The sequence below is a fragment of the Aphelocoma coerulescens genome, chromosome 1, assembly GCF_041296385.1.
Source record: "Aphelocoma coerulescens isolate FSJ_1873_10779 chromosome 1, UR_Acoe_1.0, whole genome shotgun sequence".
Lineage (NCBI taxonomy): Eukaryota > Metazoa > Chordata > Aves > Passeriformes > Corvidae > Aphelocoma > Aphelocoma coerulescens.
In genome coordinates, this window is record NC_091013.1 from 102,586,769 (window position 1) to 102,658,857 (window position 72,089).

The 72,089-nt window shown below is 39.1% G+C and overlaps 2 long non-coding RNA genes across 3 annotated transcripts; one reads left to right on the top strand and one right to left on the bottom strand.

Moving 5' to 3' along the window:
• Nucleotides 1–42,854: 42,854 nt before the first annotated feature.
• LOC138113594 (uncharacterized) lies at nucleotides 42,855–46,516 on the bottom strand. 2 transcript variants are annotated; one of them, XR_011152281.1, is made up of 3 exons: nucleotides 46,468–46,516; nucleotides 43,122–43,245; nucleotides 42,855–42,996 (listed from the first exon to the last, which is right to left on the bottom strand). It is a non-coding gene; the product is annotated as an uncharacterized lncRNA (long non-coding RNA). The 2 variants fall into 2 exon arrangements; XR_011152276.1 differs by lacking the exon at nucleotides 46,468–46,516 and adding an exon at nucleotides 43,422–43,909.
• Nucleotides 45,398–46,564, top strand: LOC138113591 (uncharacterized). Its single transcript, XR_011152273.1, has 3 exons — nucleotides 45,398–45,472; nucleotides 45,660–45,722; nucleotides 46,477–46,564. It is a non-coding gene; the product is annotated as an uncharacterized lncRNA (long non-coding RNA).
• The last annotated feature ends 25,525 nt before the right edge of the window (nucleotides 46,565–72,089 follow it).

Sequence of the window (72,089 nt, forward strand, 5' to 3'; positions counted from 1 at the left end):
GATGTTACTCTGATACATTGTGCCACTGGAATACCAATTCTTCATTTCTGAGTGCATTAAATAATATAGTCTGGCAACAAATCAAAATCCAGCGGACCACAATTACACTAAATAATTTGATGAGTTTTTCTTAAATGGGTTTAGAACATGATCTTGATTTTTCTTTTGTCCAGTTTATTAAAGATGTGACAAATTGTTTACCCATTTGTTACATCCCTCTGATTACAGATGTACCAAGAAACAGTACAGGAATGTATATGGATCAGAGTTAGGGCAGCTTTATTCATGATGATTTTGTAAGTACCAGCTGTGGGTTTGGATCAAAACAATTTCTTTTAATTCTTTGAAAGAAAGCCAAGGCCTGTCCTGATTATGTCCAGCACCTTCATGTAGTATTATTAATATCTTCTTGAGACTCATCTTAAAACGCACAAGGCAGTGCCCTGCCAACAGAGTTTGGAAGCAGAAATGAAAGATGAAGAGCACAATTAGCAGCACTTTGCACGTGAAAAGCCAAGAGGTGGGGGTGGCTCAGAGCTTGACCTTAAGGACCAGACTTCCACGTGGACACTGACCCTACCCAGTGCAGCTTGGTCAGACTTATCTCTGCCCAGCACCACACCTAGGCTGAGCCCTGGCAGAGCAGCAGCAAAGGCAGCCCTCAGAAGCCATCAGGCATCCTTGTCTGTCCTTGGAAGGGCAATGTGGGAATTAGACAGTGACATGCTGCTCAGGACACATCCAGAGACCCATAGAGGAGAGGAGAGGAGAGGAGAGGAGAGGAGAGGAGAGGAGAGGAGAGGAGAGGAGAGGAGAGGAGAGGAGAGGAGAGGAGAGGAGAGGAGAGGAGAGGAGAGGAGAGGAGAGGAGAGGAGAGGAGAGGAGAGGAGAGGAGAGGAGAGGAGAGGAGAGGAGAGGAGAGGAGAGGAGAGGAGAGGAGAGGAGAGGAGAGGAGAGGAGAGGAGAGGAGAGGAGAGGAGAGGAGAGGAGAGGAGAGGAGAGGAGAGGAGAGGAGAGGAGAGGAGAGGAGAGGAGAGGAGAGGAGAGGAGAGGAGAGGAGAGGAGAGGAGAGGAGAGGAGAGGAGAGGAGAGGAGAGGAGAGGAGAGGAGAGGAGAGGGCTGGTCACTGCCTGGGCTTCCTCTGGGTTATCCAGGTAGGTTGTGCTCACAAAACCACAGAAAGACCCTCCACAAACCCAGAAACAGAAGCAAGGGTCAATTCTAGACACTAATGGCCAGTCCTTCTTTCCTTCTTTGCGCTGGGTCTTTCAGCTGTGACTATGTTGCTGCCCTTTTTGGCAGGGAGATCGGGGAAGAGCCCCATTCCGGCTGAAACCAACACAGTTGCCATGTGCAGACATGAAGATGACTGCTAATGCAGCGGGGTGATCCCTGGAGATCCACAGCTTCAGCAGGCCAGCTGCTGGATAAACAGATCCCCAAAGTTAATGCAAAGGAGGTGGGGGAGAAATGAGGAGTGCTCACATTTAAAGCAGCAATCTTACCAAGCCACAAGGTGGAAGCAGAAAAGCCAGAGGGGACAGCACCTGTCGTGCTGAGAAACAAAATGAGTGAACAGAATACTCTGTTTCAAGAAAGCAGCAGGAAATAGGGGGGCATATTCTTTAAATACTTCCATCTAAGAGGACCTAAAGAGGGGAGACAAGGACTAAAAGTAGGTAAAATAATAAAATGGTCGTAAAAGCCCCACCTGCCAAGAGTGTCAATAAAATGATAGGAGCAAAGGCAAAGGACATTTTCTTGGCAGCAAGAAGCACAGATGGTCAAATATAAAAACCTTGATTCTATATGGGATTTTCATCTGTGTTAGGTTTCCCATGAATGAATGCACAGGAAAAGTGTGTACCTGGATTATGCTAAATGTGAGCAAACTATAGATTTGTATTCATGAATATTCTTGCCATAAAGCTGTGCTAACGTTTTTTAAAATCCTGTTCAGTTAGGTCTGAAAAAAGTATTATAGAGTAGCAATGTATTTGGTGAGGTGTATTCATGCAAGGTGGAAATGGAAGCATAAAGAATTCTGAAGATATTTATTCATTTTAAACATACTTGTGCTTGACATTTCTTCATGTCAGGAGTTGGGTAAGATAATACCTAAGTTTGAAGCAAATCACAGAGTTAGAAGGCATTACCAGTCACTGTCATTTGCTAGGAGGCATTCCTGTATTTAACTTACAAATTTGTGCTATTGTTACTGACATAATCCCAGTTTGTGTAAATATTCAATGAATATGGCCAAAGTTTCTGCCAACATTCATTCACCGAGCTTCAGCTGAACTCTGTCCACATTCTCAGTGACTGAGAGAATGCTACTTTTAATGCTGCTTGAACAATAATTTACATGGCAGATATAACCAAGACATATAACTGTACCTGACTCCTGCAACTGAGCTTCTTAAGAAGCATCTTTCAAGGAGACAAGATTCCAAGGATGATGAAACACCAGCAGAATAAAGACTGGCAAAGGGACTGCCTCTGCATCCTCTAAAAGTGAGGAAGAATTGGGAAGTCTCTGCTGTCTCTGGAAGTGCAGAAGGGAGTAAACCCCAGCCCCTGGGTCAGCTGGTGAGCCTAGATTTGCATCCTTACTGACTCTTTGAAAGCATCCTGGCCAAAAGCCCATCTTAATACTGATACTGAATAAAATATTTGCTCCGTTTTGCTGAGATTCCACCTCAGGAGGAATGGGTGTTTTGAGGCTGCAAAGGCAACCATGTAAACCACAGTTCAGGACTGAGCATGGAGTGAATTAAAGTGAAACTATAAACATAGGAATATGAACTCAAACAAAGCAAAAATGGAAGTATAAAAATTTATCTCCATTCCCACTTTGATGAGGTCATTAAAAGTAAGTTATATGCTTTTTCCCACCATGGGCTGAATATGTTTAAACATTGTACATTAATTTTAAAAACGTTGTGCACCTATGATTTGAAGCTGTCCCTTGAAGGCAGCTTGAGCTTTTTTTTCAGTGCAGGAGTTTCCTAGCTACTTTTGTCTTTTGTTGTATCTGTACCCATTGGCTTGGTCAGCACATCCTTCCTTCCTTCTTTGTTATGTTGTTTTGCAACACAGTCCTATTTCAGCATGGGGCTGCTTCTCATTCTGCCTTAGAACACAGGCATGTGGTAATTGGCTCCAGGAAGAAGCCAAAACACATGTTCCCCTATGGCACTAATTAATTAGTCATATGCACACTTCAATACTTAATTGCTATTGTACACTCTGGCCTGTTTGACTTCTGGGAAAATATCTGACTTTGCACCTAGCTCGACTGGAAACACAGGCAAAAGTGAAAAGTGGCAGTATTTTTTTACAAGTGAAAGAAGCAGAATTTCACTAGTCACACTATTCATTCCCAGCACATCTCTTACTTAAAAATAAAAAAGTCCTCTGCACTGTGCTCAGTACATCTTCTAACGTAACCAAGCCTAGAAGCATAAAGCATCTGTGCTCTACTTAAAACTGCTGATATGACAAAGAAAAACCTCTTCCTCAGGACTACTACTCCTATCCTGTAGCATAACAAGTGCTAGTCAACCACAAGTGCTCCTACAAATGGCTACTTTTAGTGCTTCTTACCAATAACAGGCAGAGGTTTTGCCCATTAAGGGTTTTATTTTCCATCTTACAGCAGTGACAACCATTTGGAGTTTTGCCCATATTCCTTTGTGCTGATTTTTTAGGTATTTATAACATTTCTATTGTACTTACCCCCATATTACCAAAGTCCCTCACACTCATTAATCTCCCATATAAGTTGTTCCTCCCATATAAGTTGTTCCTCTGTTCATTTCTTAAATGACTTAGAACAAGACCACAGCCTCTTAAGCAGCTCTAGCAGGAAAAAAAGAAATTGAAAGTAAATTAGATATTCTTATTTTCTCATTACTTTTCCACTTTAAGTGTTCCTGAAATAGCCAGAATTATTAAAAAAAAAAAAAAAAAAAAAAAAAAAAAAGAAGAAGAAGAAAAAAATAGGCACAGGGCTAAATTTTACCCTAAAAATGTGTAGGTGACTGAATTTAGAGCTACTGGAGACAATCCAGTGAAGTGCCATAAAGAGGGTTAAAGGACTGGAGCACCTCTGCTATGAGGAAAGGTTGAGAGAACCCTGTCTAGCCCTGAAAAAAGAAGGTTCAGGGGAATCTCATCAATGTCTACAAATACTTGAAGGGAAGGTGCAAAGAGGACAGAGCCAGGATATTCTCTGTGGTTCCCAGAGACAGGACAAGAGGTGATGGGCACAAATGGAAACACGCAAGATTCTCTATGAATGTCAGGAAATACTTTTTTCCTGTGAGGGGGACTGAGCACTGGTGCAGGTCACCCAGAGGCAGGGTGGAGTCTCCCTCCTTGGAAGGGAAACAATAGTCCTGGGCAGCAGCCTCTGGACTGCTCTGCTTGAGCAGGGAGGTTGAAGTAGAGGAGCTCCAGGGCCCTTTCCAACCACAACCATTATGTGATGTCGTGAACTCCACAGGACCCAGGTCTGAGTGCGTCTCCAAAGACAATGCAGATAAATTTAAAACCAGGACAAAACATGGCATGTTATTCAGGTAACTGTACAAGCTCAGTCTGAGAGCAAAGTTCTCAAGCTTTTTAAGTGATTCAGTGTAATAACATCACTAGTAAACCAGTATCAAACCAAAACTTTGAGATGCACTGGATTTGGGAATAGAAGCTCGGATAAATGGACAGAATAACTTATGAACTCAAAATAACTAATGATCTCAAAATATACACACGTAAGCACAGGCAAGATGGGTTACCAGCAAAGAGTTAGGGTGATTGCCTTTCTCAGCTGTCCATCTTCTCTCCCAGGTCCCAATCCTCCATGTCCATCCACACAAACCTCAGGTGCTATCAAAGCAGTTGCTGGGTGACCTCCGCTTCTAAACCATCACAGTAACAGGCTCCCACTTTTCTATCAGGCTGTGATTTGCACAGCTCAGAGATTGGTAGGGGAGCAAATGAAAGCCCTGTTAATGAGGGAAGAATGGCCAGCTGAGCTGAAAACTTTTTCATACCAACAGTACTAATCTATGCCTGGGAACCTACAGAAGACTGAATTGTTTACAAGCAAAAGAATATTTACAGAGTAGCATGAATTGTTTGCAGCAAAACCTGGTATCTCAAAGACCATATACTGCCCAATTCAGGGGTTACAAACTTGCATTTAAATTCACGTTTCCTCAGAGTTTGCTATAGCCCAGAAATAAGTAGTGACTGTGGATCAAAGTAAGATTTTGTGCTATTCCATCCCATTGCACAATTGCATAACATGAAAATTGACGGTTTCCAGTGTTTTCTAAACCTCAAATTGCAAGCATAATTCAATGCCTGAATAGCTTGAGCCAGACCTAATTCCTGAAAATCTCATATCTTGTCTTTTACACCTGTGCAATGAGATGAGCAAATGGGGAACTGAAGGGTGCTATTTCTCTCTCACTCCTTACAGACATGTAAATGGGTTCAACAAAGTGAAGGGCAGTGGAGACAGCGATGAAAAGTCAGGGAAAATACAACAGGAATAAAAACCCTTATATTCATGCAGAAGAAAAGTATTGAAGAGAAGCAAATCAATAGGCAAATGTACAGAAATTGCATTGGGAAAAGAAGGGAAAGAAGAGGACTACAATTTGAAAACAACCATATCAAAAGCTCCTTATGAGTCAGAGGGCCAAACAAAGGCCAACAAACTGTGAGTGGAACAACCCACTCTCTCCTTCACAACATGTCACCCCTGCTGTTGCTGGGTTATACCTGAAATAAATGTGGCCAATAGCATTTTTCCATAGAAAGTTGATTATGACATTTCTGAAGCTAAGGAAAAAGAAATTGGAAACACATTTTTTGAAAGATCATTGGGAGTGTTAACATGTAAAGAAGCTATATCACAGAGAAATATTTGTAGGAAACCTGAATGTCTAAAGTGATGGGAGAGAGAGAGAGTTAATGGTAACCCTAAGTGGTAGTGACTTCGTATAAAAATCCATCATCATCACACTGTGTGAGGAATGAGACAACTCTTTGTAGAAATTAAAACAATTTATTAAAACAGAAAAATTGAAAAATTGCAAAAAAAAAAAACCTAACAAAATATAAAAATTTTGGATCCTGATGGCTCGAGAGATATGCCCCAGGAGCGCAGGGATTCAGGAGCTTTAGGCTTAAGACAGCTCTGAACCTCAGGTAGAGAAAAAAAATAAACTTGCAGTTTAGGCTGGTCAAAAAGAAATTTATTTCTAAAAGCCCCTAGAAAGGGGTAGGCTTCTCCAGCACTGCCTTAGCAAGCTGGAGAGGAAGGGAAAGAGAGTGGGCGTGTCTTCTCTTACACTTTTATAGCTTTTGCTCCGCCCACAGTCCGCCCACAGCCCACCCACAGTCCACCCCCCTGGTTCAAGGCGGTTGGTGTTTTCCCCTTGACAGACCACCTCTGTCCACCAATGGCTCCTCCTGGTCAGAGGGGTGATATTAGTTGAGATAAGGGTCATGTGCTTATGGGGGGCTGGGCTGTTTGTTGCAACTGGGGTTTTTTTAAAATCTGCCTTGAAACCAAGATACAAGTAAAACATAAAAATACATCCAACACATCTTAAAACACTTGTAAAGGTATACAGTAAACACCGGAAGACCATTAAAAACTTGATTAGTGTACCTGGACTGATGGATTGATTTTAACATTCAATTTAAAAATATTAAGCTCAAATTAATTAAAGCACTTAATATGCAAAGACCAAGCACAAATAGGGATTTCATGTATGACACACTGGCCGCTCTGCTCCCTCATTGAGCCAAGTTATAAAATCAAAGTTAAATTTTAGAAGGTGATGTGTCCTAAGAAATTATCTGATGAGAATTGGAAAGGCTCTGGTTTCACGAGACTGAAAACTCCACTGTCTGGAATTTCATTTTATATCTCTGGGATCAGTGGGCAAATGCATGAGGTAATCAGGTTGGTGACTGATGAAAGTCTGGCAACATCAGTGCTGGCATGTAAGTTTACTGATGTCAATTTGCAGCATGAGGATTTGAACTGGCACAGGCTTTTTTTTTTAATTTTTAAAGTTAATTAAACATCAAGTTTGAAGACCCCTCTGGGCATGCTTTTGGGTTTGATTTCTCAGCAGATCTTGAAGTCAATGGATTGACAGTGCCCAAGTAGCTGGACCTCTGTGTACACTTTCCTTGTTCTTGTTTTAAAGGAACCATTATAAGGACATTGGGAAAGGTCTGCTCTTATACAAAGAAGAAAATCTGTAGCTAGATTGAAATGAAATGGGGGTAACTTCCTAAATATCTTGGAAAGTCTCCCTCCCAAAAAAACCCAGACTAATCCCATATGACCACCAATTGCTGTGAATAGTAACTTGACAGGCTTCTTTCTGATTCAACCACTTAGCTTATTGCAGATTCAGAGCTTAAACACATTTCACACTGCAAGATGACAGCAGAACACCTATTGGCTTCAAAGGGGCCAAAATTTCTTGAATGAGAAATTCATGGCTCTTAACTTGATTGAAAGAACTTGCCTCATGCCGATGAATCTCTCAGCAGGACTATGCCTGGGGCCTGACCGTCCTGTGGGCACAGTCTATGCAAACTGTTCTCTGAGAAAGCCACCAAAGTGAAATGCCTCCTGGGAGACCACCACCACCACCCTCTCAAATTTCAGAGTGTTGCTAAAATGGTATGTCCTCAACGTGCTTGTACTGCAACACTTTCCAAGGGACTAAGGATCTGCTCAGCTTGTGAATGTCTCCTTGAGATGCTCATTATGCCAAAGCAATATAATAATGTTTTGAGGGCACTTCAGCACTGACATGAGCATTAAAAATATACTCACATTCACAGAGCAAAAAGATTGTAGCTGCTTATGACAGTGATGATTCAGCACAGAATGAAAAGAGACAGTCACCTTCCTGAGACCATTTGCCTTGGGAGCTAATTAAGGGCCCTCAGCAGAGTGAATACATAGGGGGAAATTGATACTGAGTTTAGGATTAGGAAGATATAAGTCTTTCTTACACCCTTGTTGCATTTCCTTATTCAAGTGTCCATGTCAGCACTTAAGTGCTTGGAGGCTACAGGTGATGGATGCTTAGTACAGGATTCCTTACTCTGCTGCAGGACAGATCACAGAGGCCAAAAGCTTGCTGTCTTTTACGCTTACACCTCACTTTACAGAAATTCTGCTCCAAATACTGCAAGGGTAAAAAAGGATCCAAAAAAATGACTGCCTGAATTCCTGGTTTGGGCATTTTGCAGTGTTTATTGTTTTAGTCCTTCAAACTTTCAAGTTTTATTAAAGTAACACTATCTGATGTTCAGGCAGAACTCTGTCTCTCTTTATTTTTCCCCTGTTGAATCAGTCTCACAATAATGTGCAGAGATGCAAAGTGAAAATACTGTAGTAAAGGCGCAAATTCAACCCAGAATGAAAAGGGGCATCAATTTCAAAGTCTATAACTAAGTATATTTCAATATCAAATGCTCAGCAGGAGGTCAAGAACTTCAATATTTTGAGCACATTATGATTTCTCATTACATAAATACAGTTCTGTGGTACAATACAAAAATATTGTTTTTACAAAAGCCTTCAGATTATAGTATTTGAAAGGTTGCACTAATATTCAGTTAAGCTTTGGTAGCCAGAACAAATGTATTAACTCATGAACCACGAGGTCACAGGTTCTCCTAGAAAACACTCACATTCACTACAGCTGTTCTATATGTATTTGTAACAAAAAAAAAATAATTTAATATTGATGTTTCAAGAATGGATAAATTGGCAAAATAAACCTTCCCAAATTATCTGCTAACCTCTGATGATTGTGTCAGTTACCTTTTGCAGAAATAATTAAAATAATTTGCAGTGATGGAGAAAGAATATGAAATTAATTTCTGTGCATGGTCATTGAACAGTGGTAAAGTAGTTGCACTAGGAAAGGATACTCTAAACATGGCAAAAATGTGAATTTTCATTGTATGGAGCAATTTAGCAATTCCAGTATGTTAAAATGATCAATTAATGTTACATTTAGCATTTTTACACTTGCTCAGAATTGACAAGGAATTTATGGTAAACTGACACATTATTTGCTTTTGGCAGATGTCAATTGCTCTCATTATTTTTTCGAAGCAGAAATGATAATTGAAGGGGAAAAAAAGGAAAATTACTTCATTTCCAGCCCAAATAAAAATATATTCTTATTAACTTTATGACACTGTTGGCTGTTCTTCTCCTATGTTTATATTATTTAATCAGAAAGTTTGTCTTGCTGTTTTGGTAACTTCTGGAGGTAGAAAGTGGAACAGATAAAATATTTTCCTTTATGTTTCTGAATAAAGGATGAGCTATTTTAATGTACATTTCCCTGACTCCCTGAACGTCTGATGGAAAATAAACATTCACACTGATCCTAGCAAGCAGGCCACTATAGTCACAGTGCCAAGTTGAACCAACTCAGTAAAGAGCTCAGTAATAACTGCGGGGATTTGTCATATCACTATGGGCAGACAAATTTGACTCTTCCCATGAATGGGGATAGGAGCCAAGGTATGAACCAGCTCTGAATTAGAAGTCATTTAATTAAAGTTAGCACAGTGCTGAACTCAAATTAGCAAGGTTTACTAAGAGGCAGCATATTACTTGAGCTCAGCATGGTGATAGAGCACTCTGCTTCCAGCCAAGTTTGCATAAGCAGTAATCTCCTAACGCACAATGCCTTCCAGAGGAGCCAGCCAGCCAAAGAACAGGCAAGGCTGAAAGACTTAAAAAGAAGTTCTACTACCACTTTCCTTATGTATCACCCTTTGTGTTGGTTTTGCACAGCCTGGTTTTTTGTAGTGGTGGAGGCACAGAGGTGGCCTCTGTGAGAAGCTGTTGGAAGCTTCCACCATGTCCAGCAGAGCCAATCCCTGATGGCTCTGAAGATGGACATGCTGCTGGCCAAAGCTGGGCCAGGTAGAGAGGTTGGTAACCCCTCTGTGATGACAGATTGAAGAAGAAAATCAAAACAAAGTGGGCACAGTTTTTTCCTAGCCAGAGAAGAGGCGGAGGTGAGAACATGTGAGGGAAACAACATGGAGACACCAAGGTCAGGGGAGAAGGAGGGGGAGGAAGCGCTCCAGGCGCCAGAGCCGAGATTCCTCTGCAGGCCGTGGTGCAGACCATGGTGAAGCAGCTGTCCCCCTGCAGCCCATGGGGATCCACGGGGGATGCAGAGATCCACCCACAGCCCGTGGGGGAGGTGCCCGTGCCGGAGCGGGTGGATGCCTGGAGGAGGCTGTGATCCAGTGGAACACCCCATGGAGAGAGAGGGGGCCCCTGCTTCCAGGCTGGAGCAGCCTGTCCATGGAGGAGTGCACCCCGTGGAAAGAGAGAGCCACGGCACGGCAGTTTTGGGAGGGCTGTGTGCCCGTGGGAGGGACTCACGCTGCAGCAGGTGCGGTGTGGCTGCTGCTCATGAGAGTGGGCCCACGCCGGGGAAGTTCATGGAGAACTGTCTCCCCTGGGAGGGACCCACGGCCTCACACGGGAAGACTCCTCTCCTGGAGCAGCGGAAGGAAATCTCGGTGATGAACTGACCAAGCCCCCATGTCCTGTCTCCCTATGCTGTCAGTGGGAAGGAAGGAGAGGCTGGGAGGAAAAAGGTGTTTTAAGGGCTTATTTTACTTCTCATCATCCTGTTAGTAATAAATTCAGTTTGTACCTTTAAGCTGAGCCTGTCTTGCCCTTGGCGTGTTTTCTCCCAGTCCTTATCTCAACTCATGAAGCCTTCATTCATTCTTCTCTCCTCTGCCCAGCTGTGGCAGGGGAGGGTGAGTGAGCAGCTTTCATGGGTGCCTGGAGTTCGGTCAGTGTCAAACCACGACACCCTTATGAAAAGCAAAAAAAACAGGAGGGAAATACAGCCCAAAGGTTGCATAGAGTATTTATTATTCCATTATGGCTCCAGGTACAGCTCTTCCAAGTTCATACACTCAGAGCAGAGGAAAGAGAATGGGTTATGGAAAACTGAAGAAAACATCCTTTCTTTGCCCAGATGAAGTATGAAAAAATTGTGGTTTTACGCTGCTTTGATATGCATGGATATTGCCATTAAAATACCACGTATGGCTGAAATACTTAGCATGTAGACAATTTAAATTATCTTTTAAGTGTGTGTAAACATCAGAAACAGCCATGATATTCCCAATTTACAAAGCTGCAAATCAAAGTGACAAAAGTTATTGCCACTCTAATACAACAGGGAACTATTTAGCTTTTCATTGCTCTTCTTAATCATTCTCTTTTGGTTTTATTTCCTTTCATTTGCTTTGCAACTTGGTTAGGGAACAACTGTATCTAGATGCCACCTCTAAAGGTCTTTTATATTTCAGTCAAATAAGCAATCCAAATTTGAAGCTTTATCCAAAATTTATAATCAGTGTTTATAATTTTCTAAGGATCCAAACTATGTCGTGAATCTAGGTAACTTCAAGTTTTGGGACCTCTCTAGCTGGATACTCAGGTTTTGGCACACTAGATGTTGTCCTTAGATGAAATGGAAGACAATATGAAAATACAATATGAGTAAGATTACATCTGTGAAGATAATCCCAGAAAAGAGAATTATGTATGTAAAAGGGTTCAATTATAACTTCTACTAAGGACTAAGGTAAATCAACCCAATAAAATATTTTTATTTAGAAAAACTTGCAGTTGTGCTTTTTTAAAAATTAAAATCAAAATTGTCCTTAGAAATTTTATGTCAAAAAAAATATCAAAAAAACTTAGCTTCCTCTATAAATTGGATAGTAATTTTTTTTACTATGACCCCCTAGTATGACTAAAGATGAGTAGATATAGGAGTCTTCTGTATCATCAAGAAGGAACTTAGCAGGAGTCTGAGGAAACGTTTTTCATAAATAATTTTTATTAAAAAAAAGAATAAATGGTTCAAAATAAAACTCAGGTATTCCTGTGAAGTAATGAAGGGAAAGTTTGTCTATTTGGGGTTTGAAGTACTGCCTTAAAGTTGTCTTTGCACAGAGGATGGACTGGCTTAAGGAGTGGAGTTCTGCATCCTGTTGGTAAGAATGCTTTCACTGACCTCGAATCATGTAAGATAAGCTCCTGACAGAGAGACTGGAGAATTTTCTATATTTAAAACACTGCAGCTTTCAAAATACAAAGCTGCACATGGATGCATTATTTGAGAAGTAATGCATGATCACCCTGTTAAAGACTGCAATAGGTGAAGGACCACAGTTACAATTACATGATGTACCTCAGCTTCTGAAACATTTAACTTCTACTGAATACTAGTGAAGCCATAGTATTGTAAAACATATGGTTCTGTACTTAATGGGCATATAAATTGTGTATATATAGGGAGCATATGTAGATGGGTACCCTCCTATATATATGGACACACACACACATAAAAATTTATGTGCAACACAGTCTTGTACAGTAATAAAATGAATAGGTCAGGCTAGGGAAGTGCTTCTAAAGTGTTCAGCAGGAATTAATATTTAATCTTCAAGTTTTCTTTAGTATTTTGCCATTCAAAGTTCTAGAGCGAAATGGAAAATATACGTCAAGCTCAGATCCTTAAAAATAAACATCCTCACGGAGAATTTCAGCCGTGGAATCAAATGCCTGCTATTTGAACTTCCAAAGAAAAAAAAAAAAAAAAAGCAAGGATTTCACACAGAACTAGTTGCATCAAAAGAGAGTTAAATGATTTCATAATAATGACACAAAGGATGCAATTTTCCTGTTTCAAAAACAACAGAAAGGTATTGAGTTAGCAGGAAATTCAAAATTGCAGCTTCTTAGAAGTGTAGAGTATAATTGAATATCCAAGACATGGAAAATTCTAACAGAGGAAGGTCAAGGTTTTGTGAGATGTAAATTCCCCTGAATTTCACCATTCAGCACTGCAAACATTATATTTTCTGCAGGACTACTGATGCACATAAAAAAAAGGTTACTAATTATCAGCAGTAATAATTATACATTTAACAAGTTACCATTATACTTCAAAAAGTTCACGCTAATGTGTGGATAATTATTGGCCTAATTAAGTACCCAATATGACATTTACAAACAAAAATGAAACATTAGTTAAGAGTGTGACAGTGTTTTTTACATTAGATAGAAGGAAGAGGTGATTCAGGTAACTAATTCCTAGACTGAATTTGATGCACAGAGCTCACAAAAAAAAAGGAAGCAATTTCTATCCTTCCAAACATTTAGGCCCATACTTTTCTCACACAACTCTCTCTTTCCAGTGCAGTATTCAACTGTACATCCTTTTTGTTTTTTCCCCAAAGGTGAAATCAAGAAACATCAGGAACTCCAGGTGCCCTGAGGGGCTTCAGGGTGGGTGTCTTTTGGAGAATGGAAGGGGTCTTGAGCAATGCCCCTGCACCGAGAATACATCAGCTTTTGCATGGCAGAGTTCAGGGTGCTTTGTGGTGCTTCAGCTGCAGGAGTTGATTAAATCATACCGTAGACATGAATGCCTCTCAGTGATACACAAGTGATACACAAGTGTAAACATTTAGTAGAAAGCAGCTTAGGATGCAGCACGTCATGAAGAATGACTGTTGTTAAAGTGGCTTTCACCCAGTTGTTGCTTCTGTATTAATTTTCCTCCTACCATTTGCACAGGACAGATAAAGCCAATAGCTGTGATAATAGTCATTTATCCACATATCCATGTACCCATCTATGGTCATTTGGGCCTCAGCAATGAAGGACAGTAAATTGTGGGAAGGAAGACGAAGCCTCCCTACTCACCTGCAAATGCCTTGATTTCAGAGTTTTCCATTTTTATTAATATTTGAGTGAGTTTCCTCAGTCAGGATTATTACATTTTATCAAGCACAGCACTAAGTCATCTTAGCTTGAATATCACCCTATTTCTGGCCAGTGACATAAAATTATACTAGCCCAAAGGACAGACTGTTTCTGTGACATTTTTCTGTTCTTCCTTTCCAATTCATGACAGAATTCCCTTCACACTAGACAGGTTGCATAGCTGGTTCTCCCATAGAGCGATGAAGCCTATGGAAAATATATCACCACTTTTGCTGTGGTTTTGCAGAAAGCCTAAAACTTCAGGAGAACTTATTTGAACAGAAATGCAAAATAGTGTGTAAGCATAGTCCTGAGGCTGCCAAACCATAGCTAACTTGTATAGCTTTGAATCAGACTGCAGCTCATAACTTCTCTGTGTGCAAGACCTTGAGACAAACAACAGGATTTGCAACATTCCAGTGTGAAACTACTTCAAGTGTGCCACTGCTGTTTAACTCCTTGTACTCTGGTCCAAAAGACCTGTTATCTATACCATAGCTCTGAACCCCTGAATTTCCTGTTGTTGTGCTCCTTCAGTACGTGCATATTCAAAAGTCTACTTTAAAGCTTCTTCTAAAAGCAGACTGGAAGGCTCATATTGTTTTCAATAAGAGTTTGCAGGACCAATACCGAGAACACATGCAGGCTTAGGTACGTTTATTGCACAAATCCCTGAATACACATATCCCTCTTGCACCCTTGGACCAGTGTCCAGTGGGAATTCTTGCCTGCTTCTCAAATGAAAGGTCATTGGAAAGACTGAGAGCCATACTCTTCAGTGCACTCAGGGCAACTCTGCAATGTGCTGGATAAGTGAAAAAACATCATTAACAGCTGAAATTTAACGTTTCCACACTTGTATATGCAGATTCTATACATTAAAGAAAAAAAAAAAAAAGTAGAAATTTAAAACTAACTTGCTCTTCCTACACCCTCCTTCCATCTCATGATTATTCAGTACTTGTCATGGGTCCCAAAGACGATCCTGAAATTTCTCCCTTGAACCCCCATGTGGAGCTGGTTGGTGGTAGCAGTTAGAGGCGCCTGGAGACAGTCTCCAGAAATGTAGACATCCTGGAGGGAAATAAGACTGTCCAAAATATAGGACCAAGAAACTGGGGGGAAATGACAGATACTTCTCCTGCTGGAAGGTACTTCAAAAACTTTTTCCAATCCCTGTGAAAAATCTAAGGTCAGGTAGGGCATAGACTACATCCCCTGTATTTTTTTTCTCACCTGAATACTGCCCTGCCTTTGTTTAGGAATACATTAGAGAGCTGTGGAATGAACAAATGAATGATTCCATTTAACAAATGCTCTAAATACACTCCTCCAGGTGTCAGTGGACTTTACATCAGTCCATATTTGTTTTCTTTCTGATGAGTTTGGATACACCTTTTCTATTTAAATCAGTGTGACTTGACCAGAGCTTTCAAGATATGCATAAGCTTAAATGATTTACATAGGGACAGGCTTTATTAAAAACACATTTTAAGTGTGGATTTTTAAATGTTTTTCTCAAAAACAAAATAAGCAATGTTGGAGGCATGTTACCCAGCCCACTGTGTTTTCTTGTGACTGCATTTTAATCATGTATTCCTCCGCCTTTTACACGCATCATGTCACATTTCCATAGTTTTAAGCTGGGCTAGGGATAATGATAGAAATGTGTTAATTGCACTTATACTTTCTATGGCATTAAAAATACATCAGAATACAAATTTTTTTTCACATAAATGCTTCAGATCAATATGCCTTAAAATATCTATCTGTACCAGCAACTTCCGGTTAAGGAACTTTTCACCTGTCTTTCAAAGTTAAATAGATTACTTCAAGAAACATCCCCTGAATTGCAGAATGAGTCAGCAACACCTTCAGTATTTTTGGGGCCAGGCCCTACAGAGGTTTCTTTTGCTTAAGCCATTAGCAACTATTAAATTTATTCTCTTCATTTCACATTGTATGCATCTGATGGAAAGTGTGGGGAAAAGGCAGTCTTCAAGGCATTAACCCCTTCACTCCACAGGATGTTTTTTCTGCTTGAAAGGATTTTGATGATTTCAGCTTTCTTCTCCTTCTTAACTTTGCTTCCATTAGAATTGCCTGCATGAATCAGGGGTTGCAGAAACTGGCCCTTATATTGTAATGTAATCACAGATTGATTCAGCTCTGCAATCAGCCACTCGTCTGTGATGATCATCTCAGGGTCCTGCCAAGAGTTTCTGGAAGGCTCTGTGCTAGCTCTCTACTGATCACATAAACCACTAAAAATTTTCCTATATATTACTTTCCACTAAATCAGATCTGTGTTATGAGGGGAGGGAGAAAGAATCATAAGGAATCATAAAAAATGCTGCTTCTGAACATTAATAAAATATCCATGCATACCATGCCCAACAAAAACACACCGGAAAACTGAAGATACAAATAAAATCTTCTATTAAAAAAAAAAAAAAAAAAAGAAAAAAAGGGGGTGAAAAAGGCTGAAAAAGCAAGATCCAAAGAAGGGAAATGTTATGTGGCTTGGAATGTGCATTTGGAGAGAAAAAGTATATCCAAAGATCAGCATCTCTGAGAACAGCCCATTTACCAATGTCTAAACAGATAATAACTGAATGTAAAAGTGTCCTGAATGTAAAAGTGTCTCCTCAATCTAATAAAAATGTGCTATTGTATTATTTACTACAGTATAAACTTTAAAACATTAACATGAAGAAGGTAAACAGAAAACAGAATGTTTACTGTGTCAAAGACTAGCATTGCTTTCCAAAGTTTGAGTTAAATATTGCTACTAATAATACTGACAGGAATATTTCCCCTACTGTGAGTGAAATTATTGAGTCAGAGTATACAGAAGCATCGAGTTTGGCCATTTGTCTCTTGCTTTGTGATATCCATTTCCACTGACTCCCTTGTGCTTTGGACATCTAGATAGAGCCATGGGCTCTGGAGTTAGCTAATGTCTAGGACTCTCAGTTCTGTGTATGAGATGCCACAAAATTTTTTTATTTCTGGTATGTCTACCCCCCTGGAAGTGCCACTGCTATTTTCTTGTTCAATGGCTTGTATCTGGCCCTTTCAACAATATTGCCCTCGCTCTCTACACTCTAAAATGATAAATGCATCACCTAGAAGCTGTATCCACCAGTTCCTGTATAATACTTCTCTCTTAAAAGGTGACATAACATTTTAGAAGTGGAAAATTAACATCCCACAAGGAATTCTCAAGAGGGAAGGACATGTGCAAGTGCAACCATGCAGTGCACTAATCTTTATCCACAAAATGCCAACATACTCTTGAAAATACAGATAAATTCTACAATGAGGCACCAGTAAAGCAACTAAATATAACCACACAAGGCCACCAGTGCTAGACAGTCCTGGTATCTGCTGAATTGTTAATAGTTTTTCTCCAAACTGGAGTGGTTTTCCATGGTGCTGATAAGAACTTTTGCTAGCACACCTTCCATACACATGGAATCTAGCATCAGGGGACTGCCAAAGGCTGCACCCACACTGCTAAAAGTACCCCCTCAGGCAGCAGTGCATGGATCCCCAGCTAAGTAATGCAGACTGGCCCACATCCCTCTCTAGATGGCCTGTCTCTCTAGGGCAGGCTGACTGCACATGTTCTTCAGAGCACTCAGCCTACAAGTGTTCAGAAGGACAGTGTCTGCTACAGCAGTTTTCTCTAGGTCTCAAATGTAGGACAGGCATACTCTGAGAGCACCTCACCCTCCCCAGTCTTTACCTTGACATGAGAGGATCCTTTGCTGTGGTGGTTTTCCACCAGCTCATGTATTCAGAAGAAATTCAAGAAATTTTGCTGTGAGGGTGGTGAGGTTGCCCAGAGAAGCTGTGAATGCCCCATCCCTGGAAGTGTTCAAGGCCAGGCTGGATGGGTCTCTGATGGAAGAGACCTGGTCTAGTGGAAGGCAGCCCTGGTGGAGTGGAATGTGTCCCTGCCCATGGTAGGGGGGTTGGAACTGGATGATCCCTTCCAACCCCAACCATTCTATGACTGTGTTTTTACCCTGGAAGGTAGGATGTGGTTGAGGGGTGGTCTTGCTGTACATTCCCTGTGCAGAACTCCCCCGGCTGCCCCGCAGGTGACGCAGCATGGCTGTAACAATGGGAAGTGGTGCAATGTGTTTTCTACCACACCTCAATGTAATTTGGTTCTTTCCTGAGAAGAAAACTTGCTACAGCTGAGTACTGATTTTGCTACTCAATCTGTGTTATTAACTTCACTGAAGGACAGATGTCTTGTTAGTGTGAACTAGAAACATGATGATATAATTTCTGTAGATTAAGCTGTGATTTTCTTGCTGCCTTGGGAACAATTTTGGGGCCAAAGAATCTAGACTGGCACTCATCCTGGAACTCCAGAAATTCCCTGCATGACAGGGAAGGTTGGGCCTTCCATGCCCAGAAAAAGCCACAAAAATCGCTTAGAATAATTTTATAACTGTACTCACTTCTTACACAGCTAACTATGCCAGCTGGAGGCTGAATTTCACACCAGCGGTCAGCAGTGTACCTCCTGAAGTGAGAAGATCTGTTTTACAGCTAGGGGCACAGTATGACCTATAATTATTAAAGGCCAGAAGAGACTTCAGCTCCCCTTTGTGAGCAGTATCACTGACTTCTTGTGAATTACTATGTCTCAGAAAGAGAGGTAGAATATTTACAATCTTTTTTAACATCCAAAGTAAATAGCAAGTTCTCATATCCAACAAAAGTTACAATATTTTCATTAGGAATAATTGAAGCTAGTTTTCATCAAAATAGGGGATATTAATAATTCCTAAGTTCTAGAAAGCCTTTCAAATTAACCCATTTTATTGCCATAAGTCCAGACTTTGAAAATCTAAGTTGCATTTTACTGTACAAGTATGCCCTAAGGGACTGCTCTTAGCATATATTATCATTTGGTGTGAGTAAATCAATATCCAGCTGGCCATAATTTTTAGTAATAAATCAGATTTTACAATGTAAGTTCAGAGGTGAATTGTATAGGGAAGTTCACACAGATTTGAAAAGTGAAGAAAGATATAAAGGTATTAAAATGTACAGCTCCTTCTTATCACCTTAAAAAAGTCTGAAATTTGGAAAACTTTCAATAATTTCTCATTATTTCTGCAGATTGCTCATAATTGGATCCAAGAATAAAGAGGAAAAAAGTCAAGCCAGTACTTAACTTGAAGTACTAACTACACATTGCTCTCCTATAAGCACTCAACAGATCTCTTCTTGTTAAAATTATGGCAAATTGGAACAGCAGTTCCCTTCTGAATCAACATTCATTTTTCTGTCCTTCCCTGCTGCAGACTGTTACACTTTGAAGTCACAAATGATTATTTATTTATTCCCCTATAAAATGCATGCATGGTCCCAAAAGCCATAATATAACACCCTGCAGTACCCACAAATGCAGTGCTCATTATTACAAATTATTAGATCACTTAATCTTTGCCAGTTCCTTCTTCAAAAAAAAAAAAAAAAAAAAAAAAAACCACAAAATTCACAGTGCCCCAATACAAGCCTAAAACAATAAAACTAATAGTAATAATAATGATATGTTTCCTTGGTCTTTTATGGCACAGGAAACAAATGCCTCTTGACTTGTATTGCAGGGATATACATTGCAAGTTGATATATATTGCAAGCTGATACATGGCTGAGTCACTCAGTTCCCTACCCTGAGGATGCTCAGTCTGGGTAGAAAATGTTCACTTGCTTTTTAGGATCTGGAAAGAACTATAGGAACGAGAAGAAGCCACAGTGCTCTGAGTCCTTCCCTTTAAGATAGAGAACCATCTCATCTCTCAGACCTTTGACTCAAAAGGTCTCTCTACCAACAGCAGGATTTGGTGGGGTTTCTTTCCTTTGCCCAAATAACCATGCATTGCCTGGAACACTGAAACAGGGCAGCATCAGCCTCCAGGCTGATGCCAAATCCCACTTGGGATGCTCACCCTCTCCTGGCTTTGTAGCTTGCTTTTACCTGTTCCTCAAACCCAGCTTCTGCTCCAGAGATCTATTCATACACCTGACCTTTCCCATTAATCCTTTCTGTGTCAAGGGCTGTTTTCCTTCCATTACAGTCAATGAGTGCAAGCAGCCGATTCCAAAGGGAAGAAAAGACAGAAGCAAAGTCATGCTTTGCCTTCTCAGTCATCCAAATAATGATTTAAGTAACACAGTAAAATACAAAATCTCATTCTCCTGGAAAGCAGTTATGATCAGAGGTGATGTAAAAAGAATATGAGTTCTACATACCGTTAGAAATCTTTACATTGGTGATGAAATCAAACCTTCTAAGATCTCCTGAAGTGAAATCACTTTATTTACTTAGGCTACCAGTCAGCTGCAGCAGAGTCAGGCGAGGTCTGAAGACTTATTTTTTTCAGCTCTTTACACTGACTGGAAGTAACGAATTCCTGGTAGGTGTAGATAATACACTCCAACTTTTTTTTCTCAGTCTGGGTGTCTGAGAATTCCTTGCATAAAAAGGAAGTCTGTTCAAAATAAGAAGAAAGTACACATCTTCACATCTCAGAAAACTCTACTGCAACTTATGTGGTGACATTGTAACCTATGTCACTTAAAACCCAATTGATTCTTGGCTGGGGTATCTCTAGGAAAAACAAAAGAGATATGAAAATAGAAAACTGGGCCTTCCTTCTCTTGTAAAATGTCTGTAGGGTCCTGAGATTTTCCCAGTGTTAACACCAAGTATAACTAGATTAGAGAGTCATAAATTTTGCTGTGATTTGTGTTGGTTGTAGCAACAAGAGTACACACACTCCTGGGCAGCAGTAACCATGATTTCATTATTGTATAGTTTCATGGTATTATTTATTACCACACCTGAGGGTGTCCAAGTGAAGACCAGTGTCTCACATGGCAACACAAACCTGCAGGATTTTACAATATGGGAAATGTAGTTGGGGTCTCCCTGTCTTTGGACTTAAATTCTGTGAGAAGATCCTGTGCAACAGTGACATCTGTGGTGTCTTCAACAAATATTCTTAGAAAGTGTCTCTAATTAGTCGCCTTCTCTTATCTTGATTTTACTTAGAAATGGAGTATTTACTTCAGGATTCCAGCACAATCTATTTTCTGTCACCATTGTGCTGCAAAATCACATGGAAAATAGGTAAATCAATTTTGGGAGCCAGAAATGGAAACATTGGATCAGACTAATCAAACCAGAACAAGGTAGGTGGCTTGATCTTCAGGAAAGAGATGTGATATAGGCTCTTCTTCTACCTCCTTTGTCAGGCAAGGTAAAAACAGCTTGTTAAATAAGCTGAAATTCCTAACCTGTTCTTTCACTCCCACTCTTCCAGGACCTGTTATTGCATCAAACAATTATGCAGAGACTCTAACACAGGCTATGTAACATATTCTGGGAACATACAGTAAAAGAACCTTATTAGCTGTCGCCATTAGCTGAAGTGAGCAGGAGCATAATAGTTAGTAAGCTGAATTTTAGGTGTAGGGTATTACACATCCCACAGAGATAACAGAGAAAATTCACGCCTCTTTTAAAAGCTGTCAGAGTGTAGGCTGGGAAAGATAATACAGCTCTGGGTTACACTAAGATCAGGTACTATGCAACCAGAAAAGGTGGAAACTTAAGCAAAACTACAAAAGCTCAGTTTCTGAAGCTAAATTTTGCCACAGAGTCAGATTCCCAAGTCGTTGGGTAGCTGAAGAATCCCAGAAGACAGACAGCCAGGCACAGAGCAGTTCATTGCAGGTCTCTGCAAACTTCCCACAGAAATCTGCACTGAACAGGGAGACTTTGACCCTTGCACGCCTCTTGATTTCTTGCACCTGTTCCTCATTTCTAGGAACAAGTAGTTACAGTCATGAAGGACCAACCACACAGATGCCCTTCCTCCCTGTCCGGTTTGCCATCTGAGTCAGTCACACCAAAATCCACAGGTGCCACCAATTTCTCTCTGGACCTAAGTACAATGGAAAGAAAGAATTAAAAGTAGAGACAGCAGAGTCAGGCTTTCCTGAAGTGAACATAAGAGCTGAAAATGAAATCTTGAAAACTGCAAGACTTCAAGAACAGACATTTTGGTTCCTGTGTTCAGACTGAGAAATGGATACAAATCACAGAGCAGAAGGCATTGGGCTGATGGTCCTAGAGACAAAGCTTGACATGGGGAGAAGTTCTTTGCAGAGTTTGGTTTGTAACTATTATTTATATAGCCATTGATGAGAAAAATAATAGAATGATTTGGGTTTGAAGGGACTTTAAAGGCTACCTAGTTCCAATGCCCCTCCAATGAGCAGGGACAGGTTTCACTAAAGCAGGTTGCTCAAAATGCCAGCCAACCTTGAGCATTCCCAGGGATAGGGCATCTAGAGCTTCTCTGGCAACCTGTGCCAGTGCCTCACCACCCTCACAGTAAAGAATTTCTTCCTAATATCTAATCTAAATCTACCCTCTTTCAGTTTAAATGAAGTGCTACTCTTCACACATGGGCATCACTTTTCCCATGAGTAAGCAAAAGGAATTCGGCAACCTGGAAAGGACCACCACCCCTGCCAAGCCTACTGAACTGCAAAACAACTTCTCCCAGGGATTCTCAGGTATTTTAAAACTGTCTAAACTGAATTGACAACACCAGCTGCACCATTCAAAAGTGCAAAAAGCCTTATAGTGTCCAGCTTTCTACCAGCATCCCAGACATGGCTTTTTCAGAAATGAATTTGAGTTGAGAGTGAATTTGAGAAGGGATTTTTCCTGCATGGGAAATCTAAAACTTAATTAGTTACTCAGATGTCACTGCTTTATTGCTATAGGAAAACAAGGGGGGAAGGAGTGGTGTCCATATTCCTTTTTGTACGGGGGGCATTAATAATCTACAGACATGAGACAAGAATGGGTACTTTTCATTTTTTGTTACAGCAGTAAGTCCCTGCATACTCCTTTATGAAACGAAATTCATAAAATTCTACTTGACAAATGTATTCTCAAAAATGTCTCAGAGGTTTGTTTCATCTTCATTAGCAGTTCAACCATTTTTAATAACAAGTTTTGAGCACAAGTGAAAAGGGAGGGATTGTCTTGCTGACAACTATTGTTGAGAATTAATTTTATTTTGTGTGTGTATGTGTGTGTGTAAGCAACTTAACAAAGACCAAACAGCATGTGAAACGTTTAGGAAGAAATTACATCTCTCCATCAAAACACCTGTACTTGTGATTTAGAAAAAATATCTGTTTTGACCACCTAGTATATAAAGACAGGTACAACATGGCAGCTACTACTATCACATTCTTGATCTAACAACTCAGGTGGAGAAAAAAACAGGATATGTTTGTTTTCCTAGACACAAAAGAAAATGAGCTGTGGTCTTACATAATTCTGGTTAAATAGAATAGAGATATTTTATTCCTATCCTATTTATGGGATCAGATCCTCATCCCTGGCACACTTTACACTTGATAGGAGATTTTCTGACTGTATAAAGCCAGGGTTGATGACCTGACCCTGTGTGTCCCTGAATTCCCTTTCCCAAGATACAGAGAGAACTCTGACAGTCTGGGACAGCAAGGGATGCATCTGGGATCCAGATATCACTGTTCTAAATAAAGCAGCCCACAGATCAGACAGATTTGTTCCAGGAGTCAAAATAAAGAAGGAACAGAAAGGTGACAGAAATCTACTCTTGTCTGCCTAACCAAAAGAGTAAGAACAGTCTCCACTTACACGTGAAAAAGGAAATGCCTATGACATATGCATTTATTTTAGACTCCAAAGTCTACTGACAGTTTTATCAAGTCTATGGAAGACCTTGACATAATGGAGAGGGTGACTACACAAACACATCAAGGGAAATTTTGCTCTAGATTAGTTTTCACACATCTTGGAAGAGCACCATGTAAAGGATGCAGAGCTGGGGTTGACTCAGCTAACTCCAGAACCAAGTGTCAGCTAATTCTGTCTATTGAGTAGTTAGGCTTATTTTCTCAGGCACAGCACAAGATGTTGCTTTTGAAAGTAAGTTACTGTACCTTCAGCTGACTCTCTGCAACCCTTAGCAGAAGGACCAGCTTCACTGCTACTGTCTCCTAAAGGTATGGCACTGGTCTTTCATTTCTTTAAATTGAAGGCACTGCCTGAAGAAATTGAGCTTAACTAATTTATGGAAAAACACTACTAAATCAGAATCTGGTACCTGTTCTTTGGAAATAACCGGAATTTCTGCTTGTTTTTAGGGAGAGGAAAACACTTTATTTTCCTTAGCTAATAATTCCAATTAAAATGTCTACAAATCACATCAGATTAATTAAGTTTTATGTGAAAGTATGTGTATATGTTTTACTTATTAATGTATTTCAATTGCACAACTCCGGTTATAAATATTGATCTGTTTGGACCATTAACTGAAGTGCAGCTTTAAAAATAGAATTATTAAATTCAATAAAACCTAAATTTAAGAATAGAATTTTTTGTCTTTTAATGCAGCAACTATCAGCTTAGCAGAAGCCAGCTGGATTGAAGAAGAAACAGCTATGAGGCTGTTTCCCACAGCAGCTTCTGAAATAGAGATGACAAGTGCATACTTCAGCTGTTAAGAAGAATCATGGTTTCTTCTGCTAGTTTACTAGTGACAAATTGGCTTAAGAGTCACCATAAATAGATACCATAGGGTAGCCTGTGGAAAATGTGTTTATTAGGTTAAATAAGAGTATTAACCCTAAACGCAATGTGATTTCCTGTCCACGTACAAAGTCACTGGTGTGAAAGATACTTGCTGTTACAACTCTGCATTCTGTGTCATCTAAGACTTGCAGGCACTGCACTCTGGCCATGGTCAATCAAACTCTTAAAGACCACCAGGGCACTGAAAGGTTAATCATTATCTCTCTGTTATTCTCTTGCAAGGAAGGTAGGCATCTCGGGGGGTAAGAGAAGCACGCACAATGAAAAGGGGAAGGAATAAATAAATTCCAGTTTTCTAGCAAAAGGTCAATTCATCTGTGCATGTTGGGTTTACCATGATCAGAGAACAGTGCCTACTGTTCTAGAATACACAGAATGCAGAGTGATAGCAGAGTTAAAGGTGAAACTAAGAAGGAAATAGGAGTTTGTCCAAGCTCTGTCTGCAGAAGAAGTGATATTGATGCTAATGGTTGCCAAAGAAGACTCAAAGAGACACTTGTTTATGATTTGTAGGGTGGATGGCTCTCATAGAGCACTTTCCAGCTCACATGTGACTGGGTGAAGAAATAAGGTAGGTCTGAAAACAACCCACACAGTCTCTACTCTGTCTGGTAGATAAGGGGTGCTGGGGAGCACCCTCCAGATTACAACTCACATGTCAGGCTGGTTCGAAATCTCCTTCTGAAATACCTGAACTTCCTATTTTACTTGGGTTGGGATGAGAAAACCAGATCAGTTTCATCTCAGTTTGTCCTAGCATTCAGCAGAGAGCAAGTGGAGGCTCAGAAAGTTTCCTACTTGCTGAGCTACTGTCCTCTTAAAACAATCCAATGCAAGCAAATGCTATTTAAATCGATTCTGTGCATTCACAGACAAAAGTGGTTTAAAATTTATTACGTGTTGTGGCTCACCATGTCAAGAGAGAACAGAGCATACATTTTAAAAAACAAGCAGGTTTTCTTAAAATAATCAAACATTCAATTAAAGAGGTTTATTGCTGCCATCTTTATTTGTTAGAATGGGGAATGGATTTTTTTACTCTTCTTCTTGCAAGCTAAGCAGTGTTGAATAACCATGGGAAGGATACAGGAATTTGCTTTATTAAGTTTAGTAATAATTTCAATTTTCTTTGAATTTATTTTAATCTTGATTTAAATGTATAATTCTGTGTATTCATCTCTGCAGTTCTTGAATTGCCCACTTGCATAAAAAAATACACTCCAGAACATGCTTATTAAAGAACATAACAGCTTTGAGGGATTTTTAAAAGCAAAGAGACGTTATAATCTTCTTTCGCTGTAGTAGTTGCATACTTCAAATGTAGACAACGTTTGCTTTACAATTATTAGTTATTATGGCTGCCAGAGGCAATTAAAGAACAGCTTGTGTTCTTCCTATGGCTCCCTTCAAGCATCCAGCATGTAAGTCATTTCTGAAATAGCTAGATTAGAAAATACTAATGGCTAACACTTGTATGATCTTTACTCCCCAAACCCCTAAAATAACTTGCAAAAGAGGGGCATTATTGACCTGTTGTTCTGAGGAGGAGAAGTGAAGGGCAGAGACATTCAGGCAAAAACATTTGCCCATTTGAGGTAATTCCACTTGTAGGAATTGTGCATGGACAGTACAAAGCCTTTTCAAAGGCTTTTCACCACGTAGTGAAAGGACTTTCAAAAAGCTTTCAACAAGCTTCCTCTTAAAGGACTTTTAATAAATATTTACAAAAATGCTCAAAAAAGAAAAGGAGGGAAGAGTGAGAGGACAATTTTTTTAATGCTCAATTATTCAGAAGAGTGGAAAGGAAAGGATGCTGTAAAAACACACAGAAATAAAGCACAATAGTGGAGAATAACATGGAAGCCAAAATGCAGTGTCAGTAGATATGCAGTGAGGCACCAGGAGACACAATTTCACCTGATGTGTTCAAGGACAGGCTCTAAAGTATCTGCCCTGTGTCCAGAATGAGAATTCCCAGTTACAGCAGCTGATTCCATAAAAACATCAGTTGGCCCAAGAAAAACACTGTGGATGCTTGGAAAGAAATAGAGAATCAGGCTGCAAATGTAATTATTTCTTTTTATAAACCCATGGTGTGCCCATAGCTCAACACTACCTGCAGTTCTGCCTTTCTGGTCAGAAAGGCTGTATGAGGGTGAGAAAACATTCAGATAAAGGTATCACATAGACAAGAATAATGGACAAAGTAGAAATAACTAGATTAAGACTTTTTTGAAGAGAAAACAGAGAACCAAGGGTAGATGTGACACAAATTAATAGAAATGTCAATAACATTGAGAAGATCATAAGGAAATTATTTGATTTTTCACAGTGCAAGAAATAGGGGCAAAAAATAACATTATCAGGTGACAGGCTGGAAACAAACAAAAGAAGACGCTTTTTCAAGCAGCACAATTAAACTGAGAAATTTCTTGCCCAAGATTGTTCTAAATAATGTTTATTATTACCAGTTCAAAAAGCAACAGGGCCAATTAATGGAAATTTTTCCACCAAGGGTAGTAAACCCAAAAATTATGTTTATAACCAAGGAATTTGTTAAACTACAGATTGCTGGAAGCAAGGAGAATATGCCAGGGAGGCATCACTGCATACTTGCCTTGTCTTCCTCAAGCATTCAATAGTTGACTACTGTTGAAAACCAGCTACACCCTAGATGAATCTTACCATCCTTTAAAAAATGCCTCTGAAGAGGGCTGAGGAGAACCTCTACAAACACAAGTATTTCTGCTGATATTGATACTTCTGTTATTCATTGTGGTCAGTGGGCTTGCCCAAAGAAACCCAATGGATCCCAAGGAGAATTTGATGCCACAGATGATACCAACATCTATGACTTATTTCCTCTTGGGTGGAAAGACTATACTGACTATGTTGAATCAGCAGAAATGTTGGCACCCCCTGCAGTAGAAGCAAGATTTTACCTAATTCTACTTGACTCCCAAGACTCAAGTACTCCCAACACATCAGGTTTTCTCTTGGTGACTGCCTGAATAGTCAACATGAAAGGACAAGAAGATTTCCAAACCACAGAACTTTGCAGCATGCTGTGCTGCTTTTGGCTGGGGTAGGGTTAATTTGCTTCACAATAACTGGTATGGGGCTGTGGTTTGGATTTGTGCCGAAAACAGTGTTGATAATGCAGAGATGTTGTTGTTACTGCTACTTGCACAGAGTGAAGGCCTCTTCTGGCGCTCGCACCGCCTCACCAGTGAGTGGGCTGGGGCTGCACAAGAGGCACACAGCCAGGACAGCAGATCCCAGCTGACCCAAGGCGTATCCCACACCAAATGGCATCATGATCAACGTAAAAAGCTGGGGGAAGATAGGAAGGGAGACGTTCAGAGCCACAGCATTTGTTCACCATTACACTGATGGAGCCCAGCTTCCCTGGGGATGGCTGCACCCCTGCCTGCCCAAGGGAAGTGGTGAATGAATTGCTTGCTTTGCTTTGCTTGTGCACAGCTTTTGCTTTCCCTATGAAGCTGTCTTTATCCCAACCCATGGGTTTTTTCACTTTTACTCTTCCAGTTCTCTCCTGACCCTGTGAGTGGGGCAGTGAGTGAGGGGTGGTGTGGTACTTGATTGCTGGATGGGTTAAACCACAACACATCTCTTCAAAATAACATGAAAGGAAGTGTTCAAGAACTACAGGACTTTATACTAAAACAGCATACGAAAATGTACGAGCACAGTGACTCTGGAATTGGTCTGCTACACTCAGTCTTATCAACACATTAGCTGTTTTAACATTCAGATAGCTGAGATTGAAAGCAAACCTGATTTTGCATCTTAAACAGAAGCATGTAAAATGTTTTATAGACTTTCACACTTTATTTGAAGATTATTGTAAAGTGAGATTTTTTCATACCACAAAGAGTGTAAACCATAAACCTTTTAAGACTGCTGACAGTTATCATAGTCTTTTCAGAGAATGATCTGGTCTATATTTTCATCAGAAATGAAAGCATCAGAACTTAAGTTAGAAGTCCATAACTTAAATTGAACTGTCCCTAATTGAACAAAGCTTCCCTGAAAAAAGGTTGTATTTATATGGATTCTGCAAGCACATTTTCTTTGGCCTTTTAAAAAACATCTGATTCAAAAGATTATTTGATTTTTAAAAATGAACCTGTTAGTGGATTTCAAAAAACATCTGATGTAGTAGTACTCAGGGGCTGAGACAAAGAGTTATGAACTAAAGAATGAGTAAACAACCTCGTGTAACAATATAAATTTACAGTGTCAACATTTTCTTGATCCATACAAAAACAATAAAGGAATGAAACCAGAATCACTGGTTGTTTAGAAAACCACTCTATAAGGCAGTGTTTTCTGCACATGCCTGCCATGCCCCCATTTATTAGTGAGAGTCATTTCAATATTTCTTTAGGAACAGCAATTTTCTTAATTGTGGCTAAGAAAGATGGCTGGAAACTGCTGAGATACAGAGCGATTTTTAGCCATGACAATTCATGAGGTAAACTAATCTCACCTTGACAAGTGAATCAAATTTTTGGATTTTAAGTCTAAATCCAACAGATGAAGCTAGTCCACTGAGAGTTTTAATAATAAGAAAGGGGAAATGAGATTAACTATATAGCTAAATTGCAACTATATGGCTAAATTATTGTAACTAGACAGTTGGAAAAGCAGAGACAGTTTGCACTTGTAACAAGTTAGATCTCATGAAACCATGTAATGGAATAAAAACCTTAACAAAGAATTAAAACAAAGATGGAGGACTTTAATTGAAAACTTGATCAATTAGCACAGAGGCCATAAGAAGGAGGCAACAGAGCATGAAATTTGATTAAACTGAACCATACGTCCTACTTCATTTTCAGCGATGTCGCAAAACTGATGACCTTGAAAAGAGAAGACATTAGAAGAGTGTAAAATAGCAGTTATCTCCATGCTGGCTAAAATAGAGAACTGATAATAAATATTGTACAGTAAGGAAGCCTTAAATTAAAATCACATACATATTCAGAATGGAGAGATAGGTAGTCATAAATTGCAGTAATTGACACGCAATCCAAATTTATGACAATGGATCTAGGCAGAGGGAATGCAAGCAAGTGCCCTAACTCCACAAATTTGACAAACGGAGCAGATCATACTCCAGCTCACTGACTACTCAGGTTATTTTTTGATAGTTGGCAAGATTCTACTGCATTAGGTGATCTTTTTGTAGCCAGTAAAGTAGATTAAACTATAAAGATGCCCTGAGCATCGACAGTAACACAGCACTGGAGTCACAGTGTGATTCTTCTGTTTTGACCCAAAATTAAATCAGAAAAAAGGTACTCCTTCACCCATGTCACACTACCATAAACCTACTGAGAGTTCCCTCTTTTTGACGGGTGAAATAATAGGTGAACCTGATACACTCCTTTGAATACAGGGATGTCTTTGTTCTTGGCTGCGGAGAGGTAAAGCTCTCCATTGCTCCTACAGACCCCTACAGCACATACACACCCAGCTATGAGCCCATATTCTCATAGGACTAAATCCAAGTTCCTATTGCCATACAGAACCACCAACACCAGCCCAAACAGCATGGGGCTTATATCTCGAGCTGCATTTCATCTTTATCCCAGCTATAAACAAACAAATGATGCCTTTCTGACCTAAATCCTGCTAAAACAAAGGTTCTCCTTTAGTATTTTTTAACAACTTGAACTGACAGGGTGATATTGTACAGCTTCAGTGCTTTATGTCATGTGGCTGTGGTGCTTTGTTTCTCTACAGTGCTCCTTAAAATTAGATTTACTGTCACGTAGAAATACAGCTTAAGTGATTCTGTGGTGGATTTTTTCCAAAGTGGCATGTCCTTGCAGGCATGCAATGCCAGTAAGACATGAATGAGATCATCACAGATTGCTTTTGAGAGTCCCACTTATTGTGAATTCCAAAATAAAACAATATCAAACATATATGTATGATGTGATGGTTTTGCTAGCATTTTTTATGGGCAAAAAAATGTTACAAGTAGAAGCTCCCAATAAGAAATTTGAAAAAGACCTTTTTAGGTTGAAGAGGATTTACAGTTTGCTCTACCTGTTCATGCATACTCAATGCAAAATTAGGAGAATAATATTAGTACCGTGTCATTTTCTGTTATGATGCCAAAAAGTGAAAGAAGAATATTTAATTTTGTGATGGCTGAAAGTGAAAGGAATTTCTGCCTGTCATGTATCAGTAAGTACTGCACTGTACTGTCTTGGAAATAACTGAATTAGTTAAACACAATGAAATATGTTGTCCACACAAGTGCTTCTTGCTTTACTGATCTACCCTACTCTGCAAAAAAAAGAAAGGGACAAGCACTGGTGTAGGATTTGCAGTGGTCAGGGCTTTGGTGCATCCTGCCCTGAGTTACCAGTGCAAAGCACAGAGAACACTTACAACTGTGAGGAATATTTAATTTTTTCCAAATCATTCATGAGTAATTTTGTTTTTAAGCTATTCCTTTATTTTTAGTTCCCTTTTGAAGGGTCCATCAAATATTTTTGCCTGCAAATTTCACAGACTGACCTTTTTAGTTCCTTCCTAACCCACTGTTCTCTAATTCTGTGGGAAATGGAGAAAAAAGGCCTGCAAACACTGGGCATTTTTTCCTCATACATTTGGTTACGTTTTCCTTGGGCAGAGAGAGTACTAGCAGAGGCCCTCATATTCCTATAAGGAATATATACTTTTTTTGTCTTCTGTTCTTCTTCGGAGTGTGTGCAAACTTCTCTTTCTAAAGCAATGAAAGACGCCAGCATCCAGTCAAATAGTCATATAAACACTCATCTAAACAATATCAACATGCAAGGAGAAGGAGTATTATTTATGAGAACTGATTTTTTTTTCCCTTTTGTTCCAATGAAGCTTTACAACAATTTGCATCAATCTGGTTTCTGGGTGCCCATGGCAATTCTTTCTTCTCTTTTTTATTTTTTTTCCTTTCCTTTCTTTCCATTCTTTCATTTCTTTCTAGCATCTGATTCCTTTCTAAATTTTATATCATGCATGACAGGCATAATTTATTTGTTCTGAGATAGTATTAGTTTCATACACTGCACTAAATGAAGTGTACTGCTAACTACTATTTTTTGACAGTAAGTGAGATATGAGAATAAACATGAAAATATCGATATTAATGGGCTGCTAAGGAGGAGGTGTAATCTGTTAACACAACCATCTTACAAAAGAAAAAAACAAGGAAAACAAGACCCAATGTTCTAAAAGAAATAAAATAACCAAAATAGATCCGTAATTCACATTCCTCAGAATTCACAGGCACCAGGAAGAGACCACCACCATGTTTGAAATGTGCACTACTGATGTATGGGCTGTAGGAACACAAATAGTGCAACAGTCAATTCTTAAAAGGCACTTTTCTCATCCAGCCCTCACAACTTCTGCCCTGGTCAGCAATGGTTCGTAGGTAGAGTAGATCCCAGAAATGTGCAATAACAGCATATAAGAAAAACCTCTAGAGAAGTCTCTTTGCTAGCAGGAATCACAAAATGAACAGAGCATACTCAAGGCAGTTCAGCAGATGCAGTGACTCTGCACACAATTGCCACAATCATCATCTCCACAGGCCAGGTACCTGTAGAGGCTTTGCACACCTCTAACACCGGAGTGTGGAGTGTGAAGCTCCTTCTTCCTTGTGTCAGGCATGAGAAGTGCCTTCAGACAGAACACAGAGAGGAGAAATCACCAGCATTTCCCTCCATAGGACCATAGAGCCAATTATATTATCTTTTTGTTTATGGAGAACTGGCTGCCTTTTTAAGCCACTGGGTGGATGCTTTCTGTGGATTACACATGCTGATTCTGTTATAGGAATACCATATGGATTTTTTTTAAACCCCATATGGATATTTATTAGCACTGGTGAGGTTTGACAAATACATTAAAAGAAAATAGAGATCTCTAGCCTTTTTGGGACAACAGAACTCCACGAGTCAATGGAGAACTCTTTTTCTGAGAAAAAGACAGAAAAGGAAGAAGCTGAGAGAATAATTCTGGGAAGGTCCATTTTAACCCAAATGATTCACTACAAAAGGTCCTCCCACCCCAAAGTCCATGTTGTTGCACATCCTGTAAAAGACACACGCAATGAACATCATATTATGTTTTTTACCTCTTTTGGAATATGCACCAGCAAAACAGCAATCACTGTTACTCTCTTGCTCCATCTCCAGTGGACACGTGGGTCCTAAAAACTCACTGCAAGACCACGTGAAGCCAGAAAAAGACTCTCAGTCTCAAGTCTACTGCCTTTTTGGACCCCAGATTTCCTTGCGCAGGGGAAGGCTGTGGTAAACTCATTTTATCCTCTGCAAAGCCCATAGAAGCAAACAAGTCTTAGAAGGGTGTTGATGCTGCCACCAGAGCACAGGAATTGTGGGCAGCCTGGCCCAGGGGCAGTGTCCAGGCAGCAATGCAGATGGACAGACAAGCTATGTCTGCTTTACCAAGTAATGCAGGCCAGCAAAAGAAGATTTTTAGACACAAACAGCTGGTGCTTAGGAACTGGTATCTGCATGAACTGCACTTCAGAGAGCTTCAAATTACTTCTGGTCTGGCCTCATGCACTGAGCCCATCACATCTGAAGCATGACTGGAGCATGTGTTCTGGTTTGTTTCCTCCGAAAGAAATCCACTTTGAATACTCTCAGACTCGTTCATGACGTAAAAGTTTGCTAGGTGTAGGGAAAGAGGAGATTAAATCCAAAACCAGTCCAAAGTAAACCACAAATGTGGTTCCATCCATGAAATCTTTAGCAGAAGAGTCAGGGATCTTTCAAACAGCTCTGTGACATGAACTGATCTGGGTATTATCTCACTGACTCCAGCAGCTTAAGGACTTCCTATTTATCAAGCTTGATTAGAGGCAAGAGGGTTTCCTAGACCTGGATATGTTGTTTTACAACTTGTATGGCATAGTTTGTGATAGGGGATACGACTCTAGCAATACTCTTTGTGATATCCGACACCACATTATAGAACCAATATAAATTTAGAAATGGGGCTATGTTTCATTCTTTGTTTAAACTGAAGTGTTTTGTGTTATTGAGTAGAATCAGATATCTTCGCTGTAAAATGTGATAAGCATGTAGGATATCAGGTAAGAAACTGTAAAATGAAATATGGTAAATGAGGCATTTCAAATCTTAGTTTTCTGCATTCTTTTTTTTTTCTTCCGGTATTTCCATCCCAATTTAACTTCTACTGATGTTCAGCTTTTCTTGCCAAGTCCCCAGCAGGTTTATCAACCAACTGTTCATTGTTTTAACCAACAAATTTGTTCAATTTGTTGTTTAGTGTGGTACCACACTAGCCGTCAACCTTGCAGTGTGGCTTCACTTTAATGGGTAATTTACTAATCTTTTTTATTATTTCAAAATTATCAACATTGCTTTTAAGATGTTGCTTGAAACAATTAGAGTGAGTATCATTCATATAGATGCTCCTTTTCAAGTGGGTACAGCAAGTCTTTTGATTTTTCTCACTTATTTTTATCCTCTGTAAGGCTTTAATTCTAGTAGTTCTTATGAAAAATTCAAGAACCACAGTTGTGTTTGCAACTGCAGCTTCTAATTTATGATTCACTGCTTTTGGAATACCAGACTTAAGATACCCTGCAGCTAATTTTCAGAGGTGCTGAATGTCCACAGCTGCTGGTGGCAGCTGCTTGATGCTAGTCTTTCTTGAGATTGGCAGAGGGATGGCATGTTAAACCAAACGGTAACATTGCCAGTGGCCCTGTGTCAACCCTGAGCTGAGGGAATTAGGTCTAAGAAGAGGGCTGCACAAGTTAGGAAGTTATTATGGGTTTGTACACATGCCATTCTACAATCACTCTCTGTGAGAAGTTTATTAATGCCACAAATATGACTGAAGCACTTCAACCTATCTTCAAAGACATTAAGCTTTCAAAATAGCTTTGAGAGCCAAACAGCTTAGAAAGCACATTTCTAAGTAAGCTACCTTTCTGATTGCTCATAAAAATGTCTACACAAGGAGGTAGTTTGGAGTACCCAGCTGAAGGCTGGGTTTACTGACAAGGAAATGTATCTGTACTCTTACTCATTATTCCATACTTTCATTCTACTAATAGCACTCTCTGTGGTGCTCATATTTCCAAAACACAGGACCAGACAAGGCCACACAAACATCTCCTTTTTCTTCCTTAGTGTAGAGTTGTGTGCAACACCACACCAATTGTAATTTCACACTCTGGCTTTGCATAGCAGTAACTCTGCATAAGTGAAGACCTAAGGATAAGAAAACAGCTTAATTGCTACATCCCTTTAGACCTGCATCTAAGCCAAGCTGAGCTTCTGTCCCTGGCACACAGCCTGCAGGAATTTGATGGAGAGGTGTCTTTTCTACTGCAATTAAGACCAGCCAACAGAAATGCTTTGCAGTCAGTCATTCACTGTTACTTAGACTGAAGGAACCAAGCAAAGACTGATTCTGATGTACCTGTTTTCTTAAGAATTAATACATGGTCAAAAGCTGTTTCACACTCAGAAATACTGCATTAAAATAAGATGGGGCCAGTTTTCATCCCCTTGAGAGAAAAGTATAAAATTGATTCTTTGCTTTGATTTTGCTTTTGCTTTTGCTTTGATTCTGTCATATTAAAACCTTATGTTTTGAAAAGTTGGAAGCATTTAATATAATTTTTTTAATTTATCGATTTTGTTATTATCTTTAATTTATAAGGTTTCATGTTCTTTACATAATGTTCTTCAGACATTTGATTCAATATAATATTCTGCTTCAGTATTATTAAAACAAAATTGTTTAGCATTCAAAAATAAAATAGATTAGCATTTCTAGTCTAACTGAGATTTTCATTGTAATTGAGGAAAAAAGCACTCTTTGAAATTCCAGAATATCTTATGGGATACTACTTTCTCACTTGCTATGCTTCTGGGTCCTTATTAATGATAAATGTAAATAAGTAATACAAGCTAGTACCTCCAGAGGATGAAAATGAAATCTTCTAAATCTTGAGACAGATATTATTTCTGTACCTTCATACTTGAAAAAGAAACTGTGTTAGTTAGCAAAGGTCAACACATCACATAATCATGTCAGTAATCATTATATAACCTTTCTTTCTTCTTCATTCTGTTACAATAACACCTAAGTGCTGGATGACAATCATAACTGCCGTTTACAATTGCTTTTCATGCCAAAAAATCCTAATGTGCTTTAAGAACCTGTATAGAAATGTGGTTTGTAGAGATTATTTAATCTACCACTACTGTTCAGACACCTCTGGTTTGAAATTTGGCAACTGCTCAACATCCTAATGACACATAAAACTAGAAGTGAATAGGTGAATCACAGGTCAAAACATAATCAAGATGAAACCAAAGTTTCAAGATTATTAATAATAATAACATAACCAGAACACAGCAAGTTAACATACCTGTCTGAGGCAATGGTCTCTATGGAGAATGATGTGCAGCTTACCAGGCTCTGGGAAGTACATTATTTTCTTTGAAATGAGTCTTTCTCTTTCTCCATACCCTGCCAATGCTTCTGGAAAAAGTGGAAAAGGGACCAGGCTCTGGGATGCCTGTTCTCTGTCATATGAGAAGAAGGACTTGTAAGGACCTGTCTCACTTCACTCTTGTGAATTACCTCGATATAATCCATAAATTAGAGGCTTCTCCACACAGTCTGACCTTTAATGAACAACAGTTATCAAGACAGTGTCTTTTTAATATCATTCCATTTCATTTATGCTCCACCTATCATCTCACACCTGCAGTTAGTTATACACTGTCCTTTCAAAGGATTCCTAAAATCCCTTGAATCTAATTCCTAAAATGTCCAGGCTGTGACCCCGGAAATGGTCTTACATGTCTAGATATGGAAGCTGGTTATTCTGTGACTTCAGAACATGTATCCACATGCAGGACTTTGGGATTTAAGGCCTTGCTGCATTCTTTCACCTCCCACCCCTTTGCATTCGGTCTTTGCTGGAATAGAATCGAAGGTGTTTAGTACAAAGGCAAATGGCAGCAGCCTGTGCATTGCACCCCCTGCAGCAGAGCACAAAGACTTAACAAAGATCATGGCAGGGTTTATAATGACACTACTCTTGCTACTGTGAGTCAACAGACTGAGCCACACTTGTCACACACAAAATGCAGATGGGACCTTTCCTCTCCTCTTGCCAATATTAGGTTCTGGCAGTTTGCATACGTGGGGCCAAATCATTACTGGATGCTCCACTCGCACCTGCATTGCTCAGAATCTTGGCTCCAGGCCATATCTGCTGAAAAGACACAGATCTTAGTGTTGCTCTCATTGCATGCATGAACTGAGTCTGCACTGAGAACAGGCTGAGCTGTGCTTAGCTCGTTGCTCACTGATATGCTCATGCAGTGGAAAAGAAATATTTTTTAAAAATATAGGTCAAAATCACACCCGCCTCAGTTTCTTCATTTGGTGATTTAACTATTTAAAGTGCCAAGGCTTAAATGAACTACTGAAAAGTGAGATATAATTCTAGCTAGAGCACCATTACTATACTGAAACTTAACAGCCCACACATATTGTCATTCTGACACCTTGTTTTCATGTGTTCATAAATTTCCAAGGAAACAAGTTTTGAACTGGGCTTCTTTCAGATTTGGTGCCCTTTCACATGCTCGTTTTGGTTTTGCATTTTATATTCTGGCAACATGAACAGGAGTGTTTCAGCATTGCTTTATTACAGGGAGAGTGGGCATAAAGAGAAAATGAACTCCCATGGCTTATCAAAAAAAAGTGTTCCATTTTATGAGTTCTGGCACCAGGAAGACATAAAGGTAGAAAAATTGCAAGTGTCTTCATTGTGTGTTTTTGTGAATGAAAACATACATTTTGATGTATCTGGGACCTGGCTGTAAACAGGGCTCTATGAACACACATAGAATAAATAAAGTTTTACATAGGAATAACGTCTTCAACACATTTGGTTCAAAATCCTGCCAAATCAATAACAGTCTTTTCAATCATGATAAAGGTTTTAGGTTAGACATAAACATATATTAAATCATAAGGATATCTGAGTTTTGCCAAAGAAAAAGGTTTCCATTCTGCAGGGACTGCAGGGAGCTGCCTCTCCATACAATTTCTCCTTCCACAGAACCTCTGGCTCTTCTCCATGCCTGCCAAAATGCAGTGCTGGCCTTGAACGCATCTCTTGTGCTACCATTTGACACACCTACACAGTGTGAAAAGAAAACTCCAGCTGGATCACCAGAAGAGACTGGAAACCCTTGTTTTACCTTCTAATGTACCTGCTTTCTACCCTTCTTGTTTAATGAAAAGGAAGGTTTAGAAGTTGCTGGCTTGAATGGGAATAAGTGTCCAGCTGGTGACTCACTGCAGTATGCAGTCTCACAGACCTCCTCAGCATCCTACCAAGGCCCCAGGGTGCTTTTACACCATACAAGGTTGCTCCTTTACAAATTCTCACTAGGGTCTTTCCCAGCTTCTTCCAGAGCCAGCAGCCCCTCTGTTGCCTAGAGCAGGACTGACTCGGTACTGCAACTGTCCAACACCCAGCCCCAGCCACCTGCATCACTTACTCTGCCTCTTCCCTTCTTACCTTTGGCTAAAGCTCCCAGAGTGATTCCTGGGTTGCAGTTCGGTGTCATTACGTGATGGGAAGGCAAGAAATCATGGCCATGTGGATCAGCAAGGAGGCAGCTTGCAGTCCAGAGGAGCTGTGGGGCTGTGCTTCCCATTAGCCTTACACATTGAGCAGAAGAACAAAATGATGTCTGTGCCTTGTTGTTCTTGTACAGCATAGTGTTTAGCACTTCCTGTCTAAAGTTTGAAATTTCTTTCAGTGAGATCAAATGAGCCTATCAAGGGCAAGTTTTCAATGCCAGAAATACACAGTGAAATGCCCTTTACTTTTAATCAATGCTCCACAGATTCAGGCTGCATACTTACTCCCTCATGTTGTTTTAGAAAATCCTTTTTGTCTACCTTTCATTAAGTTTCCAACCACAGGGTCCCCACATACATATTAGAAATTCACAATTAAAACTTTCCATTCACATTCTATGAACCTTGATAATTATGGGATGTCTTTTCCATTATTAGACTAAAAAGTTTGACTCTTTTTCTTTTTACTTACTTTTTCTCAAAGCAGATCTGGTAATATGTTGTACATTCAAAAATATTATTTTTTACAGTTAACAGCCCGCTTTGCTGTGTCAGAGGCTATTGTTGCAATGGGTTATGTAGATTAGCACCATTCTTACTGTGCCACTTGATAAGGCATCTAATTTAACATGTGTTACCACTCTTCTGTTTGCATGCAACCACTGGGATACATATGTCTTTCCCTGAAGTGATTGATTTTCTGTTGATGAAAATTTACTGGAAATCCTGAGACTCCAGAGGCTGTTCAGCTGATGGCTCTGAGTCCTGAATATGGATTTTAAAATACATTATTTCTTTATTTCAATTTGCAAAAGAGGCACAGACAATCAGATCTCCTTTTAAAATGACACAGTAAAAATTACATACAAACTTAAGAGTGGTTGATTACGAGAAATAATTCCATTTGAGACTTTGCATATGATTGACATAGTCTGTGCTTTGATTAGATTAAAAAAATCTCCAGAGATAATCGCTCATAATGAATTGTTTATTATGTATATCTCTTAATTCTAGAGGGGTTAAGGATGAGTGAGCATGAAAGCCAGGGACAGAGCTTTATGCATCCCATAAACACTCCTTGCAGATATTTATACGTGTCCTCAAGCACCTCTGCATGAAATGCAGAAACAAGGACAATTACATTTCCTGAAAGACTTCTGCAGCATGGAAAGCACTTCTGCACATGGAAAGTGTTGGCTCTCTTGGATCTGAATCCTGCTATGGCCCCAGAAGCCAAGTGGGCAAGAGCACGGAAAAGACCAGCAGCACACTTGCACAGAGCAAAGGTGAAGCAACCCTTTCTTTGTGTCAGACAATTGCAGGCAAGGGGTGGGAGGTACAGAGCAGCCAGGCTATGGCCCATGCACTAATTTACCTCAGAGATGAAAGGCAAGAATGTTGTGCAGGGGGCTGGGAACAGCTACCAATGCTGATACGCCAGGGAATGCATATCTTCGGCTTTCTGCATGGCCTGTTCTCACTAGATGGACACTTGGAGGAGTATTTCTGTTCAGCAGGGTTTTTTGGGGTCAAAGCACCAAAAGGCAGTTTACCTATAAATACAGAATGACCTTATCAAGAATATTCAACTAAAAATTTCTGTACTTGGACCAATTACGCATTGAGCAAAGGTTTTCTTTTCCTTGCATACATCCTTAAAAGAATTCTTTAACAATTCTTTTCAGGGTCACAGACCAAAGTTCAAATTGCTTTTATTAAACATAAAAGGAAGATTTTGTAGCCAAGTTGTCTGCATACCTTTTTTTACAAGCTGGCATTTGAACAGTCAGCAGGTGCCTCTCCAGAGCGACAGGCGTGATATAGAGCTCTTAGAGCCATCTAATACCAGCACAAACACCATGTTTTACAGGCTGCCAGATGACTTAGACAAAGAGCCATGATAATGACTTCCCTGGCTCTGTAATAGCTCCATTTACAATTAGTGTCAGGAGGTAGCAGAGCTCAGTTTTGTGTACCAAGCTGACACAGTTTAAGTAGGACACTCTGCTGTATAAAACACACCTGGGCCACTGTCTGCAGAAATTCATGCCCTTGTTATACAATGGTGGCTACTTGGATTGTTGAAAAAGGCCTGCCTGAGTATTTTTGTACCTATGCATTTTGTTTGTAGAACACAGCTTAAAATTCCAGACTGTGGCTGTCAATTTGAATATTCACCTTTTGCTATCCAAGCTGCATAGATGAGACTTGAGAGTGGATTGATTCACCCTTGTGAGTGGGAAAAGTGCCAGAACTTATGAGGGAATTAGGTACAGTTGGAGCAAAGGTCTGCAGGGAACTTGGCAGTTCAGGATGCAGGGAATATGGCAGGTTTGGATACAGGGAGATGACACATTCACAGCCCACTCCTGGCCATAAGCCCAAGAGTGGGTTTTTACTATTTCAGGTGAAAAAAGTACCCTGGATGATGTCAGGAACTTCCATTAAAAATGTGTGAAAATAAAGACCATAATCAATAGTAATTTTCTGATAATAGCACCATTTTGCTTGGGTTTGGTCACAGGTATGGGATCACTGAGGACACACCATGGAGGTGTTTCCCTGATGGTGTGGGGACACATTACCCAGCAGTGCTTCCTAGCTCAGACCTGGATGTGCTGCAAACTTCCAAACATAATGTCCCCAGTCTTCAAAAGATATAATTTTAAGAACTTCAAATGTATTTTTTCTGCTTTCTAGTATTGGAATGCTTGGTTACTACTGTTTGTTCTTTCATTTAAGCAATATACACGGCCCCTCTTACCTTACTTCTTCCACCTAAGAATCAGGAGAAAGCTATTTCCTAAATGAGCAGAAGCTCTCACTGAAATATACAAAAAAGCATAAAATATTTCAGCTTGCCAGAAATTACTGAAAGGAAAACAAGAAATTGCCCCTGTTTTTATTTATTTTTTTATTTATTTGTGTGCTTTAAAAATGGAAAAAATCCTCTAAAAATCATCTTGTCAACCTGCTTATTATCTAAAACAAACCACAGCCACTATTAAGGTCATTTAAAATAGAGGAGTATGTAGAATTATTCTAATTTGGTGGCTAAAATGTATTATCTACTGTGAAAAAATAGTAGAAAGACACATTGAATATAATAAGAAGATCATCAAACTAAAAGAAATCTATTTTTCATCTAAAAATCAAAATAAATAAACAAATCCACACGTTTCAAAAATAAATACACTAAGCACACAAGTGTTAGTAAAAATCTGGAACTTTCCTAGTAACACAATGGAAGAGATTAAAAATAGAAACAATAATAAGAACACTTCTATATGTATTACATGAGATTACAACCTGTGTGTGTGTGCAGATTACAGGATATTTCGGGGATCTTAAGCCAAGCATTTAATCATATGAAAAGTACAAACAGCATATTTCAAAATAACATCTAGGAAGAGTGGACACCTACATACTGGAGAAATGTTTTTGAATCTCTTTTTCCTCACAACTGAAGAACAGAAAGCATACACAGAACGGGAGCCACCTGTGTCAAATTGACATTATAATATGGTAACTGGTTATTTCACAGGTCCAGAAAGCCACAGTCTGCTACTCTCTGTGACCTTGGGTTAGATTTTTTATGTAAACTGCTTTAGTGAGTTAAAGGGGTCTTTAAGCAGAGCTCAGGAAAGAGATGAGCTTCCTCAGCATTAGCCAGCTCCATGTCCTACACTCTCTTATCCCCTTCAATGCTTCTTTTCCTGATCAAACAGTCACCATGACCTTCCCCACCTGGAAGGTCCTCTCTTGTAACCTTTAGGCACACTGACTTCTGGCCTACTGTTGATGTGTATGAGGCTACAAAGAGTTTGAGACTCCAGAACTGAGAGCACTTGCATAAGAGGGAAAATACAGCCACACACACACACACACACAAGCACTGCCTTTGAAGATTTGCATAAAATTATTCAGGTGTAGAAACCCTAGATCTTTTCCCTAAAATAGCTCTTGGCATACTTATCTTTAGGGACTTTTCACCTTGTGGGTGTAATTCCTTAATTAATTACTTCATCTTCTGTCTACAATCCTGCAAACCTCTTTGCAGATCTGTTAAAATACAGTTACATATTCATGTGATCCAAGCTTTGTGGGTTTTATTCATAACAATATGGATTATAATCACAGTTCTTTTGAAGTACAAGCTCATCAACACACCTAGCCAGCACAGGTTGCTGCTTAATATAAAAAGATAAGTAGCAATGAGCTTGAAGTTTCAAAGAAAGACATGTTTAAATGTATGCCCCATTAAAAGTAACTCTGCCTAGTTGTGCAAATGCTGCACTTCATTCATAATTAAGGTAAGCTTTTACCTCCCTAATGCAGTTTATGGAAGACAAATATTTATGCTTTTCTGCACTCACTAAGATAGAGGCAGCCCCTACAACAATGGTGAAGGCTGCATCTCAAGATTCGGGTTCTGTGTGCTGTCCAGGGCACATGGGAAGTACACTCAGTGCCTGTTCAGTAAAGATTTGATGTCTAAATTTATGGCAGCTAAGAGGCTGATCTCCCAGGTCTCCTTGAAGCAAAACAAGTTTGTGTACATACCCGTTTAGCTGGGAACCTTTGTGCAAAAGGAGGCCTCTGAGCAGCCGTCAGCCGACGTGGGCATTCAGGTGCAGCTGTGGATGCACCCAGCAAGTATAAACACAAAACCAAGAGGTGAACAGGAATCTTTTCAGGTTGAAGTTTCAATCTGGAGAAGATGGAATGTGAAAGAGTTTCAAGATGACCAAATGAGACACTGTAGGAGCAAAAACTAATATTTAACAAAATTTTGTCCAGCCTGCTCCCTTCTATTAACCAAGTTGTGCATATTACCTTCAGCCCTGCACTGTTCAGATGCTGGATGACTTTTAAGGAAATAAAGATTTCCCCCACATCTTTTCTTCTTTCTTCTGCTTCTTGGTTTTGAGATTCAGAAAGACGTGATGATGTTGGAAAGCTAAATCAAAGGAACAAACGTGTCTGACAGATCTCCCTTGGCTGATATTCTAATTGCTTGCAAGTTTTGCACATGACATTAAAGAGTATCCCATTTCACGTCCTGAGATTAGAAACTTCACTATTATGACAGAAATTCTTATAAAAGATGATGCTTGTAAAGAAAGATGTGCTTACTTGAGTAGCTTTGGCAGCCAGTGTGCTTTGGCTGCTATGAAACTAGTGTGAATGTCACGGATTTGGCTCCATTCCCAGCTCTTTTGTGAATTTGCCCAAAAATTATCACTCAATCTAGTCCTCTTGTTTTGTTTCCTCAGTGGTGCCAGGGTTGGGACTGTTCACACACAACTTTGCAAACTACCTAATACAGTGGGTCCCTATTACAGCTAAGGAAAGGAAAAAAAGGCAAATCCTCTGTAGGCTTTTGACCATAAGGCAGAAATTTTAACCTCATTCTGTATTCAGTGGGGAACCAATGGAGAACAGAGCACTAGGGAAATAGATTTGCCTGTGTTTCTAAATAGACAAGTTGCTGCATTCTATCATCATGGGCTGTTTTCAGTCTGAGTAGCTGTATTTCCAGATAATGAGGCACAATTTCTCCAAAGCAGCTTTAAATCTTGCTGCAGATGATGAAATTTTTCAATGCTTTTCATTTTCTTGCTTGTGTACTGCAAAAAAACAGGAGAACAATAACAGGAAGCTGATTGGAAAGATATTGGGGACTATCGGGGGCTTCAGAAAAAAATTACAGATCCTAAATATGCTAATACCTACAGTTTGCTAAAAGCAGCATTTTTGTGGCATTTACTTTAGTGCACCCTTTTCATTAAAGAAAACTTTATGGGAGTTAAACTTTAATGCATTTTTTGTCTGTGTTGACAATTTGGATGGGTCTTGGGATTTGTTTGTGTATTTGTTTATTTATTTCCTCTTAATTGGATTATAAATGGTCACAGAGCCAATTCAGTCTCTAGAGTCTATAATTTAATGATGTTCTGAACCTCTTTCTGAAAGTTACCCACAGAGGAGCTGTACTGAGAAAGATGCCACCTTCTCTTTTCATAGTGTAATTCAACTTTACCTGCCTCACAATAAATTAATTTACAAGGTCCTCCTATAATTTAAATGAAATGTGAAAATTATCCCTTTCCTGACTTATTTTCAGGAAGCTGAATCAATATAATTTAGGAAATTAAATGTTGCTCTGTTGCCTTTAGACAGCTGATCTTAAAACCAGCCCCAATTCCTTGTTTTCTCTCCTTTGCTACCAAAATTTTTGTACTTTGCATAACTCAGAAACCACCCATATTTTACCAGTGCCAGATTGGCACATATCAGAAATTAAAATTAATCCATAATTAAGTGCAGATAAGGTACATGCAGAAGCAGCACAGCTGCAGCCCTGACAATATTGCCTAATTTATTGCATTCAGAGAGATAGAATTATTTCATGTGCTATGTCAGGTGGACTAGGAGACAGAAAACAGGCCCTGGACCACTAGTAAGAATGAAGCCTTTGAGGCTTTCACCTCTGAAGAAAGATTGACACCCCGGAGAACACCAGCATGAGAAGGGATTTCTGATATAGTAAGTCATAACAGATGTGACGGCACCCAAAGAAAGTGCTTCCTCCCATGAAGCCCTGCTGACACAGTCATGTTTTGGACTGCTCCTGTAAGAAAATTTTCAGGGGGGGGTGAAGTTTAAAAGCAAACTGTCAAACCCACAAGGCTGTGCTACTGTAGTTCAATGAACTTAAATATTAGAGAGATTTAAAAAGACCGAAAGATTTACAGCCCCATTATACTGAAAATAGATGCAATTTTTATGTTCTTGAGTTTTGAGGAGCTTTAAAAAGTTTTCTCCTATCATTTGGGGCTTCTATGCAGTATAAGGAAAGCCTCATCAAAAGAATGAGTGTCTGGGTCAAGACAAAGCCGTAATTCCCAAGCTGTTGGAAGGAAAAGAGATAAAGACAGAACTAGGTCAGAGACCCAGTGTTACAGCTCTGCAGATTTGCTTCTGGTGCTCTTTTTGGTATCCAGGGAACAGGGAGAAGAAGCCTTGTGCTCACCTCCAACAACAGGTGCTGCCCCAGCCTATCAACCACCCACCTTCAGCTTCATTTAAAGCTGCAGCTGGCCTGATTTTGCAGTGCTGTGGTACAGGCAAAGCTATCAGGAGGTCATCACCACAGGACTGCACAGAGCAATCTGCTATTTCAGGTAAGTCTTTTTGCCTATACCTACAGACACTCCAGCATTCACGCGTTAGTGATAAAAGGTTTCCAAATACAGAAATGCCAAACTGGTGGCCACCAAAACCACTGGAATGAACAACTTAATTTGCTGTATGTGATAATGAACTACCTTGCGGTTCTTAACTGGTCTTATTTTTTTAATTCAACTCTAGGCAACTTTGAAGCAAAATAAAAATGAAGACAGAACACAGTAGGAAGATAATGATCAGCATAAAGTAAGTAAATAGTCAAATCAAGTTGCAATCATAGGGTACAAAATAAGAGTTTTACATAAAACCAAGAAAGAGGAGAACAAGGGAGTAAAGGTTCCTATTGCATTGGTTATTAAGAGTACCTGAAACCATGAGACAGGCAGAGGACAGAAAGATTAGTCTACACCTCAGATAGCTTACATTTCAAACTGAACTGAAAACCCTAAAGAGGTTTTCAAAAAGGAGAAGCAAGTTCCCTATTTAGAAAATAATGCAGGTGACACTAAATACTTGCATGACTATAAAAGATGGGCATCCAAAATTGTTTACAGAGTTCAAAACCTTGCCATATCTGTCAGCTGCATGTAACAACTGTTTAGAAGTTTTAAAATTAAGCAAATGGAAAACCCCACAGCATGTTACAGATTATGTGGATTTAGTGTTTCAGAAGTTCTAGATAAAATGATGACTTGTCTAGGCTCTGCTCATCTTTTTAATTACCTTTTTGGTCTCATGGATGAGATCAAGCTCAGAATTATGGAAGTACTTATGGAGGTACAGTCACTGTGAACCAGACTTCAAGCTATCGGGAGAGTGACAGAAGTTAAGCCATAAACAGTCACTCCTTTATATTCAGAATATATATTAGTGAATCACCATCTATGCCTTATTTCTAAGTCACAAAACACAGCCAAATGCTTTATGTTACTTTGCACATCACGCAGCATCACACTAAGCCCTGCTCAATTCCCCTGCATCCATCTCTTACCTGCTACAGTAACTTGCAGTGATTCTTTGTCTGCTCTGTCAACCCCTCGAATTGCATCTGCCTGAGACTGAAGCTTCCCCAGCCCCTTAGGAATAGCAGATTTGTCTGCAGCGTTAATATGTGACACAGTACACCTGGATGTAAGTGAAATACCAGCCCGACATGTTCCTCCAGTCTCCAGATCGCCTTGTAAAGGGCTCTTATATAACCTTGTGAGGTCATTTCAAAGCACTGCTGAAAATTAAAGGATGTTGGCAGCCAAGCTGAAAGCAAGCACCCTCAGAAATGCACCCATTTTAGAACCAAGCGCACTTGAGAAGGACCAACCTGAGGACATTATGTTTAATCCAGTGAGGGCATTTTTGCCAATTTACTTTTATAGATGATTTGTCCTGTACTATTTAAGTTAGCAACAGTACCCACATATAGAACCTTCCTATTCTGAACCTATGGAAAGATTAAGCAGAATTTTGCAAAGGTTATCTGTTTACACAAGACCAAACTAACGCAAGAGCTACACACACCATAACAAAGAAGACTCAGAAGGGTAGATGGCTGAACTGAACAAAGGCAATGGGAATGTTTGTCTGCACTGAAATCTCCAGCAGCCAAAAGCAATACTTGAGACAAATTTTTCAAATTAGGTGGCCTGAAGTTAAGCACCCGCATTCATATGTAGTCAGTGATGTGAGTGATTTGAGCTATGAAGAGTTCAGACAACCACTGCTTATACTGGAATCACTCATCAAAAATCAGGTCATACACTTCTCAGCCTACATATAGATTTAATGCCTAAATTAGGAAGGAAATTTTGGAAGTCTTGAGTTCCGAATCTTAAAAATACTTGAAAACTTTAACAGAAACATGGCGTCAAATCTTCATATATGGTAAATCAGCATAGCCCTATTGGCATAATGAAAAAGCATTGATTTTTTAATGAGCTGAAGATCTGGCTTTGCAGTCTGCTGTGGCATTTGTGTGTCCATGTATGGATAATATCTCTGTATTGGCAGGGAGAGCTGGAGAGAAACAAGGGAACAGTCCCAGAAAGCAGGAGTTATGGGTTCAAGCCAAGATCTGCATCCAATCTGCTGTGCTATCTTGCACACATCACTCTGTAATTCTAAACATTTTCCCAAACAAATCTTCACCTTTAGATACCTGTTTAGACTGTAAAACTCCTCCTACTATGCAGTCACACAATGCTGAGCAGAAACAGATTCTAAGCTCAGTTTGTGCTCTCACCTGTTATTCCAAACACTATCAATATTAAATATATCTGAATTTATAAAACCAGCCCAAACTCTCTGACTTGGCTGTGTAAAATGTGCCCCTGATTCTGCAAAGAAAAAATACACCTGACAAGCCTTGAATCTGCATCTGCCTATGTTTGCACAGTCTCCATGTAATGGATGTAACTGCACATGAAATGTTACAATGACAATAAATACACATAAATCTACTAAACTGATGAGCATTCAGTCAGACCTGATTAATGATGCCCTCAAGAGCAGCACCAAGCTGCATTTTCGTCCTTAAAAGTGAAAAGCAACAGTTTTAAAGGACATGAAGGACAGAGCCATTTCTCTTCAGAGCCCTTGAGAAATATTTCCAGCATGATTCTTCCCATCAGTACAAAAGCACTGAGTGGCAGCCAGAACTCCAGGAGGTACAAAGCCCCATCAGCTACACCACAGGAGGGACAGGAACACAATCTCTGCACCATGGTAAATAAAGGTGCTATCCAGCACCTGAACAGAGACTTACAGGAGAACCCCACACCCCCACAGCTACCCTGGAGCACCCCCACAATAAAGTGAGCAGCTCTGCCCTTCAGCCTCATACAGCCTGGCAGGAAGTCTCCACAAGGTCCCGACCAGAGCTGGCTTTGATCCGGACAATGCAAAGGAACACAAGCTCTCATCTGCCCATTCATGCAGGCGTGGCTAAAGAAATGCACTGAGCTACAGTCAGCTGGGGAATCAGCTTTAAGGACTCCTGTAACTTATCCTGTGCCCAGACCAGCAGCTCTCTCTGCTAATCACATGCAAGTTTATGCTGCCAGTGTTATTTAAATGGTCTGAATTGGTTTTCAGAGTATTTAATAAATATTCCCTGCTGGCATAAAAGGAATTGAAGAGCTGGAGATCTGAAAGAGCCAAATATCCCTTTTGGCACCTTTACTCTAATGATGCAACTGTGTCTCTGTCAGTCTCTGCCAGTCTCAGCAGACTGGCATTAAAGTGATGCTTTGCACAGGAAAAAGTAAATAAACAGATTATGTTCCATCTGATGCATAAATAGTGTGATTTTTATTAAAAGCCACCAAATGCAGCTTCAAAAAGCAATGTGTTGTATTCTGTGATTCATTTGCAAACCATTGGCCGAACAATAAAATCTGTCATTGTGAAGTATTTTTTATTTAAATAATATGTGGAAATAGATTTCTAATTGTTTTCTTCTGGGAGGACAAAGGAGTTCTGATAATTAGGCCACCTAGCTAATTACTAATCCTCTTCAAATATGGCTAATAGTCTGGTTTGTCAACATAGTTTAATGGAGATGGAAATGAAACGTGTCTAATTTTCCTAGCCACAGGACTTTCAGAAATGACAGAGGTGTTTTTCCTCCCTTTTCCTACTGAAGAGCAGATGTACCATAGGTCATGGCAAGATCCTGGGCACAAGCACAACTAAGTTTTGATATTGAGCACTGTTAGGCTTCCTTATCCCTGCCCTGGTCTATGCCCTTGTGAGGTAATTGTAATACTAATTCCAGGAATAGATATTAATTAATTTCACTTTTGAATTCCTCATTGTTGCACAATCTCATAAAATAAAAACAAGCAAAAGCAACCACTAAATTTTGGCTACTTGCTACAAAAGGGACTTTATAACATGGCAGATGTTTAGCTTTCGTTCAAAAAAGCCAGCTGTGGAGATTTTCAGCATGACAAATAATTCAATTTTTTCAGTGCACAGTGTTTTTGACAAAAGACTGACCCTCAAGTCATGTCTCTTTTCTGGTCTAAAGGACAGTGCAATGGTCTGGGACCCAGGTGATTTTTACCCTATTTTCCCCATTCTAGTGTCATCCTTGAGGTGTATCACTTTCCTTCTGCATCCTGTAGTCACCAGCTGCAAAATTCAGGTAAAGCTAAAAAATTCCCTTGTGAAGGAATGAAATTACCCCCCCCAAATTGCCCCCTCCAAATTGCTACAGAGAAGTTAGGCCCTATTACCCACATTAAAAAAAAAATGGAGTCAACACTAACAAGATCATGGAAAGACCAATTACTCTCTAATACACACATATTCATTCATTTTACCACAAAATCAAGGATAATATAAAGACCAGTTAGGGACCTTTAACGAATCAAAAGGAAGATAAAATTAAATATTTTCTAATGCATAGTCTTCTTTTGTCATTATTAGATTGTCAGAAATATCATCCTAAGTTTCTTTTCTTTTTTACATTCTTCTAAGTCTGCACTTTTAATAGGTGTTAAGGATAAAATTTCACAGACCTAACTTACAGTCTTCAATGGATGAAGCTGAATACTTTTATTACAGTTTAATAAATTGTTAATATTGAAGATGAATAATCACATAACTACTGTCATGTAACCCCCTAAAAACCATTACAAAAATATGCTTTCTGACAAAATTTCAATTTATTATTAAAATATATAGACTTGCCCCTATGCAGGCAAAGGTAATTTTTCTGATATTACTATTTCTAATAATAATTTTGTTTACAATAAAACCATATTTTTTTCTAAGAAATGTCAGCTTTCATTCAAATAAAACACTCTGAAGTTGCATCCACTTGTTTTACACTGCTTTACATTCATTAATGGATATAGCAGAGAAGTATTATACTCGTACTCGGAGGAGACTGAAATCTTGGACACTGCTTTACATGGAGACATACAGAAGCCAAAAACCATCCATGAGCATGGTTATGGCTATCCTGGGCTGGCCTTCAGAATCCTCCATCGAAGTTTGTACTTCCATACCAAGGACTCATACTGCAGCAGCTTCCTGGTGGCAGATGTGTAATTCCACACTGAGTACAGTGCAGGAGTTTTCTTCAATGTTAGAAACTCATTTGAGTTCGCACATCTAACTTCCCTCCAAATTAACACTGGACATGTCCATCAAAGCATGTTACAATTTTATGAAACTCTAGTGCAGCCCCATTACTCACTAGCATGTTTCATCTCACTCTCCATCTCCTATTTTTAAGATTTCATTTCAGAAAACAAATGCACACATTTATAGGTTGTGCAGTCCCATGACTGCAGTATTGCTATTGATTTCTTATGTGACAAACCAAACACATATACTCAGCAGGATCTGGGCTGGTGTAAAGATTTCTGAAAAATTCCACTTTTCGCTTTATTAAGAATGTTTGGGGAAATAGCCTGGTGGTTTTACACAGGATACATTAAAACTAGAAAATAAGGCTCACTCAGCTACAGCTTTGTTTCTGTTGCTAAGCTGTCTTCTCATCAGCCAGAACCTGATCTGGAAGTCCTTTGGGGGACTTCAAGAGCCCAGCCAAAATCTGGGGAAACCTCACTATTCAAATTTATCATTTTCGGTAGAGCTAAGCAGAAACTACTGAGGTGCCATATAAAAACCAACAAAACAACCAACCAACTAACCAAAGACAACATCATCATCAACACTAAACCAAAACAAAACCAAACCCCAATCCACCAAAACCTAGGGATATCATCTGCTTTGTTTCCTCCTGCCTTCATCCCACCATTTTTTTCATATACCAGGTTGTTTCTTTTCTTTCCTGAGAGCAGTTATTGTTTGATCATAATCTTGCTGCTCTCCTAGCAACCTGATTAATGTAAGCATGTTTTTACTTTAGGTTCTGTGTGTTCAAGATTAAGCAAACTGTTGCAGATGTTCTAAAAATGGTTAAATAAATAATTTTTAGAGTATTTTCATGATTTGTCCTGAAGCATTGTAACATCTCAGACTGCCAAAACATGAGCCAGGTCTCAAGGTTCCGTTCATATCAATGGGAAATAAAATGAGATTTAACAAAGGCAAAAAGATGAGCTTGAAACCTTTCTAGTAGAACAATCATTTGGATGATAAAGAGATGTGAACTGGGAATTCCTACAAGAGATAATTGAAGAAAGGAATGCTGTATCAAAGGCAATTTTTCTTCTGTTTCTTTATAAGAAGCTGGCAAAAACAAACTCAAGTATGCTTCAAAGTAAACATCCTATGACCTGTGATGTTTTATTGTGTTCTCATGCAATCAAAATGTCCTTCAGAATAGGCAAGATCTGGATTTTTTAAATGTAAAACAAGCAAGCAAACAAACAAAGCAATGAACCCAGAGTCCTTTATACAAGGAGAAGAAGGTGATGTTCATCCTGAAGAGAAGAACAAAGGACAAAGGGACTGGAAGCAAATACCTGTATTCCAATGAACATGGAACACAACCTGTTGCATCAAAAGACTGTATATTTTTAAAGGAATTATAGAATTCCTTGAGAGCTTTTAATTGGGTATACTGAGAGCATTGCACATTGCTTGAGAACACTGTAATTGCATATGTAAATGTTCTGAAGTGCATTGCCATGAGGGCATCCCTTCTGTATGTCCAGCCAGAAGGCAGGAAATACTGGCCAGGGCACACTTTGGGATAGTGTTTTGGAAACCACACGGTGCACCTGGTGATCAGTAAAGCTCAGGGTCTGAATGGAAATACATTGCTCCACTTTCAAGAGCTTCCAGTATCCTAGGACATAACACAGTACACACTAAGGAAAAGCAAACTGAGCTCTCATGCCTTTTTCAGAACTTCCAGGTGGAGAAAGGCCAGAGCCTCTTTCCTAGGGCTTTTCTTGGATCAAACACAGATGTCTGGCACAAAATGTACATTTGTGTTTGTACTGGACGCCAAGCTGAAGCTTAGCTTTTCTTGATTTCTCTTCAGCCATTCATCATAGGGATGGTCAAGTAATTTCTCTCTCAAGAGCTCCTTTATCAGTTTAAGAACACCTGACCTCTGTTCAGCCCACAGATCCAGGAGGGGAAGAAAAGTGCAGACAGAGATGCCTGCAATTTACAGGCTGAGCCCCACAAGCTCTCGTGCACAATGGGCAGCTGAGCCTCCAACACCTTGGGCACAGAGCCTGGCCCCTGGCCCTCAGTGCCCCAGTCTGAGCCACAGCAACTGCAGCAGCAGCAATGAAATCAGCCACTCAAGTGGCTCCTGCTGCCTTCCCAAGTGGGCACGGCCGTAATCACCAAAGTCACGTGCCAAACGCTTTTGTTGTCTGAACTGAAAACTGCAGGGGGAGAAGGAATATTTAGGGACGACAGCACCTGAAAAAGAAACGTGTGGAAGCAGCATCTACCACTGCATTGTGTTCTGCTATTTGGAGTCCCTCTGGTAAAAAAGAGATAATGTTAACTTTCAGCAAACAATGTGAATAGAACTAAGAATTCCTGAATCATTTCTAAATTCCCAAGTGAAAGCTGCTATATTTAATTTCTTATTACAAAATATGCAAACAATAACAGTTACAAACAGTTACGAGATCCTGAACTCCTAGGCAAAATGCCTAAAAATTGCATCTTCATTTTCAAAATAATTCAATGGCTACATGCAGTATTTCAATATAACAGACACCCCAAAAAATTTACTATATGTGTGTGTCAGACTTAACTAGATGTTCTTCCTAGACATTAAGGATTGAAATACAAACCTACAAAGCATTTACTATCAGTATACTAATACTACCTTTTACTTATCTACTATTATTATTGTTGACAGAACAAGAGCTGTGTTAACAATGTCAAAGAAGTAATTTGAAGAAATATTTAATTTAAAATTCCGAAACATATAGAAAATAGTAAAATAACTTTCCTAACATTTTATTAAAAGCTCCAAGTGAATTGATATGTTGAAATATAGTCAAATATCTAAGTAGAGTTTAAAAGCCACTGCACATTTTAATAAAGGTCTTGCCAAACAGTGTAAGACTCTGCAATATTTCAACATAATATCTTGATTGCAAAATGTTTGAGTTCTTCCTATAGCTCTGTGGAGAGTCAAAAACTCACACTTCCATCCCTTCCTTCCTATTAAAAAATCTACCCAGATAATTTGATTTTTGAATAAAACCCCTAAAATTCTTCTGAAAGGGATTGAATCGTTATGGGGAATTGCAGACAAAATTGAAGATAATTGATTTTTATGCATGAAAATTTAAATTAAGGCAGTTCATGTTTAGAGTGACAGAATAGAAGTGTGCCTGTTGAGTTAACACATTGCAAAATTCAGCTCTGATTAAACTCATCCAGATTTGTATAAGGGGCTAGCCTAAGATAGGCTTTTGAGGGATAAAGCAAAACTGAAGTTCATCACATTTCACATTCACTCACATACCAAAACATGTGCTGGCAATCAGGAAAGCAAGCCTTTTGCTGGAAGATTGTTTCCTGATTCCTATTCCTTCAGATTTTTGTGTGAATTTTAATATTATATATACAAGAATAAAAAATAGATGGAAATATTTTCCCCAGAAAAGCTCAGACTGTGTTTCATAATTTCAAAGTCCATTTTACAGCCTTTACTGGGTGAAAATAAGGAGCTTCGGTAAAAATATAAAACTGTGGACTACAACAGAGTATGACTGAATTCCTAAAACACCTCCTGTTTGGACTATGGGAAAAAAATATAAATTATCAGAGCTTAAACATCACAGAGTATGAAAGCACTAGACTAGAGATGGCCAAGTTACGTCAGTCAATCCCCAAGTCACTTTACTATTAGATAAAATATTGTCACGTTTTTATATTGCTATACCTTTCTACAACATTTTGCTGGTTTGCAATTGTAAAGTGTTGGCAAGTGGAGAAAAGAGCAGGAATTTTATGGAGACTTCAATGGAATGAGGTAAATCTAAAATACTCTCCAAGAGCTGTGTGTCAGGATGTGCTGGTGCACTTCTAGTCCATGAGAAACTGCACCATGGTTCCTTATCCTGTCGTACCTTCAGACTGAAGAATAACAGTTTGGACTTTTTTCCCCAACCAAAAAAAATTGTAAAAGATGAATAATACCTTAATGGAACTGTAGCCCAAGCTTACCAAAACACTTAATTTATTCAAATCTTTATTATACACATGCACACAACATAATATAGAAGTGTGAATAAAACAATGCAGAATCAAAATGTTAACATTAAGAGAAAATACAGCAAAAATATTTCCAAAGAAAAAGCACAAAATGTGTTTTTCATCTGAACATTGATTAAAATGTTTTTTTCCTGCAAAATATTTTTATTCATTCACATAAGTATTTGAAATAGTCCATCTCAAACTATTTTAACTACTGCTAACTGTAAATGTACATTTGAAAGCTAAAGCAACATGCTGGCTTGCTGTACTTATTTTATATAAAAGAAAGCATCTTTGCCAGCAACTTATTTCTTACTCTAGCTCTTTCTGGAATGTGACTTGTCCAGCACAGCATAACAGCAGAGCTTTGAAGCAGAAGGAAAGAGAGGAGCGAAAAATACTAAAATACCTTGAAGGCACAGAAAATCTGGTACTAAAGCCAATGGCACAATATCTGCACAATCTAGAGGATCAACAAGGCAGAGAAATATTTTCTTGTGGTGCAAGGGTGAGCTGGAAGCAATTAGGAAAGAACAACCTCTCAGTGCTACTTACAAGCATGAAGCAACAGTCATGACTAAAGCACAGTGAATCGGCGCCTGCCACAGCCAGCTGCCATTTCGAAAGTGCTGCTCCAACAGTGGTTTGTGGAAGGAAGCCTGAGATGGATAAATGTCTGCAGGAGCCCCAGGGACATGCAACTGCTCTAAGGACATTAAAAATAGCAGTGTGAATTCCTGCTCTGACACCACGGCTAGCGGACAGCTCCTTGGCCCCAAGTTAGTTACAAACTGATATTAAAAACCTGGGAAGCCCCTTAAAGTCTCACTCTGGGCCAGCCAGGCAGATCCCACAGGCTCCTTGGCTAGAGGCTGAATGCTGATGAGCAAAACCAAGAAGAGGGATATAGTTTGGGGATAAAGCAGAAAATGAATTTGCTGAATAGAAAGCTCTGCTTGGCCTCCTTAATCCTTGCAGGTTGGGAGTAATTGCAGTGATTCCATAAAGCTCAATCACAGAGGGTGCAGTGGTTAGATGGTCATGTCTTTGGCAGGTAGTGGTTCATATTAATAATGTTCCAGGCTTTCAAAAGCAGCCTGTATGTCTAAATCAATTACTTCCCGCAGCCCTTGTGTGTGGTAAGCAAGCAATGCTATCTCTTTCCTGAGATAAGGAAACCAGAAGGAACTGAAATCGTTACAACAGGAATGTGAAGCAGACAGGACAAGGGCCCCATATTTCTTTTGTTTAGAGTTGTGCTTTGAAGAATTTCTCCAGCCTGTTTCTCTTTCTCCTTTTATGTTATTCATTGTTATCTCTTCAGATTTCAAAAAGTGAGTTAAGCACCAGAAAATGTGCAGAGCTGCTGAAACACCACCTAAAAGGGCTCTGTAAGCCTTAAGAACCCTACAAGGGCTTCACTACAAGAGAAACATTTCATGCTTTGGCCTTGCCATTTAAAAAGGCCATCAGATGATATTTGCAAAGAAAAACATGAAAACCACACAAAATGCAAACTTCTATTTAGAATGAAAGCTGATACTCAAACGTACCTAGAGTAGCTGCAATGTTGAATAAAGCATTCAACATTGACAGTGATTTGATACTTGACATCATTTTATCTATGAAAAATATTAAACTTTTTCTATTAATCCTCAAAATTATTTCAAGGGAGTCAATTTAATAATGAGGACAATCTCTGTGGCTGGCCCAGTGTAAGACTTTCCAGAGGGCTTCCCAGGTTTTTAGGATCTGTTTGTAACTTGGGGCAAAGATCTTTCCACTAGCCTCCTAGAATGGAGCAAGATGTGTGCTTCTGAGGGGACTAAGAAGATTTATTCTCTTATTTCTGAGCAGCATGATTTGCTCAGCATTCCCACTGGACATGCCCATGCTTGCCCTTGCAGTTTATCCAAGGGTATCTTTGCTAAAAAGCACAGTGGATGGAATTCCAGCTCTACTGATGCTGATGGCAAAAACTCCCAAGTATTTTGATGAAACTCGCCTGGTATTAATTTCCTGAGTCACACTACAATTTTGGTCATTATTTGGGGGAAAAAAATCAAAATCTGCACAATAACCTTTGTGACCAGATGGGAAAACTATTACAGTACATCTGTATGTAATACATCTGGTTTGGGGTGTCCATGCATGCAGTCTATAACTCAGGGGCATTATAGAATAATTCTCTATACTGTAGAGATATGTGAATCAGTATAGAAGCAATCCAACTGCGGTAGTACAGGCATCTACCCAGTCAAGACTGTTTAAAAGTAGCTCAGATTTCTGTGTGCTTTGTATATTATGCAGTGAAGCTGTTCCCTCTCTGACAAAAAAATATTTACATTAAACCCCTTTTATCAGGATGATATGTAAGCTTAATTACAATGTAAACATAATCTTATGTTACAACAAAGACTTCTAATTGGATGTTATAAGAAAGACTTCTTTTACTGGTTTGCTACAAATCCACTCCACCTCTTCTTAGTATCTGTTCTGTGCTGGCAACAGATAACTTGGGTATTTTAAAAGCAATAGGATTTACTAAAAATGTCCCTCAGCCCAGCATTATTTCTACTTTAAGTCAGAGACCTACAGAAAGAATTGAAAGATGAGGATCTTTTCTATACTTTGACAAAAAGCCATGCTAAAAGTATTGATAAAACAATAGGAGAAAAATAAATCAAGAAATATCTCCAAAGTCTAGCATACAGGGTGTTTCATTGTTCTAAAGCAATTTAAAAGAGAAAGTTGGTACAGAGCTCAATTATTGCCTTGAGTGCAGTACCAGTATTGCTCATGTCTTCGAAGAACTCTCTGATTTTTCCCCTAAGTTCATAAAGCTGCTGTAGGCTGCCTAGGAACTGATAAAGAACTTCACTTTCTGAGGCTAAATGTGATGTCCACACCAGAAACAGCTGTGTTAGGAGGTTCTGACAGATTCCTGTTGTCCCAAGGGTCATTTCTTGGTGAGGTACATTTATTCCTACCACTAAAATGATGCAGGCAGAACCCTCAGCTTGCACAGATGCTTTGTGCAGACTTGTCAGGGAGCATCCTGGGCATCCTAACCAAAATTTATGTCCTAATTTCAGGGGAACTATGCCATAAGCAGCCACTTCCCCACAATGTGGCTCTGGAATCTTCTAGCCCAGAAGAGTGCTTGAGCTGCTGAAGGTGTAGGTAAATCCAAGCAACCGGCATGAGTGCGTGTGTCATGTAGGAAAACTCCAGAGGAGTTAGTGTCAGAGGGATCCTTTCCTGGTGTCCTGATTTTGTACCTAATCTTCTAATCTTTGATGGCACTAACTGCTGGAAATAGTGAGGACTGACCCTTGGAGCTGCTGCTGAGAAAGGATGAAATATGGCAGTGGCACAGCACAGCAACAGAACTGCCAGTGCTGACAGGACTTACAGGCTCTGTAGGCAGCATTTGAACCATAAATACAAACACTTAGTATTAAATGGAGTAGGGTATAAAGGTGAGGAGCTCAGACAGGAACAGGCAAGGTGCATAGGTTGATATGCACCCCAAGATACCTGCATATCTCTCTATGAATTGACTTATATAAAACTTTTGGAAGTGCTAAATAAACATACCATGTCAATACTTCTGCAACTGTCACCTGGAATGTCTGCATTCCCATTTTGGTTCTGATATTGATTCCCTTTTTGCCCTTGGCAAGACAATTAGCAGTACCAGGTTAGACCACCTGGATTCATGACACAGAAGTCCTTATTCTGCAAATGTAGAAGGGTTGCAACTTGCTTTAATGTTTTCACTCATAAAAGCAAGATATTATAAGAATAATATATATCCTTCCTGCTCCATTGGGTTAGGAGATTTCATGTTTTTCCAGTTCTTTGAAGATGTAAAGATTGACACTGAAATCAAGTATTTTTGATAAGTGGCTTATATGCCATAAAGGCAGCATGATAATCAGAGATATTCTGCAAGGTGATCTATTACCTCATCTTAATGTAGTTTTTCTTAACAAGGTGTAGCTTATCTTGTATAACTGAGTGTTGGAGGAGGAAACACGGTGGGAATATTTTGGGTAATTCTATATCTGGTAGATCATAAGCCAAGACAGATATTTTTCTAGATAGACAGTCATCTTCCTCTTTGTACCGGTCCCACTTCTTTGGTGTGTCTTATTCAAACAGCCCTGCACTTGGACCATCACCTCTGCCTTTACCTCACTAATGTACTACTGTATCTCAAGCAATAAGAAAAAGATACAAATTGTAGGGGATTTGAATAACATCACTTAAACTGCAATGATTCTCCTGAATACCTGAGGCAGTGTAGCCTTTCTGGAGCAACATTCTATGCTCGGGATGATGCATACATGCAAGCAAGGCAACAGTGTTTCTTCTTCCTTATAATGTACATTTGGCCAGCCTGATTCCACCTAGCTTGTGTGCTTCTGAAATAGTATTTTCAGATATCCACATGTGGGGATAAGCCCTTGAAGTGTTAGATCAGATGGTCATGAACAAAACCCCGCGATCCCTCACACAAACTCAAAAATCAGTGAGAGATGCAGAGAGCACCTAAATCTCAGCTTTGGGAGGAAAAGCAGGAATAATGGTTTCAACAACAGCTAGAGAAATCAGTTGCCAAATGCCCCTGCCATCCTCAACCAATCCCATTGCCCCGTTTCCTCTGTCAGGGGCCTCCCCACCCATCCTCGGTACACTCAGGGAACCTTTTCATGGGATTTTGCATATATGTGCACTTTCATATGTGTTATAGTTTCTTTCTAAAATACTCAGAACTTCTTTCAAGTCCCAGGTCTGTGCCAAATTCAGCATGTCTGAAGACCATGGGCATAACATAGGAAACCGGATAAATTGATATTAAAGGATTTCAGTTTTTAGTACTAACATTGTGCAAGAAGAGCATGTCTCTAAAATAAGAAGGGGAATAGCATGCAATGGTGAACATATAAGAGCCTAAGCTCTAGGCTGGAAAACCTGACTCTTAGCAGTTTTCCTCTGAAATTTTCACAATTTTCTGCTCCATGTCCTCTACTGTCCGTTCTACATCTTTACTCTTCTCACCTCAACAATCAATTTACCAAATTTATTGACTACAGTGTGGAATAGCCCCTACAGTACAACTTGCAAACCAAAAGGGTTTGTTTGCTTTTTCCATATACATGAAATGCTCCATATGTAGAAATAGAGATTGGAAAAGGCTCTGTCAATCTGACTTCAGTAATACTCAACCTGTCTTAATAAAATGTTTTAGAACTTTTTATTATTTTTGTTAGAAGAGACTTGCTTCCCATATGCAATTGCCATGAGATTCCAAGACAGAGTTGTTACTACAACAGGTATCAGGTTTAAAGAGCTGTACATAAATGTTATAAAGGAAAGCATTATCTCTATGCACAAATGTATGCATGCATGGGGATATGTGTTGATGTGTAAGTGCATGTACATATATTTATCTGCATATATTCCTGGTTTTGTATACATCCCTCCTTCATCCTGCCATCACAGAGGCAGAAGGCAATTTTGAAGCTTATTTTAAAGCAAAATAAATTGCCTGCTGGCAATTCCATCTTCAAAATGTTTCAGTAAATTGTTTTGTTAAGAGTAACATCATTTTCATCTCACCTAATCATTATTTGTCTAAACAGTGTTTTCCTTTTAAAAATACATTGCTTTATACTACTGCTTTGCTGATTTATAAACTTCACTGCCCCTAAACTAGCAATATTGCAGAGCATGCTGATTACATGACTAGATTGGGTGTGACTATGCCTGAACTTCTTTCTGAAAATGAGGTCTGAGCTACAAGGATGGATTGTCCTCACCATGAGTGAAAACAAGGACACAAATAACGCAGCTATTACCTATTTATGTCAATGAAAAAAAATCTTGCTCACTTAAAAATACGTGTAAAATCCACATGTTGCTTAAAATTGCTTCTCCAACAAGACATTAATTTCATTTTTAAATCCTTTGTTTTTCCCTCTAAGATACCAGGAAAGCAAGACTTCCAGGAAGGGGAAAGGGAACACTGCTCTTGTACACCCTCTGTGTGCATATGTTAACAGACAGGAGTTCACTGAGTGTGGCACATTCCTTTCAGTCCTGCAAACATGGTTACCATTACTTCCCTAAGCCTGAGTGACCAGGACTCTACGTGCCCACTTCCACAGAACAAGAATCAGGTCCAGATATGTGCATTACATTAATTGTGCAGGATGGGGCACTAATCCTTACTCCGAAGCCCTTTCTTTCATACTGCAGCTAAATCAAAAGTAGAATTGCAAGAGAGCACAGAAAAGCACAATCCAGAAACACATGGACTCACTTCTCAAATTCAAAGGCAGATGCAAATTACAAGCAATGAAAAATAGGAAGTGCTGCATTCAGCTTTCTGCCCTGGAACACCATGTAGTAAACTCCCAACCACAGCAAGCACAACACACAGGACTGTGTTCTCATGAAAGGCTTGTTCCAGCCTTCTGCAGCAGTTTGAACTGAGCTCTCAGTCAGATGGGATATCTGCAGACTCTGTAAATTCTGTGGATGATGTAATCTGGGTCAAACTATGAAGAAAAAAATCCATATTAATTTTTCTTTTCCCCAGCTCCTCTTTCATCTGTTTTACAAGATTTATTCCCCCCATAAAATTGTACAGTAGTTAAATTCTTAACAAACAGGATGCCTTGATAAATATCGTAGAGTAATATATCTACTAGGAACCTTAAAAATTATTATAATTAATGTGCTAATAGTTACAAAAATAATAATAATAATAATAATGACAATGCATATACATTTATTTAACCAACTGGCATATCTGGACTCAGTCAAGCACAGAGCAGAGTCTTCACCTCTTTTCCTACATATATTTGCAAAGACCATTTCACTGTACTTCATCACAGAGTTTTTGGAAGCATTGTTTTTCTCCTGCTCAGGTTAAAAAAAAGTTTTAGTAGAATGTCTGAGGGATTAATTCAAATCCTTGACTATAGATTCCTAAAAAGCCAGGTATTTCACCTAAGTCAAAGATTATATAATGCTTCTAGGGTCTACCAAGGAAGCAGTAATGGACCATGGCATTTTAAGTAAAGACTTTCCACACACTATCCCATTCTGCCACAGTTATCCTGTGGTACATCTTTCAACCAAACACCAGGTGTGAGATGCTTTCCACATGAATTTACAGGCATACTCAGAATGCTGTAAGAGCTTCTGACATGGTGTGTATGCATTTCCTTTTTTCTTTTTTTTTTTTCCCGGGGATATCTGGAATCGTCGTTGTCATTCATAGCATCTAGCAGCTCCCAATCTGACATAAAATCATTCTTTGCCAATATGAAATATCTGCTGGTCATGATGCATGCCATTTCTTATCTCTGAAGATGTGAACGTGTGTTTCAGATGTACACAGCCATACCCTGCTATCTCTTAAGGGCAAGTTTCTGAAAAGTGCAATGGATAACAGGTCAATGAATAGCAATTTTTTTTTCTCACAAGAAAAGAACTGTTCTAGTAAAGATGCATTCAGGCACTTAATATACACAGATAGGAACAGTACATTGCATTACAAGACCTTTCCCACTCATGTGCCATTAACATTAACCAGAAGCATAAGATATTAAAGGCTTAGATGCAAAAGGAAGATGTTGCTGCAAACCACACACTAGACACCCAGACAGTTCTAGAAGCACCAGTGTGATACACAAACAGTATTGAAACAGAAAAAAAATATTGTACTGTATTCAGGAGGATCTGTTTTCCCAGGATGTTTTACATGTAAATATTTTATAAAAACAAGAAATACATATATCAAAATATATGGAAGAAAACAGAAATGCATAGTCTACAGTTAAGTGTCACCCACATGTTAAGGTGGTTCTGGGATGCATGCTGCTGCTTGTCAGACCTGCTTCAACATGACTAGGCACCTCAGGGAAGTTTTTTACATAAGACAGGTGGTAGAAGGGTGAAAGATGGAAAATCAGGGTGATAATGATGGCTAGCAGGGCAGAGTATGAAGCAGCTGACAATGGAAAACCAAGACAGTAGGAAGACCAGCTCAGATAACAAACTCTTACTTTCTGTTCATATGTTTAATGTCCATGTGTGGTGGAGGTATATATCTACAGGTGAAAGGAATAATCTCAGATTTTAGGCATCATAAGTATCAATGCCAATATATATATTCTTTATTTGTATAAATATAGATGTAGATATTCACATTTATAAGCCTTCTATGAGCCTTCTAAGATGCATATAATTGTTTCTACCCTGGAATGCTTAAAATTAAATGAATGGCAATTGCACTTCAGTAATGCATTCTACCAGAGAAATTAAAACTAAACTTGCCTATCAGGGGAAAAGGCAGGTGCTACATTATTTATATCATGCCTCCAGTGGAAATCAGCTAAATGATTTCCAAATGACAGAAATTGTCTCAGTGACTTACTCGCTAATAATACTTATTTGAGTTAAAATCTGTTTTCTTGTTGGTAATATCTGGAATTTTATTCTGCCTTCTTTGGAATACCGATACAGTACCAAAGACTTTGGAATAATAGAATGTGCAATAATTGAACTTTGAGATTATAAGTGTTATATTGAAGTCTCGAAAAAACTGTTAACTTCTCTCAATTAGAATAAAATATAGTTACTACTTCTTCCAGAGATTCCAGCTACAGATGCAGAAGTGTTGGAGAGGTATCCTCATTTCTGTCCTAAAATGTTTTTGCTGTCCTCCCTTAAAAGTCTATGTTGATTTAAAGTTCTTTTCCCTCACAAAATCTTTATGGTAGCTAGCTAGCATAGCTTTCAGATTTTATCTTGCCATATGTTTCAAGTTGTGTGCTTCAGTCTGCATCTGCTGAGTGTCTGCTATGGTAGGGCTACAACATCAACTCAAAACAATTGGGACTACAGTCTTTATAATAATTACTCTCCGCAGCTGTTGAAATCAGAATCTCTAAAAAAGGAACGTAAAAACTGTAGCTTCTCTCCCTCCCTCTCTCTTTCTTTATTTTTATCTAAGGCAGAAACAAGCACATCTTGATGGGGCTTTCTGAATTGAAAGATGGAAGCAGATTTTTTTCAAGGTATAACATAAAAACACACTGCTTTAGAGTATGGAATAAAGGTACATCTGTCTTTAACCACGAGAGATGATTTAAAGAAAATCTTATGTAGAAAAAAATGTTATAGTACAATACATCTTAGGTGTTAGAAGTCTCATTTGAAAATGACATTGACTAAGTTCTGCTTTTCAAAAAAAATTTGCTGGTTGTCAGAAACTGAAGAATTTATTAACAGCTAAAATCCTAGCAATACTAAGCTTGCCTCTCTTACGGTCTATGAAGGTATTGCCAACCTCTTTATCTCAACAGCTAGACAGCAAAAACAAAATCAACCTGTCTTTCCAGTAAATATATCCAAGCACCTGCATGTCGTTAGATGTGGCATCACTACAATGATTCAGAAGCTATAAAGAAACATACTTACAGTATCAAGGAAGAGTTTGACCCTGTAGTTCACACAGAACTGCTTGATTAGACTAATTCATTCACAATCTGAGTGCAGTAGCCATTTTTATCTGTTCCAGTAGTGTTATTTTAAAACCACTGTAATTAAAATAGTATGCTCATAGGATTATAACAATGTTCAGTTTTAAGTGACCTCAGGAAGTCAAACACAGGATCTCTATTGAGGGCAGATCAGGTTGCTCACAAATTAGTGCAACCAGGTCTTGAAATCCTTCAAAGACAGAGACAGAACAGCCTTGTTGAGCAACCTGTTCCACTGCCTTACTGTCCTCTTGGGGAAAAAGATTTTTTCTTGTATCCAGTTTGAACCTCTCTTGAACTTCTGTCCACTACCTCTTGCCGTCCCACCATGCTCCACCATTCGGAACCTGTCTCCAGCTTCTTGATCACTTCCTCACCTCTCCATATAAAGCTGCTGTTTTCCCAGACCCTCCCTTCTCCAGACGGAACAAGTCCTCCAGTAATATGTAAAAGCAAAAAGATACATACACATATGAAAAAAGCAGCAGTGATTGCATTTAGTATTATTATTGCTGCTAAAACACAACCAAAAGTTGGCATACTCGTCTGTTTTTAAAAAGGGAAAAGAATGTTCCTGCCCCAAATGATTGAGAGTGCAGATTTTCAAAGGTATTTAAGGAAACTGATTTCTATTAGATTTGGGGGAAGCCAAATATCTAGATAGCTTCAGATATTCAGCCTTAAAACACTGTAAGAAAACACTACTGTCACCACAACTGGAGTCCTTAAAGGTTCAGCAAACACAGGAACTTAAGCATTTGAGCAGCTACATCTGGAATACTTTCAAACCTACAAGGAGCACATGCATAAATGTTTTCAGACTATTAGCTGAAGAAAGGGAGTGCAAGAAAAAAAAAGGAAGGCAACGAATGCGGGCACAAAGGGTGTGTATGTGATGCTCAGGAGTACATTTTTATGATAAACCCAGTTATTTTCTTTTTTAATGTGTTAACAAGTTGCCAAACAAATCTCACTACTGTGGTGGTGAGAAACTTCATTTCTAAATATCAACTAAATCAAGGAGCAATGTCAACACTTCTGTGACTGCACTGTGTTAAAAAAATATACAAGGTAAATTGCTCTGGAGGAGTCTTCATCCATCCATGAGAACTGAATCTGAGTTCTTCTGTTTGTCTGGAGTTCAGGAGATGAACTCTGTCCTTTGGCAATACATTAGCAATAGCTCTAAGGTCCTCTTTTCAATGAGTTCCTCAATACTGCTGAAATCCACCCCTTTCCTTTGTGCATCAAAAGGTTCAAATTATTAGAACTGTTGCTATAGCAGCATTGGGAATCTTCTTCAAATTAAAAAGAAAGCATTTTGGTTTATTTTTTGATCTACCCAATGATTTTCTCACATTTCACAAGGATGTTGCTTTTGATGGGGATTTATTCCATTCTCAGATATGTGTCAGAAGAATCTAGAATGCTCAGACAGATCTCTTCCTGTTACTTTTGTGCTATAAATTTAAGAATTAATAACTAGGAAATAAATGTAAATTATTTCCAGGTAATAAAATGTTATATCCTCATTTTATGAACATTAATGACAATTTAAAAAATGGTGAAGTTCAATCTGCCTAGGCAGACTCTAACATAACAATTCTGTTACCTAATTACATCATGATTACCTACGAAGTCAGCCACCCTACACATCTATATGTGGATGAAGTTACTCATTTTTTGCAGAACTTGCACCATGCATTACACAGGCAGGAGTTGAGAAGCTAATTTGAAGACACTGAAAAAAAGAAGATGCACAGGAAACAATTTCTTTAAATTATTAAATATTTAAAATTTTGGGGAACTAAAATAATGAAATACTGAAGAGAAGCGGATATGTTTCTTTTATACGGGGTAAAAGGTAGACCATTAAACAATGTATTTGATAATAAAGTTCACCTTAACTGAGTTTAAAAGAAATTATAGGCATTTTCTTTCTCCTCCTTTAAGCAATATTGTACAACTTTCTCTCTCTAAATACATACATCTACATCAGTGTGAAAAATGTCCTAGGATGTAACAAACAAAAGTACATCTATCAAGCTCCTGGTTTTTCTTCTTATCCAACTTCAGAAAAACACATTGAAGTGTACTGAGTCTGACCTGTGCACTAGATCCAAGGAGCACCAGTTATGAAAAATGTATATAAATACTTGCAAGAATAGAAGAAGTTGATTCTACTGTGCTGGTAGTCTTTCCAGGGCTCATTGTTGCTTTTTCTAGTCTCCCAAAGTTCCCACAGAAGCCCACGGTTAAGGCACAGAAGTTGTGCAACAGGGCTGCTGCAGTTTTTTTGTTTTAATTAATGTGTCTCCAATTCTTAAAGCAAGATAGAAATCAAGTATTTAAATAACTGTAAGATTCTGTATTTGTTTTCAGGGACAGTATGAAGATGGTAATTATATGAAGCAAGTCTTACTCTTTCAAGGTTACTCCTCCCTACTTTGCCTGTCTATGTTTTCTTTCTAACTAAATGTAGACTGGAAGCACATGGAGAATAATAAATTATGGATAACTACTTTAATTCATAGCCCTCATAACTGAGAACCCTCAGTAATCTGCACTTACTCTCCTATGCAGCAGCAAACAAGCTATAAATCTTCTGAATGTTTTACTAATATGCCTCTCTTTTCCAGCAATCACAAGCAATGTCTCAAAAAAATAGTTGCCTTATTCACTCCCACAGTATTGTGGAACAGTTTGATAACCATGGATTTACCATTAGTGGAGAGCTCAAACACAGTTTTAATCTCAGTGAAAATAGGAGGTTTTAGTTGGTTACTAGGGCACAGACTCATCTAAATCCTTTGCTTTGTTTACACTCTCAAACTATTTTTTCCAAATAGAGGTTGATAGCATAGGAAAATTGGGAGGAAAATGAAATAAAAAATACATTAACAAAGTGAATACTGGATCAAATTCTTTGCATCTTAATTAAGCCATACTCTTGTTTAACAGGAAACTTACTTGGTTAAAAAACAGCAAAATACAGCCGTTGTCTGGGGAGTATGGGAGGCACATTGAACAACCTGTGCAACAAGAAATTCCATTGAAACTTGCTTGTGACCTGGTGAGAGCACTGCCAAAAGGACCTCTCTTGAAAGGAAGTGAATGCCACTTGGACTGCTAGAAACAGCATCCTGCCACCAAGAGGAACATGGCTAAAGGAAACCAATTCTGGTATGCTGTGTGTGTCTGCAACAGCAATGGCTGCTACTAGCTGGGGTACTGAGAGAAACACAACAGGAACTCAGAGCAGGTTAACTCACCACCTACTTAGGGAATTTCATGGAGAGCATTTGCATCCTGTGGTAGCTGCATCTAGGCTAAAAGGCAATGAAGATGTACTACACACTCTTCAAAAAAGCTACTGCCCTGAATCAGCCAAGACTTCTTTCACTTTTAAGACAAACAGGATGGACTTAAGTAAGGGCATAAACAATTTCTCAGGTCAGCAGGAATTCATGCAAAAATACTGGTATCTCTTGACAATCCAGGAAAATTTTAATATAAATAAATTACAAGTAAAAACTCAATTTCATGTTGAGATACAGAGTATAAACTCTACAATAGCCCGTTTATTAAGATCAGCTCGCATATGCTGCAGAAGAGTGTTAAGACCCCCTCAAACAAGCCATTGGAGTAAATCTGAATAACAAAAATAAATTATCTCTGGACAGAAATTATGCAAAGATTAGCTTATCAAGCAAAGTATTATGTTCAATGATTTTTTTTTTCCCCAACCTACTATACTAAAATAAAATAGTTGTAGAGTTAGGAATAAAAAAGACCGAAAACAGGAATGTGAGTTAGCAGGCATACAATATGTCTCTGCAACTGATTCTCACTATTCTTCAGCCTCCCACCAGCTGTAACTGAATCATTTTTCCAACTTGTTAGAGTGGATTATTTCTGAAGCTAATGTATCCTTGTTCAGAAGGCAAAGGAATTTCCAAACTTATTTCCAACCTACTCTTTCCCTTATATACATACACATATAATCGTGTGTAGCCACTGCTGCTGTGTTCCATGTGTTCAAACAGTAGGAGGCATCAGTAACAGCAGCTGCTCTGCATGGGGAACATGATATCCTTCTGAAAAGTCAAGACCCAATTCCTATAGCCACGAACAGCCTCAGCACTCTGAATAACAGAGTCACACATTTCAGTCCATCTTTTCCCATGAATGTTCCACAAGGATCATGGTACTGTCTGTTTTCTGATCAGAACTTAGGGCTTCATGATGAAAAGGTCATAAGAACAAGTAATTATAATACCTACTACATTAACAGTCACCCAAGCACCTGTACAAGAAAAGTACCTCTGTCCCCTGTGGTTTCCACATAGTTTTGTCTATCTTCCATTTATTTACAGATAAATAACATGTCCTATAGATTGTATACGTAAGATCCCAAAGATGTTTTCATTAAAAAAAAAAAAAATCTAAATGACCTAATCATAGCTATTTTCATTGCACACAGATAAAAATCACATTTAACCAACATTATCTAAAACTTCATGTTTCAGCAAGACTTATCTTCAGTAATGTCTTTGAACAAATACCTTGAGAGGGCAGTCTGCTGTCACAGGAGGATAATGCACCCACTGCAAAGCCCCTGTGCCAATATATTTGCTCTCCTTCTGTCATCTCTGGCTCAGCCTTCTCCCTGCTCTTCATTCTGGTCCTTGTGGTTGGCTGCTATTGAAATAACAAAGACCACAGTATATGACTTGAATGCAAAGGAGATAAATCAGCATGCTGCCTGCCTCCTAACAATACCGTTTTCCAGATTATCCATGGCTTCTGCAAAGGCTCCACATATACTTTGGGAAGGACATGAAGGATTCAATAGCAAAGAGGCATTGGATTAAAAAAATACTCAAATTCAGACTTCTTAACATTTCTCAAAGAACTGAAGTGGCCCACTTGAAGAGTTTCTCTCAAGGACAGCTTATTCTCAAGCAACATTCAGAGGGAAAAACAAGATGTTAAAGATTACAGGGCATTATTAGCATTCATGGGACATTGTAGCAGTTCCTGACTCTTTTACTTGTTGATTCAGGAATTCAACACTTCACCCCCTGCCTCAGTTTCCCAATCAAACACAATATAAATAATGATACTGACATTCTTTCTTAAAGTGCTGTTGGAACTGTGCATGATGAGCACTTCATAGAAGCTGCGTGCAAGTACTATCATTCTCTTCTTTTTTTTTTCAGTTTAAGAGACACTTAGCTATAAGTGAGATAGATGCCATTTCTAAGAACCTCTTAAGACCTCAGAATTTGGTTCATACAATATAAGAATTACATGGCTGTGCCATCCTCTGTGTCATCAAGTAGCATTTGACAAAGCAACGTTAATTTGGTAGGAGCTCAATTACAGGCTCAAATCCTCCTGGCTGCCTTTTAGAGGGTTCTGCTTTCCAAGGGGTTCATCTCTCTCAAAAGAGATATGATTTGCAAAAAAGAAGCTCACAATGCATGCAAAATTAGTTGCAGTGGTTCAAAAGAAAGTGGAACAGCAGCATTCACTTCAGTAACTGCATTTATGCCTCTCTAAAACTTCACCTCCATTCTCAGAAAACTGAACCTTCATACACTACTGCCCTGTTTCATTGAAGCAAATTTTAATTTCCTTCCCCTTCTAACCCACAAAAGGACTTATAAAATGTCTACACTCTCTTCCCATTTCCAACTTCTCTTTCTTTTGTTTTGACCTTTTATCTATGTGAGAAAGCAACACCGCTGAAAGATTTATACTTAAAGAGTGGGGGAGTGAATGTGAGCAAGGTGCAGAGAATTGTGATTAATGCATCCAGTTTGTTTGTTTAAATAGATTTTACAACTGTCTTACAAAAGAACAGCAGGGGAAAAGTTTAGTTTGAGGATCAAATGGTTCTTCAGCATACATCTTACACTTATAAACATCCTTATCCTTGTACAGATGCATCTTCATATCTTGGACTACATATTGAACATACAATTTTGTTGGTGAATAAGTGGCATGACCTCTGTTTTGTGTATGTCATTATCTATTATTAAAGTGGTATAAAGCCTGTTCCCTTGTAGTGACTATGTAACATCTTTAGCATAGGGTGAATTAAAAAAAGTACAAAACAGAAGAGAAATTCAAACAATGTGTCAGAAGCAATTCTGCAATGACCAAGACCTGTGGTAGGTTAGCCCTGAAAGGCAGCTCACACCCACCCAGCCACTTGCTCACTCCCCACAATGGGATGGGGGAGAGAATCAGAAGAGTAAGACTGAGAAAACTTGTAGGTTGAGATAAAGACAGTTTAACAGGGAAAGTAAAAGCCATGTATGTAAGCAAAGCAAAACAAGGAATTAATTCACTACATAACATGGACAGGAAGATGTTCACCCATCCCCAGGAAAGCAGGGACCCACCATTTGTAAAGGTGATTTGGGAATACAAACACTATTGTTCCAAACATCCCTCACTTCCTCCTTCTTCCCCAGCTTTACATACTGAGCATGATGCCATATGGTGTGGAATATTCCTTCAGTCACTTGGGGTCTGCTGTCCCATCCATGTCTCCCCACAACTTCTTGTGAATCCCCAGCTCCCTCACTGGTGGGGTGGTGTGAGAAAGAGAAAAGGGCTTGACACTGTGCAAGTACTTCTATCAGCACTGTTTTGGTCAAAGATCCAAAACACAGCACCATAGGAACTACCAGGAAGAAAAAAACCCTATCCCAGCCAAAACCAGTACAAGGGCTATAGGTATATTTCCAAGTAACAGGAGAAACCCGTGCTGCTGAGCTCAGCAAGCAGTGAGTAGGTGATTTTTGGTGGAAATTAAAACCAGAGCTAAGGGGTTCTTGATCTTCCTTTTCTTCAGAGGAAAGTGGGGAGAAGAACTGAATGGCAGGTTGGAATTTGCTAGGCTGCAGACAGGCAGAGAGGGAGAAACCTACCTGTGGGGTAAGACTAATGACTGAGGGTGGGGGGACAGACCAAGAAATAGGCACACATGTGAACTGAGATTGACAGAGAAAAGAAACAGAAATAGTGGGATGAACGAGAAACATCTTGTCTGTGAGACATGGGAGACTGTTTGGCAATGAGAGAATAGGGTGAACAGCAAGTCTGCAAATAAATTAGAACTCTGGATAGCAGAGTCAAGGGAATAAATTGTGCTCTGAAAAATGTCATAGACTTAAAAAGTTAGATCAAATGTAAGCCAGAATAGTAGAGAGATCTTGATAAATCTGCTCTAAGCAAAACAGGTAGACTCTCCTTCTTGTTACTAACTGCAAACTTTCAGAACATTAATGCCAGGGAGGTTTGAACCCTTTTGACTGCCATTCCTAGCAAAGAACCATTACACACATCCTGAGAGAATGTGAATCTGACCTTGAAATCTACAATGTGCCTGTGAATCCATCTCTTGCAGAGCGTGATCCTGAGACAGCTGATAACAATTGTCTTCCAGCCTTTGAGTTGCAGACTGCTACTAAATAGATTGGCAAAATATCAGTTATCCATCCTTATCAGAAATTCTCAGCACTCCATATGAAAAGAAAAAGCCCTTGCAACACTGCTTCCATAATTGTACTGATTATTTTAGCCACTGGAAACACACGGGGCAGCTACAGTGAGCCTCTCTCACAAGGATGCACCAGTAATTGGTATTACCTTCTAAACTGTGACTCAGCACTAGTCCCTAATCCAACAACCTGTGGTTGCATCTTCTGCCAACATACAATGCCATAAATCTCCTTCCCAAAGACATCTTTACAATTTCTTGAAGGTAATTACAAGTTCATTTTTATGAAAATACATCCCCTATTATAATTTCTGCAAATCAAAAGGCTTTCTTCAAGTTTGATTTGACTTTTTCTACAATTTCTTTTGCTTTAGCATAAAA